At 32.8% G+C, this 72,089-nt stretch overlaps 4 protein-coding genes and 1 long non-coding RNA gene across 12 annotated transcripts; all 5 read left to right on the forward strand.

The window, feature by feature from the left end:
- The first annotated feature begins 11,701 nt into the window (after positions 1-11,701).
- Positions 11,702-23,349, forward strand: LOC107916201 (serine/threonine-protein phosphatase 4 regulatory subunit 3). Of its 6 annotated transcripts, none has more exons than XM_016845349.2 (24): positions 11,702-12,085; positions 13,569-13,649; positions 13,762-13,861; positions 13,958-14,042; positions 14,206-14,255; positions 14,593-14,672; positions 15,150-15,209; positions 15,648-15,747; positions 15,859-15,936; positions 17,818-17,885; positions 18,019-18,087; positions 18,166-18,243; positions 18,325-18,420; positions 19,014-19,084; positions 19,243-19,320; positions 19,439-19,532; positions 19,683-19,781; positions 20,501-20,712; positions 20,804-20,918; positions 21,435-21,566; positions 21,650-21,757; positions 21,841-21,950; positions 22,035-22,130; positions 22,206-23,349. In XM_016845349.2, the coding sequence occupies exons 1-24, from the start codon at positions 12,041-12,043 to the stop codon at positions 22,708-22,710; spliced, it is 2,610 nt and encodes an 869-aa protein (XP_016700838.1). In that variant the 5' UTR covers positions 11,702-12,040; the 3' UTR covers positions 22,711-23,349. The 6 variants fall into 6 exon arrangements, with proteins under 6 accessions (XP_016700838.1, XP_016700837.1, XP_016700842.1 ...); XM_016845348.2 differs by having other exon boundaries at positions 11,705-12,085; positions 13,738-13,861; XM_041103256.1 differs by lacking the exons at positions 11,702-12,085; positions 13,569-13,649 and adding an exon at positions 14,396-14,486 and having other exon boundaries at positions 13,934-14,042.
- A 241-nt stretch (positions 23,350-23,590) lies between these two features.
- On the forward strand, positions 23,591-25,793 carry LOC107916202 (outer envelope pore protein 16-2, chloroplastic). 3 transcript variants are annotated; one of them, XM_041103257.1, is made up of 8 exons: positions 23,591-23,858; positions 23,942-23,999; positions 24,071-24,142; positions 24,589-24,620; positions 24,960-24,993; positions 25,128-25,195; positions 25,381-25,455; positions 25,563-25,793. In XM_041103257.1, the coding sequence occupies exons 1-8, from the start codon at positions 23,736-23,738 to the stop codon at positions 25,587-25,589; spliced, it is 489 nt and encodes a 162-aa protein (XP_040959191.1). In that variant the 5' UTR covers positions 23,591-23,735; the 3' UTR covers positions 25,590-25,793. The 3 variants fall into 3 exon arrangements, with proteins under 3 accessions (XP_040959191.1, XP_016700844.1, XP_016700845.1); XM_016845355.2 differs by having other exon boundaries at positions 23,597-23,858; positions 25,381-25,793; XM_016845356.2 differs by having other exon boundaries at positions 23,609-23,858; positions 23,942-23,993; positions 25,381-25,793.
- Positions 25,794-26,471: 678 nt separating this feature from the next.
- Positions 26,472-28,155, forward strand: LOC107916203 (zinc finger CCHC domain-containing protein 10). The gene is made up of 2 exons (XM_016845357.2): positions 26,472-26,657; positions 26,975-28,155. Exon 2 carries the CDS (start codon positions 27,071-27,073, stop codon positions 27,848-27,850), a length of 780 nt encoding a protein of 259 aa, XP_016700846.1. The 5' UTR covers positions 26,472-26,657; positions 26,975-27,070; the 3' UTR covers positions 27,851-28,155.
- An 8,558-nt stretch (positions 28,156-36,713) lies between these two features.
- Positions 36,714-37,799, forward strand: LOC107915932 (uncharacterized). The gene is made up of 2 exons (XR_001689320.2): positions 36,714-37,117; positions 37,413-37,799. It is a non-coding gene; the product is annotated as an uncharacterized lncRNA (long non-coding RNA).
- A 2,549-nt stretch (positions 37,800-40,348) lies between these two features.
- Positions 40,349-42,990, forward strand: LOC107916204 (ubiquitin-conjugating enzyme E2 32). The gene is made up of 5 exons (XM_016845358.2): positions 40,349-40,646; positions 40,819-40,950; positions 41,034-41,118; positions 42,092-42,255; positions 42,327-42,990. The coding sequence occupies exons 1-5, from the start codon at positions 40,536-40,538 to the stop codon at positions 42,753-42,755; spliced, it is 921 nt and encodes a 306-aa protein (XP_016700847.1). The 5' UTR covers positions 40,349-40,535; the 3' UTR covers positions 42,756-42,990.
- Positions 42,991-72,089: the final 29,099 nt, after the last annotated feature.

A 72,089-nucleotide genomic window follows, 5' to 3' on the forward strand; every position in this document is an offset into this window, starting at 1 on the left:
AATCCTAATTTTCCATCCAAGGAATAATTGCTTCTTTCAATGATTTCTTCGCGTCATCACGATGTCAATAAGGCCCACGTCACAATGCCGTCCCCATTTCAACCCCGGCAACTTCGATGTTTGGTGTTGTGATGTTGTATGTTGGTGTCGTGACACTGGCGTCATCCTTTGTATTCTTAGGCTTGAATTGACACCCTACACACTCAAATAGTCTATTAGTCATTTTCAAGGCTCGAGTTGGCCTCATGGGTCAGTAAAACACTAAAAAATGCGTAAAAATGCTTATTTTGCAACAAACTGAATCTAAGTTACTAAAACTGAAAATGTAATAAATAAACATAAAACAACTAGAAAATAAGCTAGTTAAGTGTCGAAAAGACTTTAATTTTCCATAACATATAATGACCCAAAATTCACGGGCATCGGAAAAGTATGATATCGAGCCTCCTTCTTAGTAAATTGAGTCATAAATAATTATTAGAAGTAATTATGAGTTTAGTTGAGTGCTTAATTAGGTGAATTTAACCTAATTTAAAGTAATTAGGAGAAAGGATCAAATTGAATAAAGAATGAAAGCCTAATTATAGATTAAAAGAAAGTAAAAATGGCTAAAATGGCAATTAAGCCATTTATATGAAATGAGGCGGCATATATGCATTAAAATCTAAGATTTTATTTAAGTTATACATAAGTATTATATATATAATTACTATAATTATTACCCATTATTATGGTTTTATATTATTATTATTATTAAATAAAGTAAATAGTAGACAATTGTACGGTAATAAAATATACATGCGTAAAAAATTATATTTGTACATTTGTAAACTAAATACCTAAATTACTTATAATTTAAGTATGAATATATTTTATAACTATTAATTGAATTAATTAAACTATGAGATTTTTATTTGATAAATAAATTAAATAATGACAATTGTAATAAAATTATTGGTACAAATGTAGAAATGTAGGTGTGACCAAATGTAAAATAAATATTGTTATTAAAATAGATAGTTATTATAATCATTATATTATGTTAATAAAATAAAATAAATAAAATATAAAAAGAAACAAAAACAAAGAATAGAAACAGAATTGAGACGAGAAGCAGGGGAGAAAAAGCGAAAGAAAAAGGGAAACAAAAATAAAAGAGAAAACTAGGGATTTGAAGCTCGAAACTTTAATTGGTAAGTTTAATCAAGTCCTTTTCTTATAGATTTGATGTTTTTAGAATCCAAGAGTGAAATACTCTTGGATTTAAGTTGAAAATTTGAAAGTTAATAGATTTTTTAGTAGGGTTTATGTTGAATAAATGATGGAATTGAGGGTTTATTTGATAGAAATTTTGATTGGAATTGAATAAAGGATTGAATTGTAAACTAAGCTATAAGTTTTGAGTTTTAGGGATTAAATTGAAATAAATTCAAAATTAGGAAAATATGCTGAAATTTTAATAGTTAAATTTGAGTTTGGATGAAATTTGAATAGAAATAGAGTGTGAATTGAATTAGGAACGTAAGTGAACTTAGTTAGGATCAAATTGAGAATAAGGAAGAAATTTAATAGAAATTCAATTATTTATCATAATTAGTGATGTAATTAATAGTGTAAATTATATTATTTTCGTAGCTAGCAAAAAACCAGAAGCATCGGCACGGAAGGGAAAAGAGAAGATTATCAAGGAGTAAACTCGAGAAAATCACGGTTTGTATTACTATAATTCAAGTTATTTATTATTAAATACTAATTTTAAATTTATTTATTTTATGGTTTGGATCCGTGTATCCGCCAAAGTCCGAGTTTTGTTAATAGGATAAATAATGAAATGATAAACTGAATGAGTTGATCAATCGAGCTATTGAAATGAAATGAAAAGTTGAATGGTGAATTGAAATGTGATATGAGATTGAGAAATGAATCTGAGGTTCGAAATGTGTCCAAGTTCCAAATTGTGGATATATGATATTAATTGATGAATTGTTACTGTTGAAACATGAAATTTGAGTTTAAATTTGTATGTATGATTTTATACATTACATGCTTATTAATATTATAATTTGAATTATGGTAATACCACTGAGTAAGAAATACTCAGCGTACAGTTGTTTCCGTACGCAGGTCATTAGAGTTCAAGGTCCAGTTCAGCATCTAGAAAGATCCCGACTCCATCAAAAAAATTTTGGTGATGTATTTCTTCCTTTTGTTTAAGTGGCATGAACTAGGTAATTGTACACGAGTTATATATATAAATATATATATGCTAAATGATATTGGTTGTAAGTAAATGGTTATAATCTTTTGAATGATAAATAAAGTAGTGAATCAATTTATTAAGCATGATTTAGTAGCGTTTTAAAGTATAAAATTATTGATTGAAATATTGGTATTGGATTGTTTTTGGTTTTAAGTTTGCAGGGAGATTTATGTAAAAATAAGCAGAAATACTGTCGAAATTTAAAAAAAATGAAGCCAATTAGCATAAATTTTTAGGAATTTATGATTCTTTTATATATGTTCGTTATTTATTTAAGAATTAATTGTAAATTGTCTGAGATATTTGGTAATGCCTCGTAACCCTGTTATGGCGACGTTTTAGGGTTAAGGGGTGTTACATAACAAATTATGGCAGATCAAACTCCCCCACACTTAACTCGTTGCTTGTCCTCAAGCAACAAAACAAAAACGCACAAAAAATACAAAAATAAAACAACTAAATGGTGCTTTAACATGCTTTATACACGAGATTAGTTCTAAACATTAAAGACAATGTGACTAAACATGTAAATCTAGCACGATATATAATTGACTCTGGATTTTCAATATCAAACATGTTAGTTTAGTAGATTACAAAGTATTATTCCATCTAAACAAATACACAAGTATACATTTATGTTCAAAGAATACAAGTGTCAAAAATGTTAACATTTAGTTTAATTTTCATCCGTGAGTCGTATCACTTAGGTCACTTAGGACTTTTCTGTTTATAACATTCTATGGCTTAGGTTGGTTCGGAATTGAAGAATTGACTATACAAAATGGGTTAAGTACGAAAATAGTTTGGCACATTATATTGACCTTAATGCTACCCCAATTACACCCCTTAACTGACCACCTGATATCTACTTCTTTCACTTTCTTTTTCTCTCCATTTCCTAAGGTACAGTATAGCATTTATGAGTGCAATCATCTTAGCGATTCTTTTGTGCAAAAATGAGTATCTTTTCATTTTTCCTTTTTTTCATTTGAGGTATTCTCGCTTGGCTTTTAGCTTTTCACAAACTTTTCTTTCAATTGATTTTTTGACATAGGCACAAGTTTGCAAGAGATTATGTATTAGGCTTACGGTTTCATTCGAGGTTCATCAAGAAAGTGGAATTAGGCTCAAAATAGGGTAATAGGGAATTTACACATAGGGTAAGCTTTTTTTGCTCTAGTGGTGACCAAAGAATGCCTTAGGTCATCCGTAAATGTTTCAATTCATGGATTTAATTAACTAAATTTTAACATTATAACAACCTATAATTCAAACAAACATATATGTCTTTTATGTACTTATTTTTCATTTGGTATATGTCTTGAAAATATTCAATTGATGTGCAAGTATACAAATCATTAACAAGTAATAAAGTAGTAAGCAAGAGTTATCGTCTCCACAGGGATTGTTTATGGAAATCAAGAATTGCAAAATTAACACTTAGTAACTTAGTTGGTGATGAGATAAATTAAAGTGTGATGGATTTTCTAATTATACTAAAACTACCCTAAGTATGCACAAAATTAAATTAAAGACAAAAGAATTAATTATGCAAGTTTTTAAGAGTTAATCACAATAACATGCATGTGTTGGAATAATTTTCCTTCGTAACTTAGAATTATTTAAATAATGTTAACAGATGTTACAGAGATTCCGTGGCAAGTTGATAATTTACTAGCCTTATTTAATTAAGTTATAATGTTAAACTTATTTAATTACTAAGTCTATCTACCATATTTCTATATTTAATAAACTTACAATTTCATAAGCAAACATCATATGTTATGCAAGGTAATAACATATTTAATATTATTACTACTTTAATCACTAAATGATTAAACATACACCATACAAGTATTGTGTCAATTAATTAAAATCTTGATCAGATTGATTAATTAATTCAATTGCTTCCCTTCATTCATAATGCATAAGAAACATGCTCATTATCTTACTTGCATGAGTAAACTGATCAAAAGTATAAAGCATATTTAACAGAATTAAATAATCTAATCTATGAAATTTAAATCATTCTAACACCAAAAAAATTAAACAATTATGATATATTAAAGCAGAAAACTTAGTTGCAATCATGCTTCTTGAATTGAACAAAAATAAAATATTGAAGGGAAAGAGAATTGTTAAGCCGTTTCTAGTGGATCTCTGTGGCATTGCTCACTTTGCTCCTCCTTCGTTATTTTCCTCTTTTCGTTACTACCAAACTCAAAATCTCTCAATATTGCCAAATATGGATGCTCTCAAAACCTTGCAAACGCTCTCTCGAGTGGAAAGTGAAATAATAGAGAAAATGGGAGAAGAGATGATGAGTGAGGGAAAAATGGAATGAGTGAATACTTAGGGGTATTTATACTTGAAGAGGCTAGCTATTTTTAGCAAATTAAAGCCTTGAAATTCTCTCTCTTCATGGTTTTCCCCTTAAGTCAAGGAAATAGGGTGGATGGTTTTGCTATTTTTAGCTAGTTTCATGCTTGATTCATGGGAAAGAACCTTGAAATAGGGAGGAGAGTTGAACGGTCACATGGAGAATTTTTTTGGCTAATTTTAGATATTTTACCAAGTCTTAGATGGCTAAATTAAGCACCTCTATGGATGGTTGGACTCCCCCATGGCCGAATTGGGTTTTTTCCTCATTTAGTGGACTATTGGGATTCATACTTGGTAGTAGGCTTGTCCACTTCAGTGACCCATTTGAGAGCTGGGTCAAGGTGAATTTGAGAGTCTAACAATTAAATTTGGGGCATCCCATGCTAATTACTTATCATCCAATGTATGTATGACATCTGCTGTATGAATGCTACAACATCTAACATCGAATAGGTGAGCTTTAAGACTAATGGCTAGTTTAGCATTATTTTTTAGAATTGCTTTTAAAAAGTACTTTGGAAATGTGATTTTGAGAATTACTTTTGAAAAGTTTGGATTAAAATTTAAGTGCTTAGCATTGCTGTCAAAAAGTGCTTTTAAGAAATAAAATGTTCATTTTAAACATGGTGTTATAAAGTAACAAATAAGCATTTAAATAATGTTTAAACTAGTTAATATTATGATATTTTAATAAGAATATAGAAAATAATTTATTATAATTTGTTGTTAATATTTTAATATATGAAAAATAAATTTAAAATATTTTTTAAGTAATTAACCAGAGAATGGAAAGTACCATGTGTTGGAGGGGTGAAAACTTAATTAAGCTATAAAAAAGTGTTTTTAGGAGAGAAAAGCTAAAAAAATTAACTTCTCTATTTGAAGAAAAGTGCTTTTGAAAATTTAAAAAAATTCCTTCAAAAGTTGCTTGTTTAACATTCCTTTTGCTTCAAAAGTGCTATTCATATCCAAAGTGCTTCTAAAAAGCACTACTAAACACAATCTAACTTTTCTTCTATTGCATTAAATTGGAAAAAAAAAATAAGTAAAATTAGCATGTAAATAAGTAAGAATACAAATTTAACTTTAATTTTGTCATACTTTACAAATATTTAATAAAACTACAGAAGTTGCTATCAAAACACTCAGAATTTGCATGAATTACTAGCTAGAAGGTGTTGTAAATGTCTATATAATTTAAAGTTATCAATATAATTGACACACTTTCACCTATTTACATTTTAACTATAACACCCTATACCCAACCTGATCACCTGGGTTTGGGTACCAAATGTCACAAATAACCTGAAAAACTTAACAAACTTTCTAGATTGATTTATTTAAGTATTTTGACACTGTCAAATTACAAAATTAAACTGCTGTAATGATCCATAGCATACAAAAAATAAATTCTTACAAATTTACTATCATATCAAATCTAGTAGTATTTACGATTCTAAATCAAGACTATAATACAAATAAATCCCGCATAATTCCTCAAGGCATGGCCTCTACGAGATCCCCTCTATACACATGAATGACTCCCACGCCCGTCACTTAAATCTGGCAGTGTTTGGCTTGGTCTCTCTTCTTGATTTCTGAGCCAAACATTTATCCTGCAAACAAGTAATAAATACATAAGTTCAATTGAACTTAGTGAGGTTCTGTGGAACAATGTAACAACAATATTTCATGTTTTTCAGGAAATAAGGATAGAGACAGAAATTTCAATCTCCTTGTATGTCCTTGGGCATTCCGCAGATTTTTCAGCATGGTCAACGCCTTGCCCTTTTCTGATGCTCACCATTGGCATACTTATCCATTATATTAGACGTAAATACGTCCTTTAATGACAATGATTCCCTATGGTCTTGGCCTTATTTCGTCTCCTCCTAGATCCCTTTTTTTCTTTTAGCAAGTTTAACCTTCACCATTAACCATGCACCTGGACATATAGTTTGTTGACTACCACTGGTTGTCTTTCAATTATGTTCACCTGAATTTTGGATCCTTACTGATCTGCCATAATTTGTTGTGGCAAATTGGATTATTTTCAACACTTAATGATCTTAAGTTCAAGTCATTTTATGTTATTTTGTTTTATTTTTTGTTTTAGTATATTAGACATAATTATTAGCAAAATAAGCATTTTTACACAATTTTTAGTGTTCAACAACCCGTTAGGCCAACTCGGGCCTCAAGAATGACTAATGGGTTACTTGAGTGTGCAAGGTGCCATCTTAGGCCTAAAAACACAAAGGGGACAGCCATGTCGTGACACCAAAGTTCAAAGCAAAAAATAAAATCCTAGAATGAAACAGGCATTGGTGTTGTGACACTAAAATTGGGTGTCGCAACACCGGCTCAATGTTGCAACACTAGAACCCAATGTCGTGACACTGACTTCTGCGTGGCCAAAAATTCCTACACGCAACAACTGTGATTTTTAGGGCAATTAAGGGTCTTTTTCCAACCTAAAACCCTAATTAACATTATAATTGAATGGCACTTTAGTCTATTGGATTTTTACCTAGTTTTTGTCTATATAAATAACATTATAACCTCGTTAAAAGGGGAGTCGGCCTAGGGATTCGCCCTAGGGAGTCACCAAACAATATTTTAGACTTTTAAATTTTTAATTTTTTTAGTTTTTATTTTAGCTTTTCTTATGTTCGGTTAATCGAAATTGCTCTATTCCAATGTGAAGACGATTGCAAGCGGAGATTGTTCCAAAACTGCGCTTCAATTAATTATTAATGGGCATTCTCTTTTCCTTTATTCTCTTTTTGTTCCGTTACTTATCTTTTGTTAATTTGATCAAATAATGTTTGTATGAATATCAGGATAAAATATTATGTGTATTTTTTATCTTGCACGTTTCGGTTATGGAATTAATTTATTAATTAATTGCTTATTTATCCAAAATTGAATGTTTATTCAAGAGTACATAGTATATTAGGGAGTGATGCCCCTAGTAGAATATCTAGACAGGTGAGCCCGAGAGGGTATCCTGTCGAGTATAACTTGTGCCAAGAGGTGAGACCGATAGGGTATTTGTATGCCTAGGAAAAGATTGAAAAGGTGACTTAGGTGATAATATTTACTGCAGATGAGACCAAAAGGGTATTCGTAACTAAGGGTGGTAAATAACTCAATTGAGGGTAATTAATGATTTAATTAATAATTAGGGATTTAATCGATCATAGGCTAAAGACTCGCATTGTCGACACTAGGAATATGAAATTCCATTAGGTTAGTTTAGGTTAGTTAATTTAATTAGCTTAATTAAAATATTAATTTGGATTCACACTACTAATTTGTGACTCGATTAGATTATTAATTAATTTCTGTAATTAATTTAATAATAGTTTCTCCAGTTGGCAATCCCTTGGATACAATCCTCGGAATACTTATTGGTGTTTCGTTGTAACACTTCTATATTACAATTTGACTTGTACGTTAGTAAATACCGCACTTAAATATTTATATTTTTATTTGCACAATATTAATTATAAACGATAACACGTTTATAGGCTGTCAAGTTGTTAAAGTCGTTGTCAGGGATTGCGACGGTGAAATTTTTTATTAGATTGATATTTGTAAAATAATATTAATCGAAAGATGAACGAGATAGATAGTGTATTAATTTTTGTACATAATTAAATATTTTTATTTACCTTGTCGATTATCAAATTTAATCATGAACATTGATTTCTATAGGTCGATGTACGAACAATCCAAATCAATTTGGTTGTATGGTGCTTCGATAAGCCAATAGAGTTATGATTACAAAGACAAGTAGCCTGAGTGTTCGAACGAACTCCCACCTAAGTCAAACAAGTATACATCTGAGAGGGTTGGAGATTCGACGAACCTATGGAATGAAGACAAAGTATACGAGGAGGGAGTATACGATTAATGGGAGATCATGGAGAACCAAAGATCGCTTATGATAGATTTGTTTCAACAAATAGACGAAACAATGGAAGAGATACATGAGTGACCTTTGGAGACATCCGAATATCTAACTGAAACTCCTTGTGATTTGTATAACTATATGTCTAATCAGGAAAGCCGCGAGAGAGAATTCCAAGCTAAATCAAAGAGGATTCAACAATAGTTAGATGAATTAGAGGAATTTTTTTGGCAAAAATCCCAAGCAAGTCCTCTATTGGAATAGGTTATACATGATGTCTGAAGGACCAATGTATTACTGACAACCATTTAGAATTAAATCTTGAAAATCAACAAGAGTTTAGATTTGAAGGCGAGAACGAATTGAATATAACTAAAGATGTCTCCGATCCAATTAACATTGATGTAGACATATAAGTATATGTAAGAGTAGATGTAGCGGTAAAATTAAAGATAGAGAAGTTTCAATCGTTTCTGAATAAAAGTGTAAACGAGCCAATACACTTTCTGGCCATAACTGAGGAGGTGTCAGCTGAAGAAATCAACAAGAGTTTGGTTGTCGAGCAACCAAAGCTCTCACGACATGGAGGGGATGAAGCTCGAGACAATAATACCCTGGAAGATAATTTGGGGTTGGCTCGGATTTGGTATCAAGTGGCTTGTGATGTGGATGTCGCATCGGTCAAAGATAAGGCAACACCAATGGAATTGACTGAGGATGCTGGTTTACATCTCTCGATGGAAGAACAAAAGACAGATCAAAGTCTCGAGGGTCAGTTGGAAGTTCTTGTATAGGGGCGATAGAGATCGTCCTGAGCCTTAAAAAAGACTTTTTGTCTAAAATTCTTTTAATTTTAAATTCTTATTTTTCATGTAAATATTTTAATTATTGAGTTTAATGTTTAGTTAGGGTATTTTTACTTATTTTTATAGTGGTTGTTGAGCTCAAAACCAAGGAATACGAGATGAGGAGTCGAGATTTCGCGCAAATGAGAGGTTGAAATAGTTTATGACATCGGGACGAGGAATATCGCCTCGTCCCCATGAGGTCCCTCTACATCTCAACATAGCCCAAATACGTCACAACGAGCTAAGACTAACACTAAATAAATAGACTGTCATACTCGATTCTCTTAAGGACCCGAATTTAAAGAAGAATCAGGGAGCTGATTATATAAAAATAGAAATTTGCGGGCTCTATTGAGATATTTAGAAACTTAAGTGGCTGGTTGGGAATGGTTGGATTTCAATTCTGGTTTAGTTAGATTGGAACTGACCAAGTTCATAGTGGGAGACAGAATATTAAGATTGAATGGTTGTATTGGTCTGTGGAGACTATGCTAATAGAGTATATATATAAGTGTGTGTGGAAATAGAATCCTTCTCAATTCTATTTTTACCAATTTTACTCTCTCTATAACATTGTCTTCTTCAGTTGCTCTAAAGAAGAAGAGGATGTAGTTAAGGAAGGCTCTGCATGTTGCAACCGTCATGTGAATTGAAGTCTAGTAGTAGAGGAATTGAGGAACTGGTAAGCTTCCTTACCTCTCTGTACCCATGGATTGAAGAAGGAAATAGAGTAAAAACTCTTAAAAGCTTCTATATAATTATGGATTCTAGGTTTTTAAGGTTTTAACACCTTTAGTTTAACCGATAGATGGTTGTCATGTTTAGCTGCCAGGACGAATGGGGCTTTGGCATTTGGACAAGCTAAGTTGTCGAGGATATAGGAAGTAAGGTGAGTCTCTGCACCTAACTTTTGGGTGGTTGTTGATGTTGTATTGTTTGCCTAAACCACATTCGTGGCTACTTTGAGCTGTGTTTAAACCATGGTTGTGTATGAATATAAATGTTAAGTAAGTTGTGCATGCATATGTTTGCAAGCATATTTGTTGAATGCAGTATGGTTGCAAATAGACAACTAGATACATGATGAATCGTAAGTGATAGCCACTAGCTCGTTGAATTGTATGTAATATATGATTATATTATATGCGAAGCATAAGGGTAATTTATTTTGACGGGGTAAAGGAAGTTAGGAAAAATTGGCGGAATTGGAGGAATGGGTGGATGGATGGGGAAATGAAATTTCCGTTAAATTTCGCAATCTAGTGTTGTTGGGTGCAAACCGTGATGTATGAAGCTCCGAGCCTTGTGAAGAGGACACTGTAGTGTTCAAGCATCAATGTTAGATATCATATGGAATAATAGAATAACACCGTGACAATGGTCTGCAGGCTCTATGGGGCGACACTGCGATGGTGATAAGGTCCTACGGGGCAACACCTCAAAAAAGGTTTAATGTGTAAGACCATACCTTAGTTATGGCAACCAATATAGTCCGCCGGGACAATAAATACGGGGTAGTCCGCCAGGACATTAAACATGAGGATTACAGGTGTAAGACCATAACTTGGCTATGGCAACCAGTATAGTCTGACAGGATGTTAAACATGGGTTCAGATTAAGTAAGTCCATAGCTCAGCCATGGTGCCAAGTGAAGTTCGCCAAAAATGTTGGACTAACATTATCATGATAGAACACAGTGACGATAATTGTAAAATTGGCATTCGAGATTATTAGGAAAAAAATATACCATCTGAAACTTGATCTTTTGTACATTATTGAAGCAGTGGGTCTCTTGGAGCTCTTGACAATGGTTTTTTGGTTAATAAAATTCATTGTCAAGTAGGTTTGATGATGGCTAAGGTTAGAATGTAATTTTTATTGGTTTGATCAATGTGATGCATTTCTGGTTTATTTTTGAATTCTTATCGTGTTGCTTGTCTTCCTCTTTTTTTGAGATTATTTTACGTACATGATAATTACACATTAATTTTATTACAAAAATAACATTTATACATCAATTTGTAATGTCTTATTTATCATTTATATTATGTGCTATGATTTATATTTTTATTATTCATGAATCTTTTTAATAAATAATATTTTCTTTAGAAAAATCAATGCTCCCAAAGAAAACCGTGGCTTACCCCTCATTGTACCGTCTGATGGCGGAAGACAAATGATGACTGAAGCTTCTCTAAGGTGAAATGGCGAAACCGTAATTAGAAACAAAACACAGCCCATTAAAAAAGAATCATATTTCTTATATTTTTTATTCTTTTTGTAGCGTATTATTGTTTTTTAGTTATGTTTTTTTCCCCTCGTCTCTTTCACTTATCGAAGGTCGGGGGCAGAGACGGGCACTTGAGCTGAAAATAGAAAAAAGTGAGAGAGAGGCGAAGGTTTATTTGCTTCGTTAATGGTGGTTAGGGTTTTCTTTTGATCTCCCTCCAAAAGAAACCTTAGTGTCTCCCGCCTAATATTTCAGATCCCGCGCTTTCTCTCTCTTCTCGTTACCGGAAAACCCTAACTAGAGGTTTCCTCAATCTTTCAAGTTAACTTCGATTTTTCAGTCTCTAGGAATCCTCGTGGTTATTTGGATTGAAAACGTTTGAAATCGGAAAGCGAGAAGCTGTGATGGGCGCTCAAGAGAAGCCTCAAGGCAACGCCAACTCGATGCAGGTCAGTTCATCTCTCGCTGTTTCATAGAAGTCTCGTTGGGGCCCTAGAATCAGTCTTATTTTTGTTAGTTCAATTCTAGTATAAGTTCAGATATTTAATTTGCCTTTCTGCTATTTTTATTAATGAGAAGTGACGGGAATCGATTGAGTGAAGTTTCTGTCTTCCAATTAAATTTATTTTTACCTTTGTAGGGAAGTTGCTAAACCTTATTGCATCGTGTTATTGGTTATTAGGTTTTGGTTTGGTGTGTATGGTGAAGTAAGTTAGCTATAAGTGGGATGTAATACCATTCTCTTCTTGGGCTGTTGGTGAAATGAGTTTGAAGTTAGAATTTTATGATTTTCATAGGATTTTTTTGTTATTGAGTTGTTTAAAAGGAATTTGGTCTACTTTAGTTGATATCCAAGGAAACATACTACTAGACTGCATGAACTGTTGAGTTTGAAAGGGTAGTTGGTCATCACACTTGGTGTCCTGCTTATTTTGGTTAGGGTTCTAGATGACTGGTATTTTATCCTGTTTTGCAATGTTAGTGCATTGCGGAATAGATGATTCCTTTTTATTCAGTTGGGAAAATATTTCATGTGTGCATAGACTAATTTTATTGTCAGATTTGAATATTCTGTTATTTTGGAGTGTCACAGTTCATAAATTTGGTAACCAACATTGATTTACTGGCATGTTCTCATCATTGTTAATATACAATTCATTTTCTTAGTTTGCCTGCCATTGTTCTTCCAAGAGTTTTTGTTTGTATGCCATGTACATTTTTCCCAAATAAGCCTTCTAATTATGGTATTGGTAGCTTTTGCTAAAACATCTGAGTTATGGAAATGGTGTTGTTCCTTGATTACTTATCAAATCTAGGATGCTAAAAGCAGTAGCATCATTGGGATAAACGTCTTGTCTTCAGTAAAGGAAGCTTTTGGATACTGTATAGTGAAAAAAATGATTATAAGATGCTAGAACGCAACATCTCTTTTTTGAAATCTTTAATTATTTGGGAAATTTGAGTAAGCTTGTATTACTTGTTTATCTTACCTGCACATTATTCAATTATTGTGAGCAGGAGATCATAAAAGTTACTTTTTCGATTGTCAATAGGATGGTGCAAATAGCTGCTTGAGGTTTAACTTCATTTTAGTGGACTATGCATTATTTTTATGATATTGTCATTTGGTTCACTGGAGTCGCACCATTTTTGGTTTTTGTTTTTTTTTCTCTGAATTCTGCATGAGTTTTGGGATTTTATCTGATTCCCTTTTTTGGTCAAGTTTTTTTCTTGTTATCAGTATGATGGAACAAATAGCCGTTCAAGGTCTTCATGTTATTATATCTTGTTTTTATGATATTGTCGTTTAGTACAGCAGACTAACACCATTTTCAGTCGTTGTCGTTTATTTCTGTGAATTTGGCATGAATTTCAAGTATGGTATTTAACTATTCTCTCCTTTTCTTGGTCAAACCAATCACGAGATATCAGCGAGTAAAGGTCTATCGTTTGAATGACGATGGTAAATGGGATGACCAAGGAACTGGGCATGTCACTGTTGATTATTTGGAGGTTTGTTCAAATCTTTATTCTGATTCTATGTTTGTCTGTTTCTAGCCTGGATATGCTGGATTTTAGTTGTTGATTATAAATTACGTAGATGATTGCATATGTTATAATTCAGAGATCAGAGGAGCTTGCTTTGTTTGTTTTCGATGAAGAAGACAATGAGACATTGCTTTCGCACCGTATCAGCCCTGATGACATTTACAGAAAGCAAGAAGGTACTTTTCTGCCATAGCTAATAAAAAATATGATGTTTTCAAAAGAATGTTTTTCATCTGTGAAAATATCAGTTTGATTAAATGATATTGCATCAGATACAATCATATCATGGAGAGACTCAGAATATTGTACAGACTTAGCTCTTAGTTTTCAAGAAAATACAGGATGCTCTTACATATGGTAAGCAATGTTTATAAGTTGTTTCCTGTTTTTTGTTGTCCCTTGATGAATGTTTTCGGTCTCAAACTTTATATCCGCTTTTCTTACTATTATCCCTGTTGGAAGATTATGACATCATCAACATTTCTACTTCCCTTCTATTTATCCTTTTTCTCTATTGCAGGGAACACATCTGCAAGGTGCAAGGAAATATGCATTTCAATTCTCTTAACCGTAAGTTATTATTAGTATTTCTTTAAATCCCTTTTGTAGTTATTACTTCTTACTCAAGTTAATCCTATGGATCCTGGTAAATGATTTTAACTCTCTTATTGTCTCTTGTCCAAAGAAATAATGTATGTCTTCTGCCTTAGAGGTTGGAAGATCTTAATTAAATTGGCTTCATTGCTTGAGCTGCCACCGTCTTCTACCTTTGATGCACAGAAGATTGTTTTCTTCAGATATGTGTGTGCAGTGTATTAATTTATAATAGACTTTGTATCAAATTTATAATTGTGCAATTCTGAACTACCATCCTGTATAATTAATTTCTCATATATGATTACTGCAGATGAGACATTTCACACAATGAATAATGAGTTGAGGGAGTTGCCTGCTGTGGAGCTTTCCACTCTCCCCATAATCCTCAAGGTTCTAATGAATGATTCTTTTTTTTTATTGCATTCTGTTTAGATTCATTTTTGTTGCTTGCTTGCTGCAATTATGGGCTTTTTTCCTTTTCAAAAACACTGGATATGTTTACTCATAATGCTTTTTCTTCCTCATTCCCCTTTTTTTAATTCCTCTCACATGTCATGGTCATCTGTATTTAAGCTCATCTTATAATTATTTGTAATAAAGACTAATTTGACTATGTTCTTTTCCCTTGTTTTTTGATAATTGGGGTAGGGGGTGGGGTTGCTAGGGATTGAACCCAAACTCTCATGCCACACAACACAATAATCTTGCCACTAGGCCAAGAGGTTGTTGGCTTTCCTTTTCAATAATATCTGTTAGAGTCCCTATATTTTCTGCGTGCCTGCTTATTTTGCTTAGAAAGCTTCAAATTTAGTCTGCTCAGGCATGCCTGTTTACAAGATTGTTAAGTTGATCAATTTCGTCCTGCAGATTGTCACCGAGAGTAGCCTTGCTGATCAGATGCAGCTGACTGAACTTATATTAAATGATGTATGCTTCTTTTAAACTTTGCTTAAGTGTACATTTTTATTTTGCTAATTTCTCCTATATGTAGATTTTGTTTAGTGTAGTATTCTGTAATTAACTGCCGCTAATTTGTTTATTGTTAAGGTTGGTATTTCTGTCATATTAAGTTATCAATTGTGCCTCTGATATAAACTGAATGATTTGGTTTTCCTCTAGTTTCTCAACTCTGGGATTGTTTAATGTGATATGTAGAGAGATTAAACATAAATGTCCAACACGTAACCATGAGCTTGATTTCTTTTCTTTTTATGATTGTTTTCCTAATGGTGTCTTGTCTTTATCATTTACTTTCATTTTTTTTCTTTTTCCAGCTTTATAGTTTAGAATCTTTGTCTTGATTTCCTATCCTTGTTAGTTTTTAAATATTTTAGCCTGCTGACTTGAGTTTTGATCTCAATGCAGCAAGCTTTCTTCCAGAAGCTGATGGACCTATTCAGAATATGTGAAGATTTGGAAAATGTTGATGGTCTTCACATGATATTTAAAATTGTGAAGGGGATAAGTTAGCTCTCTTTCTCACTTGAATGCTCTTATTCTTAGTTAAGACTTAAGACATGCTTTTATTTTACAGATGATTGATGGATCGTTAATTGTGTTATTGGTTGTCTTACAGTTATGCTCAATAGTCCTCAAGTTTTTGAGAAAATATTTGGGGATGAATTAATCATTGATATTATCGGTTCCCTAGAATGTAAGTCCCATCTGTTTGTTCTGAGATTTATTATTTGTGACTGTTGTTGAATTGAATTGAAAGTTTAATTCGCAATTTACTTGTATATAGCTGTTTGCATGCAGGCTTCTAGTTATAGAAGCATACACAAACCTTGTTATGTCTTGGGACTTTGGTCAATCATATGTGGTTGTTTCTGTTTCTTTTCTGTAACTCAGCTTCATCTGTGACTTAGTAATCCCAAACTAGTGTGGCCTCGACACAATAAATTCATATTGTAAGAGTCCCACAGAATTGAAAAATACTTGTACCTTGCATTGCAAGTAGTCATGACTAACTTTATATCATTATTGATGAAAGCATGACAGTTTTTGTGAGGGCTTTATAATTATAGTTTGAGAAGCAATTCTATACATGAAATCTTAAGTGAAACTATTATGTCTTGTTGTTCATTGGGTTGAAGTTGTTTGATGCTTGCTTTATATCTGTTTATTGCTTTAATCTCTCTCTCTCTCTTGCATGTTGGGTTGCCATTTAGCATCTGGTGCACTTTATCGTGTTCAATTTTGGAATTTTTACTTACTCCCTCTTTTATATTCCTGAATGCATGCCCCAGAATTGACTATTTACCATTAGGGGTGAGCAAAACTCGATTCGACTCGAAAAAATCGAAAAAAAATTCGAATTTCGAGTTAAATGAATCGAGTTAATCGAGTTATTCGAATCAACTCGAATTTTTTTTCAAATTTCGAGTTCGAATCGAGTTGAGTTTTCGAATTCGAATAATTCGAATATCAAATTATAATATTTTACATTTTTACCCTAAACTCCCAAACTTTTTTACTTTTCCCTCAAAATTATTACTCCTTCCCATTTCCCCCCCAAAACTTTTACTTCTCTCCCCTCCAACCCCCCAATCTACCCAAAATCCATTTCCCACCAAAATTTTACTCTTCCATTTACTTTTTCTCAAAATTTTACTCCTAAAAACTCTCAAAACCTTTTATTTTCCCCCAAAATTTTTACTCCCTCCCACTTTTCCCCTAAAACTTTTATTCTCTTCCCATCCCACCTCCCATCTACCCCAAATCCTCCCCCCTCCATTTTTTTTAAATATTTTCCCTCCAAAATTTTACTCCCCCTATTTAATTTCCCTCAAACTTTTATTCCCCAAAACTTTTATTTTCCCCCAAACTTTTACTTCTCACCCTTTACTCTCAAATAAAAAATCAAAATTATCTCAAAAAAAAATCACTAAACATAAATAGTAATAATTTTATTTATATATACTATTTATATTATTAAATTAAATTTCACATTTTATATTATTTATATTATTGAATTGTTTAGTCATATTGAATATTTATATTAAAATTGAATTCTTAATTATGCCATAAAATATTCGTGTTAAAATTTTATATTGTTATCAATTTCACATTTTATTTTTAAAATAACTTTTATTAAAAAATCATATTTTTATATTTAATATATTTTTTAATTCCAAAATACATAGTGACAATAATCTAAAGATAATTGAAACAACTAAGCAAACAAATAAGGTAACCAGTATATAAAAAATTAATAAATAAATTATGAGGTGATGAAAGTTAATAAAAAATTTGATTAAGGTGGACAAATTTTATTACGATGGGTGACAACGGTTACAAAGACCCAAAATTATTTTTTAAAATTTAACTCGAACAAATATATTCGATTTGATTCGAATTCCATCTCACTCGACTCGATTCGAGAAAACTTCAAATAAAGTTAGGATGATAAAATGAGATTCAAAAACTCGATTAACTCGAAAATTTTCGATTCGATTCGATCGAATGCTCACCCCTATTTACCATAATAGTTTGTATCATCCTTTGATAAGATAGTTTCTTCTTTGGTTTGCAGATGATCCTTTTGTTCCCCAGGTGCAACAATATCGTAAATTTCTGAAAGATCAAGCTGTTTTTAAGGAGGTAATGTTTTCTTAAATGGGTACTAGGGCGTATGATGGATGTATAGACTTGGGACTAGAGGGAGTTAAGATCAGGAGGAAGAAAATCAAGGACCTTTACCTGTAAAAAGAGTTCATTCTTATTTTTTTTACAGGTCATTCCATTTAAAAATCCAGTAGTCTTGTCAAAGATACACCAGACATTCCGAGTTGGTTATCTGAAGGTATTTGTCTTAAGTGCTAGATTTTTTTGTCTTCCTCATGTCTTCTGTCTAATTCTTGCTTTTGATTGCTTCTTTCAGGATGTTGTTTTGGCAAGGGTATTGGATGAGGCCACAGTTGCCAGTTTGAATTCTATAATTCATTCGAATAATGCTATTGTAAGATTGTAGTTTGTTGTTAATTTTTTTAAGCTTTCTGTTTCTTTTGCAGTTTGCATTTACTGTATCACTGTGTTGTAGGTTATTTCTTTATTGAAGGACGATAGCACCTTTATTCAAGAATTGTTTGCAAGGCTGAGGTCGCCAACCACATCTGCTGAATCAAAGAAAAATCTGGTAACTATTAGCATTGAAATGGAATTCTATGGTCCTGTTTTCATTTGGTTATGATTGCTGCTTCCTCACAGTGAAGCTAACTGTTATGAATGGCAGGTCTCCAAAGATCAAACTTAGTTGACTTTCTGTTTGTTAAGCCCTCCTTTGCTTTTAATATGTCTAACATGATTGGTTTTTGTATTTTCTTCTATCCATTTAAATATTAAATTTTTATTGGGTCATGAAAGGTCTTATATAGACTAGATCGAATATATGAATGTATATGCCTATACTTTCAGTTCTATTAGCCCTCCTTTGCTTGTAATTGACTACAATGAATGATTTTCGTACTTTTTTGTATCTGCCTTAGATATTAGATAACACAGATTTTTATTAGGTCATGAAAGATCTTGGATCAGGTGAGATCAAATATCTGAATGTTTTGGCTCTAGAAAATATATTTAGTCCTTTTCCAGGTTCTTATTCATTCTGAGTCCCAACATAATTTTACATGCTTTTGTGGAGGTTTTTTCATCTGTCTCCTTTCTTGGGTACAAACTCTATCGTTTTGTTCCTTTTGATTTGTACCTACATTAATCCTGTTTCTTCAATAGGTATATTTCCTGCATGAATTTTGTAGTTTAAGCAAGAGTCTGCAAATGGGACAGCAGCTTCCAATATTTAGGTATGCCTTTCTACAAGTTAGACATCTGGCATTAATTCTTTCTTTCTTCCCCTTCTTTTTTCTCCTAGGGAAGCACCAATTCTCCTGGATTCTCTTTTAAATAACTGGATTTTTATATCTTATGGCTAAAGTGCCCATTTTCTTTTCAATTATTTCAGGGATCTTATGAATGAAGGTATCATTGACATTATAACTGATGCTTTGCAGAGTGAAGATAAAAAGATTGTACTAATGGGGTATTGTGCGCATATCTTTTAAATCTCTCTTTAATATATTTCTTCCTTCTGCTTCCCATGTAAAGTTTTCATTTCCCAACTATCGAGTCCTAACAATAAGTCTCTATAATGGATGCAGGACAGACATCCTCATACTATTCTTGAATCAGGATCCAAACCTTCTGCGGTCTTATGTTGTTCGTCAGGAAGAAAATCTACTTTTAGGACTTCTGGTATGTGTTTCATCTGAGTTTGTAATATGGTATAATCATTGTGTGGAAACACAAGAATTAGATGATCTTAACAGATCTTCACTTTGGTGCATATATTTCTGTATATATGGCGGGAGAATTGGAAGAACTAACATGGTTGCTTACTTGCAGGTTAAAGGGATGATAACAGATTTTGGAGAGGATATGCACTGCCAATTTCTTGAAATTCTTCGTAGTTTGCTAGATTCGGTCACATTTACTGGAGCTCAGGTTCCAATCTTGATATTTTATTTCTGTTTGCAAATGTTAAATTTTGGTAGGTGGGAAATTGTAGACTCATACAGTCATGCTACTAATTACCATATGGTCAGGGTAGGTTCTAATCTTCTTGTATTCTTCATAGTTTAATGTCACAAGATTATTCTGTTAGGTTAACCTCGTTTCTCAATCCTCCACTTAAGTTGATTTACTGTATGAGAATTTGGTGCCATTCTTCAAGAACCATGAACCAGTATCAAATTAGATTTCGGTATAGGCAAGATGAGAATCTTGCAAACAAGCTCAGTTTGACTCCTCATGAAGGGTTGTAGTTAAATAAAGATGAAATTTGATAAAAATTGGTTTCTGTCTATTCTTCCATGCTTGCTAAGTGGCTCAATCAAACTTCTGCCGGCTTATGTTTGATCCTGTGTGCTGTAGATCACTGAGATGTTACTGTATAATGTACTCATAGATCATTGCAGAAGAATGATTATCATGTGATTTTTGTACCTTATTTGTGTTGCCTGTAATTTTGGAGTCCACAACATTTTTGAGTTCATTTAGAAGTTTTGATGTTGATTTGTGATTTACCATATGTATCTGCTGATTGTTGGAAAATTGTCACTTAAAACTTTCATGTAAGATTTAATCTTTTCACCATGCTGGTATGTTTTCTGGTTTCAATTCTTTTTATGCAAGTACTTGACCTTGCATTGATTTTGCTGCAGAGAGATACAATTGTTGAAACTTTTTATGAGAAACATTTGGGCCAGCTAATTGATGTCATAATATTATCATGTCCTCGTGATGAGGCGTCAACCGGTAAATTGGCAGGCACTGCAGGGAGAGTTGAAAGCCAAAATAGCACAAAGCCTGAAATTCTGTTAAACATATGTGAATTGTTGTGCTTTTGTGTTGTCCACCATCCATATAGAATAAAGTAATATTTTTGAGTCTTGTGTATTCTTCTAGAAAATTTCTTTATATTAATCCAAGATATTAGTTAAATGGCTTTTCTTAATTATTTGCAGGTGTAATTTTCTCCTTAACAATGCCATAGACAAAGTTTTGTTACTTACGCAGAGAAGGGAAAAATACCTTGTAGCTGCTGCAGTTCGCTTTGTTCGCACTATTCTCTCTCGTCATGTAAGTGAATCCAGTTTATGCTTTAGAATAGGTTTATATGCAATCAGTTGAATAGTTACACATGATGATATCTCTAGAATAAGAGGTGCCATAAAAAATATAAATGACATTTAAGCTGTTAATTGCATATTGAGACATGGGGAATTACTGAATTAGATATGGAGGGTACGTATATGTTTTGCCTCTGAGATATGGAGTGTACATAGATGTTGCACTTTATTTTTCTCTCTCAAGTGTCTATTCTGGACGCTTATTTTGGTACATCAAAGTGGACATCAGCTTGGGGCTTTGACACTCCAAATGTAATGTGTGCATACCAGGAATTAACATATAATATATTCTGATTATTGGCGGATCTCCTGCCACTGGTGTTTCTACTGCCAGAAAATTTACAATGTTGTGCTCATTATTCTCTCTACTAATTGAAAATTAGGAAATTTTTGGCTTGTAAATATGTTTGACAGTATAAAAACTTTACATGATTTAAGTGGTTAAAATTGAGCTGTCATCTTGCAGGATGAACATTTGATAAGTCACTTTGTCAAGTACAGCCTTCTCAAATCAATTGTAGATGCTTTTGTTGCTAATGGTAATCGTTACAATGTGCTGAATTCTGCAGTCTTGGAACTTTTTGAATATATCCGCAAGGTGCATGTTATTTCAACCATGTATTGGGATATTAAACATACCCAAAAGATTCTCTCTGCTAATAATAGCTTTTTTTCATGCAGGAAAACCTGAAATTATTGGTTAAACATATAGTTGATTCATTTTGGAATCAGTTGGTACAATTTGAGCACTTGCCTTCTCTTCAGTCTTTCAAAGTCAAATACAAGCAGGTATTCCAGTTCCTCACCAGTTTTCCCATTTTACAACTATGACGCTTAGATCTGCAACTTTGATATGACTTGTCTGTTTGCAGTTCTTGGAAAATTGTGGACCTGAAACGAATGTTAATGCACCGGACCCTAGAAAACGGATTGATGAGCGTGCTTTGGAGAAAGAAGAGGAAGACTATTTTAATGAGGAGAGGTATGCCTTCATCAGATAATGAGTTGTCAATTTTTCTTGAGCCATTTCTTGTATATTGATAGAATATATTTGGATGTTAATCAGTGATGAAGAGGATACAACATCTGCATCTCATCCTCAGAAAGTGCAATCTCAGCCTGTTTTATCCAATGGAGTTGCTGTCAGCTGCCCATCATCACGGTATTTCAGTGACCTCATCCTTGATGGTTCATTACTGAATTTTTTAGTGTGCTTATATTTATTTTAATTTTATAGCCCTAGATCTGGTGGGCTTGTTGACTATGATGATGAGGACGATGAAGACTACAGACCACCTCCAAGGAAACAGACTGAAACCTCGGAGGATGATGAAGGAAGCATGGAGTCCCTTGGCTTGAAGCGTAAGTTGACTCCTAAGGAAAAGGAACCTGGGCTAGCTAAGAAGCAGCGTTTGGGTAAAAGCTCTAAACCAAGAGATAGTGTATTTGCGGCTTTGTGTTCAACCCTAAGCCAGGCAGTGCTGCCTAGTAAGAAAACCGCAAATGCCATGCATTTATCTACTCAATCAGGTGAGGAGAATCATATTGAAAAGGAATCTGGCAGTCCCAGAAGTTGTGATAACAAAAGTCCAAACGAAGGCAACCTTAGAGAGAAGGAATCTCCTAGAAACTGTTCAGAGTACCTGCATAGCCCCTCTGACAATAGACAATTAAGTGGAGAGGACCCCCGTTCGTTGCTACCATCAAAATCATCACCTGAAATGGCTGTAAATGGATCATGAATTGAATCCGAGAATCATTTATACGCAGGGTAACTTGTTTCCTTGTTGGTGTTGGTTTTATTTTAACTATAGGATGTGCTTGGTTGACTAAACAATCTTGGGCTACCAAAGGAAAAGTGAACTCACAAGAAAGAGACGGATGCGAAGAAAGCTTGGAATTCTGAAATGTTCGTCGGAGGAGAAGAACATGTATAGATCTACCAGGCCAGCCTGATGCTTTGAGCCGCTCCATCAACTAAAACATTCTCTCTGTTTTAACTTATTCCCCTTTTTTCCAAAAGAAAAAAAAAAGTACTTTTATTGTTCCATTTAGATTTGTGAACTAACTAATAGAATGGGGCAGTAATATTTCCCCTGCATAGTATTAGTACTGGCTTCCTTTTGTTCATTTTTGTGGTGAGTGTGCCTGTTATATACGTATAGATAGAGGAGATGAGAGGATCTAGGATGAAAACGGGTGAGGAGGCAAAATTTTCCCGAACTGTAGCTCATATAAACCCACTTGTAAATTGTTATTACGCAAACTTCACCTTGTAATGGGGGGGGGGGTTTCCGCATTAAATCCGCTAAACCCCCCAATTTACTTGTTATACTTATTTGAAGAATTTTAATGGATTGGGCTTTTAATTTTGCACTTAATCGTTCTAAAATCTCAAGTTGTTACTTAAAATTATACCATGCATGGCACTGCAAATGGAAGAACACACAACATTGGGCTTGGCGAGGTATACCGACTGAAAGATACGTGGCGAATAATATGAAACAGAGGGTCCCGAGAATCGCCACGAAATCCTCCATATCTGGTTACCCATGCAGGAGATACGTAAGGTTTCTTAAACACGTGTCCTATATCTTCTCAACTTGTCTCCTACAATCTGTAGTACAAATATCATAGCATTTCACTTGTTCAATCTTCCGATTGATATTCGGGTACACCATCTTCGACAGCCATTAGTATCTCTCCCTGAAGAAGTTTTAACGCGATAGATCAAGAAGCGTTACGTCAGAAAACCCAAGAAGAAACCATGAGTAGTAACTCGGAGGCGAAGTCTTTGCTTGATGAATTGCGCTTCGATAAGGGAGATATCTTCGACCTGGGACACCCTCTTCTCAACTGGACTGCTCAGAGCTTTGTCAAAACTGCTGGTGTATGTAATATTATTTCTCATCTTTAATATTTCGGTCCCTCTATTTCCCCAAACTAATTTTTGTGATGGGTGTGGGTGTGCAGATTGGAGCACTTCAAGCTATCGCCAGGGAGGCTTGTCATATAGCTTTTGAAGGCAAACGTAGTTGCTTATGCTTTTTCATTTTGTTTTGGTGATGGGTTTTGTGATGTGGGGTTGTGTTTTTGGTGCAGGAACTGGACCCATTAAATCGACTGATATCACTGGTGTCAAGAATAAGAAGCAAGGCTTCCCTGTCCTCAGAGGTATGCATCAATGCATGCCATTCATGAATCCTTTTTCTTTTTAACACAAGCTTAGCATTAGAAAGGTGAGGTAAACAGGAACAGTCTTTGGTGTCTCGTGCAACATTATACATATCGTGCAATATTATACATACTTGTGGGTGATGGCTGATACTTGAAGATCGATTCCACCAGGCTCACCTTTAGCTAATTTCATTTTGTCGTTTACTCTGAAGGAGTTAATTGCTTTGTCTTTTTGGTTTTCTTCTTACAGATTTTTTGAGATGATTAATTGAACCTTAAAATACTAAAAACTTCTTTGGCTTAATTATTTACTGAATTCGTAAGTGCAAATTAAGTTTAACTTCTCTTCTTTGTTGGATGATTTTCGCAGTTTCATATATTATTCATGTGTTAGTTCCACAGTTACTAATTAAAGTTGAAATTGATTTGATGTTTGATTGCAGGGGAAACCAGTCGAAATTCTCTTGAAGCAATGGTGAGTCCTTTCACAAGTACATAAAATTTCACGTGAAAAGGCAGTCAATGATGTATAGTGATTAAAACTAGGTAGTCATGATGACTCTTCTACATAAGTAACCTCAATAGATCTTGTAATAAGTTGGTAAACCTTGTTGAGCTTTCATATGATTTGTGGCCGTACTCGAGGTATACATATACAGGTATTTTTTTCATAAATTTGTATTAAAATTCTCCATCATCTGTTGGACATGGATATCATATTTCAAGTTGGCAAGTTGGGTGCACAAAGACGAAGGCCTTTTTTTTTTTTTAAATGCAAAAAGAAAAGGGGCTTAGTTTTTACAATGTTGTACAGGTGAAGCACACTGGAAAAGAATCACTACAGTGGGGTAAGTTTAGTTATTGTCTCTAATAGGTTATTAGTTTCATTTGGAGCAACAGTGATGAGTGAAACGCTCATATTCAGAAATGATAAAGATATATGGCTTTTACCATGCTCCATGAATTGAATTATACGATGCAGGGCTGGCTGCTGGATTATATTCAGGTCTTACATATGGGCTAAAAGAGGCTCGTGGATCTCATGATTGGGTAAAGAAGCATCCCCATCTTATCCTCTCTTTTGTTTCATCCACAAACCATTGACATCTAATGTGAAGATTCCAAGAGCTAACAAAAATAATGTTTAGCCCTCAAGAACTGCAGCCAGGTTAAATGGTTCCATTGTTGAAATCTGCACACGTTATTTGTTTTAACGGCATTGTTGTTGGGTGCAGACAAATAGTGCAGTGGCAGGGGCGATAACAGGGATGGCAGTAGCACTTACGTGTGATAATACTACCCACGAGCAGGTTCTGCATTATGCCATTAGTGGAGCTGCTCTTTCCACTGCTGCAAACCTTCTAGACTTTTAAGAAAGATGATGAAGTGGAGTAATGTTTTAATTTATGGCTGGCAGGGGCAGGGGCAGGGGCAGGGTCTTTAGACTAATTTTCTAGAGCATGCTTTGTTGGAGCTTTCAACTATAAAGAACGTTATTTCTAAATAACAAGTACATAGCTGTTTTGTTACTCGACAATCCAATAGCTGGTTTGGCATTTTCATTTCTGTAATTTCTACTACTCCAATGGAGCTCGTAGGCTACCTGTTAAACCATTCACTTTGTTTAGCACTAAGCCACTCCAAATCATTTTTGACGATTTATGGGCACCCTCTCCATTTTCTCTCTCGATAAAAAATTATATTATTGCATTCTCATTGGCCTATTCTCAAAATGGGAAGGCATTTTAACCCAAAAATATTATCTTTCTCTACAAAGATGGTGGAGAATACAAAAGCATTAATTTATATCTTGGCTCTCACGATAATAAGCGCCCTGTAACTCCACCATATATGCCTCAAAGAGTAGCTTTTAGAGAAGCTTTTGTTGAACGTTGACATTAGGGGTGGATACAAGGGGGTCAGGGAAAAATTATTCTTTGGCCCCTCTAAAATGAAAAATATTTTATTTAGTCCTTTGAAAATGAATACATGGTAAAATCAATATTCATAAAATTTATAATTCCATTTTTATCCGTTAAAAGTAAAAAAAAAAAATGGATTCGTCATCTTTATTTTGAAACTTCAATATTAGATCAAATAGTGACAAGTATATTTCTTAACTAAAATGACATGATATTTTTTTTAGTATGATGTGAAAGTAACAAACTAACATGACAATATATATATGATATTATAATTTTTTATAAGATTTTAAAAATAAGATAATTTAATTTAAAGAATTTGACTATAACTATTTGGGTCTGGACTAAAATTTTAAAATTAAAAAAATATAAAGATTAAAAAGGACCAAATCAAAATGTGAGGATTAAATTCAGGGACTAATAAAAGAATTTGACATAACCTAAAAGGAGCCTTTAAATCATGGTTTCGTCGCAATTAGCTTAAATAAAGGGGAAAAGACGAAAATCCCAGTCCCATTTCTCTTATTAATAATAAAGTCATAAACTTTCCTCTTTGTCTTCGATTTGGGTCCTTAGGCCACGAAGTTCAGGTACACGTTAATTTTCTTCTCCTCTTTATCTTTTCTAATGTTTTATGCACTTAATATTTAGATTTATGTTCGTTAATTTCCCCCCAAAAGAATTCTCAGTTGAGGGTTAATAGGAAAGAAACAAGATTCAACCTTTTTTGTTCTGAATTTAGGGTTTTGTGACTGTTTTAAAGTCCCTTATTTAAAAATTTTTTGCAGAATTTTATTTTCTTTCGCATGTTTAAATTCCTTGTCTTTAGTCCATTGATTAGATTATTTGCTACTTCTGTTCTATTCGATTAGACAATTGAATGACATAACTGGGTATTTGAATATAGGGTGTTGAAGGATTTGGGTTGGATTTATTTTATTCTCTTGGAGATTGGGTAATCTGCATATCGGCATAGTCTGGTTTATTTGTTGACATCTAAAAGATGTCAAGTAAGAAAGAAGAAAAATCTCAAGCAGCTGCCGACAGAATCAAGGCTGCTGCATTGACTGCTGCAAAAGGCCTCAGTCGAGCTCAGGCTGAAAGGGCAGCTGCTGCCGCAGCTCGAAATGTTAATGCTTATGGGCAAAAGGAAGAAGGACCTAGCAGATGGCAGGAGAAGAGGGAAGCCAAGAGGCAGATGTATTTGATGAGCACAGAGAAGGCGGTGAGGTTAGGGGAAAGGAAAGACAAGGCATCAATGTCTACAATGGGTGCTTCACAGTGCCAAAAGTGTTTTCAAGCAGGGCATTGGACATACGAGTGCAAGAACGAATGGGTTTACATGTCACGACCCTCGAGAACTCAGCAGCTTAAGAACCCCAAGCTCAGGATGAAACTTTCAATCTCTTATGATTTGGACATCCCGGATGTCAAGGATAAGAAGGATGAAAATAGGTCTAAGAAAAGCAAAAGGAAGTATCGGTCAGATTCTGGTTCTGGTAGTGATAGCGAGGCTTCAGTTTTTGAGACTGACAGTGGTGCCTCATCTGTAACAGGATCGGATTATTCTTCAGAAGGGAGTAGTACTGATTACAGCTCATCATCTGAGTCGGAGGAAGAGAGGAAGAGTCGGAGGAGGAAGAAGAAGCAGAAGCAAAAGAAGGGGAGGCGTAGAAGGTACAGCTCATCTTCCGAGTCTTCTGATTCAGAATCGGCTTCAGATTCCGATTCTGATGATCGGAGCAATCGAAGGAAGAGCTCGAGGCATAGCAGAAGGCACTGAATGACAGAGGCAGTACACATTCCCTTTTTTTTAAGTCCAGATAATTCTATCATGTTACAAAAACACTGAAGCTTATGGTCTTATATACCTGCTGAAGATCAAGCCCTAGAAAAATAAGTTTGGTAGATGTTTACATCCCTTCTCTTTTCTCTTTCATAGTTTTGTTATGACATTATTGACAATAGTTGCCTGTAGTTTGCATTATCACAGTTGTTTATGGATGTTATGGAATGATTGTAGGTTGAAAAATCCTATTGTAAGGTTTAGGGTTCTATCTATGTGGCACCAGATTCTGTTTTCCTAAATGCTACTGGGTGTTTATCAATATTTTGCATCCCATAATTAGGTTTTGCTCTTTAGATGCATACTTTGAGGCCCAGTTAAATAGATTGCCACAAGCAAGTTCGTAGATATGTTTTGTGGTTGGGCACTATGTTCAGTCAAAATCATCTGCTCTAGTGTGTGTGAGAATTTTCCAGCTTCTTTAGAACATGGTTGAACTATGATATTGGGATTCAGATATGGATATATTCAAATTTTCAAGGTTTTTCATATAGGATCATGTTCTTGAGAAAAATGAAGAGTTGAGTTGAAGCATGTAATGCCTTATATGTATTCTTGAGAAATATGTACTTTAAACGTCCATTTAATTATGTGATTCATTATCCTTTTTCTTTTTTTTTATCAAGCCCAACTTTATGGGCATGTTATAGTTTTTTCTTTTTTAAATAAAGGAGTAGAACATAAAAGAAGGAAAATCACTTGCGATAGTTTTCTTAAACCATGCTTTTGGCAATTTCGGAGAAGTAAACACTAGAGAGGAGGGGGAGTGCAAATCGATCTTAGTTGTAGTAATTAAGGTGAATTTTGATTTAAATCTGTTGAAATATGTGTTTGTTTTTAAATTATTTTTTCATAAAGCTCATGAGTTAGTTTAATAGTTTGTTAAATTCTGGTAACTTCTCGATGAGATTTTGATGACATTGCTGGTTCAAAATGAAAATTCTCTTCAAGATATTTCAAATGTTGTGTGGCATCCATTTCAATCATGTAACTTAGAAGAACTAATTTTTTAAGTTTCTAGAATGCGTGGTATCCATTTAAATAAAATAAAATAATTTAGATTTGTTTGTTTATCCGTAAATGTTTTCTATATTTTCCTATGTTTGTTTTATGAAAAATAGTTTGATGACTTACAGGTCAACATAAAATAAACTCTTTTTCTTGTAAAATAACTTTCCTTTTTGAAAAACATAAGTCATTTTCCGGAAAAGAACTCTTCTATAGCTAATTTTATTTTTATGTAAAAATTAACTTAAATAAAGTTTAATATTATTATATTAATAATACATTTTATTTTAATTTTTAAAAATATTTAAATTTATTAAAATATTAATATAAAATATTATACTTTTTAATATTATTAAACATACATATTTAATTATTTATATTTAGTCATATAATTAATATAATTTATTATTTTAATAAATCATTTAATATTTTGATTTTATTTTAATAATAAAGTTTCAAATAATAATTTTAAAAAATATTCTTCACATATTATTGAAAATATTCAATATTTATATTTTAATAATAAATATTTATTACAATTATAAATATATTAATAATAAATGTTTTGTAGTATAAAAGTTAAAATATGTCATAAGTTTATGTACTCTTCATGAATTTGCAATTTAGCCTCTGTACTTTTATTTTCAATAATTTAGTCCCTCTACTTTTCAGATTTGAAAATCAAGTCCAATTATGACATTGTGAATTTTTTTTTGTCAATTTTGTTGATGTCATATTTTTAAATAAAAAAATACTCATTTGGTAGTCATGTAACTAAAAAATGGCGTTGTGATGAACCTAAATTTAACAAAATATTTTTAATACATGTAAAAACAATGTAAAATATAAATTTATAGATATAAAATAAGCTCAATTAAATAATGAAAAGATAAAAAAAATCTCATATGTATGTTTGTTTGACTGAAAACAGTTTTTATAAAATATTTTTAAGAAATTTGTCAAACAACAAAAAATATTTGACAGAGATTCATCTAAACACCAGAAAATATTAACTTTTCCAAAAAAGTAAGTCATTTTCCAGAATTAATTTTCCAGAAGCATTTCCAGTGAAACAAACAAAGCCTTAGAAGAAAATAATTTTTGAAGTTTCTACTGTGTGGGTTTTAGCAATTTCGAGTAGTCGATTTTAATGCACTAGAAATACATATTTAGGTGTTCATTTGTTTCGAGTTTCAGATGTTTGTTATAATATGAAGTTTGTACTTTCATTTAATAAAAATATTTAGTCATATGAATTGTGTTAAAAGATATGAGGTCCCAAAGTTCGATTTTCGAAGCTATTTTTCATTTAAAGAATAAATGTTTTTCATAGTTGAAATTCTTAATCCATAAAATCTAAACAGATTGCGATGATTTCTTATTTTATGGTTGAAACTTAAGTTTTTGGTAATTGATTTTGATGAAACAAGTTTCTAGGTTTTAGTATTACATTTATTTTTAAATTCATGTTTCTGTACTGTTGAAATACCAAGTAAAATTTGACTTTGAACTGTTCCAGTCAGCCAAACAATCAAGAAAATTAGAATTTCAGAATTTTTATTTTTAATTATTTCGGTCTGAATATTTATTATTTGGTTGGAAACCATAGTAAAATTATTTTTATTAATCTATTGAATTTTCTTATAATATGTATGTATTTTATTAAATTTGATTTACTTAATTTCGAGGTGAAAGATAGTTTTATTAAATCGTACAAATATGTCTTAATCTGTTAAGGGAATTGCCACACAATTGAAATGTCTTAGAATTATCATGGAAATACATATTTTTTTAAACTTCTAAATTATTGATCCAATTTTAATTTTCAAAATTCTTTCTTAAATTTTAGATTACTAGGAAATTTATGAAAATCATTACTCAAGTGTCGATTCAATAAGCCGGTAAATAACTTAGATTTCCTTTGGTGTTAATTCCTAAAAAATCAACTTCAAATGTTGTATGTTATTTATGGAAAATATGATATTTTGTTCATATTTTATGAAAATTGGATTAATCATACTTGTATGGTTTTAAATTTTACATTTTGAAATATGCAAGTGCTAAACTTTTCCATACTTAAATTAGATTACGTGGTTAATTTTTTTATAAATGTATTATTAGATTATGCTTTATTTTGGTATATAGAGTGTATTTTGATGTAATCAATTTCTGTTTTGTATGAAGAATATATTTTGTATAGAGTTACAATGTTTGGGTAATCAAATTTTCATGATTTTGAATTTACTTCTAATATGCGATGTTCTAATCCAGTTAACAGGGATTAGATATCGGTCATCTCGATATGTATTTTGTGTTTAGAAATCGATTTCAACTGTGTTATTGGTTTAAAATAGTGGTTTTTGACTCATTGTCACTATAGTGAATTGTGGTTTTTATTCTGACCCACTGCTATTTGGGTTAATTGTTGTTTTTGTTCCAACCCGTTACTACTAGGGTTAATTGTGGATTTTAACCATTTCCATCGAGATTAAATTTGATCGTTGCTATAAAAAAGAATTATTTTTAGCTATCAATATTTTAGAAATTATTAATTTATCCTTATTATAGTTTTGATGTGGAATATGGTTTGAATTATTTATTATAAGTATTGCAATTACGCATTTTCAATAAAAATATTTAGCCTAAATGTTTTCATGCCGACTTACCTAGTTAAGGGAAATGTCAATTACTTACTAAGTAGTTAAATTTACCCTTCTTTTAATATTTTTAAAAATTCTAACTGAAAAGTCTAGAGAGTGATGATTTAAGATATTATTGTGTTTCTTTAGAATTTTCTATACATTTTACATACTACTAAGCAAGAGTTTATTTTGGAAGTTTCTTAATTTACCACTTGAAGCTTATTTTCAAAACAAAAATCTATAATCGTTTTATGAAATTATGACGATAATTTTTATGTTAAGTTTAATCAAGTTTGTTACTTAGTGCTAGATCCCACGAATATGCAGCGTGTGATATGCCTCCGTCTGGGGCGTAATAATTAGCATGTTAAAGCTATTTCTTTAACATCACCAATTCGTCTCTTTACCGAATCATTAATCAGTTTTTTCCTCTATCTTTCTTCTTCTTCTTCTTCTTCTTCTTCTTTTTTAAATTTGGTGCCTAAAATTAAACATTATGCAAATTACTCTAATATACTTGTAGTTTCATTTTTTAATGAGAGAGCAAAAATAATTAATGACATGATTTTTTTATATTTTAAATGTTCAATTACTTTTATTTTAAATTTTTTAATTTTACATAATTTTTTTTTATTTTAGGTTTTAAAAACTCATATTTTATTCAATATCCATCCGTTAAGCATAATCCAAAGAACAATTTTTGAACATACGTTTCCTTTTATAGTAGCGACATTTTTGTGGAATTAAAGGCTTAATGAAGACCGATTCATACTTTAAGCATGCGATTTCTCTTAAATCATTCATGTCATTAAAAATTAAAAAAATCTCAATCTCAATGAAAAGTCAAAATTGAGCATATTATTTAGTAAAATAGAGTAAACTCCAAATAAATGTAATCATTCTTGCCATTAAGTTCCATGTCATCTACCACATGTCAATCATATATTAGTTATTTCTGTCTCCTCATAAAAACTAACACCCATAGTGTTTTAAGGCAATTTGTATAATATTTGACAAGTTTATATATTGAATTAAATAAAAGAAAATCTAAATACCAAATTAAGAAAAAGTGTCAAATTTAAATATCAAATTAGATAAAAATAAACTTTAAGTGCCAAACTAAAAAAAAATTATATACTAAATATTATATTAAGCCAAAAAAGTATCCGTACTTTTCTCTCAATTTCCAAAAGAGCAAGGACTTTCAAGAATTTTGAACAAAAAATATAAAAAAGGGTAATATATAGAGTCAACCTTGACAAATTTATACCTACTTGATGTATATTAATATATAAATTTGAAAATAGTAAGTTAATTTAGTACATATTTTAGGTATTTGAATAAAATTATTAAAATATGATGATGTGGCACTAAAGACTTATAGTATGATAATATGTAACAACCTCACATTTGAGCACGTGACAAAAATATTTAATTTTTTTTCACATGTCAAAATATTATTGTCATATGTTATGCTATTGATTGTCAATGTTATGTTAACGTCACGTCAGTTTATTTTAACAATTATTTAAAAAAGATATCAAATTAAATTACAATTTTAAAGTTTAAATTCCAATTACCAATTACAAAACATTTTCCGGATCTGGTGTTTGTTTGGGTGAAAATATTTTCCTAAGGTAAAACCAATTACAAAACACGAGAAAAGAAGCCCTTATTAATTTTTGAAAATGTCTTACCCTTTCTAATTCGGTAAGACATTTTCAGGAAAATTAGAAGCCAACACCGATCTTCCCCTCCCCCTCCCCCTCCCCCTTCGCCCATCATTGACACCTGATCTTCTACTTGCCGTCAGCCAACACCGATTCTCAACACTAGACACCGACTTTCATCAAAGCTTTTCCCCATCTTCGCCTTTCGTTGTCAAAATCTGCACTGGCGTTCATCTTCCTCACTCGAAGGTAAGAACGAAAAAAATTGAAAGCTGGAGTTCTACTCTTTTTTACAGACAAACAGGACCATAAAACAAAAATCCTCTAATTCTGGTAATGAAACAATTGTTCACAATTTGATTTCTCCATTTTTATTTTGTTTTTGCTTTTGTTTCAGTCCTTCCTTCATCATATATCCAACAGATTCCTTGAGAATGAATTTTCTTCATTTCTCTGCTGTTTTTGCAGAGATCTTGTTTCATTTCTGTTCTCCTTTTCTCTCTATTGTTTTGAATGTTCGTTTTGCAGTTATGTTTGTGTTTCTCCTGATGTCTTTATGTTTTATTGGTTTTTGTGGACCTAATATGCTACCCTAGATCAATTGGGACTTCTTTCTGGCCTCATCTTCAAGGTAGGCCTTGTTACCTATATTAATGATTTGATCTGGCACAATGTCTTTCAAACATATTTCATTTAGCTCTTGAGTTGAAGCTTACAGGAGAAAGTTAATTTTGATAGATAACTCAAAACTTGTCTGGAAGGGAAATATTTATGGCAACATTAACATGGCTATTAGTAGTTTTTGGCTAATTTAATGCTTGTTATCGGTTGATGGATATTTGCTAAAAAGTCAGTTGTTATTCCTGAAACTGTGAGACACCAATACTGAAGTATTTGTTCTCCCATTATGTTTACTGTGCATGTCCCAGATTGATCCTTCATTATGTCTTTCTTTTTAATTCCCTTTGTAAAGTTAATGGATTTATGTTATTGAGAAGCCGTATTCATGAGTTAAACTTTTCAATAGTTATACATGTGCATATATGTATGCATATATTAAATTAATAAACATATTAGTATCTGATTGAATTGAATAAAAAAAAACCAAATAATAAGGAAAGAGAGAGGCAACCAGGGAGTCCAAGAACGAATAGGCTGAACCAAAAGAAGACCTCCAACCAGCTAAAATAAAACTATTTTGTAACAAAAGCATTCGACACAGGAAAAAAAAGAAGATTCTTGATATATCAAGATGGGTGAATGTCAAATCAAATAAAACATTAGAAATAAATAAACAAGAACCGAACAAAAAACTAATTAAAAGAAGAAAAGATGGAAAAAAAAGAAGACGGCGTGACAGTATCCTAAGGAGCCTTGAAATTAAAGAAAATCACTAACTCCCTTCAAACCGACTTTAAGAAAATATTCTTGAAGAAAGAAAACTCATGTGCTAACTAATCTCCTTAGAGTTTTGATAAGTATGCCAACATGACAACCAACTCATCAACTAACTAACTAATTAACATGTGAAAATTTGTAGGGGAAATTCGGTCAAGGGTCTAAATGAGTTCTTTGGGCCAAAACTTGCATATTGATCCACTTATTTAATAAAACTTGAGATTTAAAAAGAATTACAAATTAAGCTACTTTGACAGTTTCACCAAAATATTAAGTCCTTCTCCAAACTTCATATTGGGCTTGTTGACATCCCAAAGAGTAGATTTTCAAGATTTTGGACACATGATCTGTTTGCTCCCGAAATCAACTTGTTTAAACTCATAAGTGTAATCCATCGGGTAACAACTTCATAATTCAATTTCTTGGACAAAGAATTTTAAGATTTGAAATCTTGATTTTCTTGATTCTTGAAATCACCCAAAACATTAAAGTTTGACCAAGTAATTTTATACATAAATTTTAATTTGGTGCAATTATACACATGAGACTTAAATTGGAGTTTATGTGTACATATGAAACTTTGATTTTGATTTAATTGTATACATTTAAAAAATGAATATATATTTATTTTCATATCAGATTTGTCGAAACCATTTTTTTGAAAACAAAAATTTAGTTGTCGACTTTAAAAATAAAATATTAGAGTCGCCACCGATCCGTGATTTAAGTGTGATCGGCTCACCTTAAAACGATTTTGGTCTACGAAATTTGAAAACGGGTTCGGGAATCAGTTACACACGAGGAATGGTTAGCACCCACGTAACACCCAAAATCAGTACCAAATTGATTAGTTAATATCTTGGTGTCGAATATTTGAAAAGATTTAAAAAAAAAACTCTAAATGATGAAATCTGAAAAAAATAATCAATTGTTCAAGTCATACGAAAAAATTGAGACCCAATACGTTAATATACAATTTCTCAAAATTCCCGAATTTTGAATATTACTTTTACTTTAGGGAAAATCTTCATCTCGAGAAAACAATATGTCATACTCAATGCGTTAGGACATAACATGTTGAATTCCCGAAAATGATTTTTATTTATGCGTTTTGAAAAAGAAAATTCTCGATTATTTAGGATTAATAAAGAAAATCGGAACCCAATACGTTAGGGCTCGATTCCTCAAAAATCCCGAATATCGAATATCACTTTTATTTTGAAAACCTTTGAATCATAAAAAATGATTTTAATATTTTGACAAAATCAAAATATATTTTGAAAATATGTTAAAAATGTTAACGCAATACGAAAAAAATATTTTAATTTAAATTATACGTATATATGCATCCTCAAAATATAAGTATGATACATAAATAGATTCTAAAACATGTATATTCATATATTGGAACAGGTATATATAATATACATATATAAGAAAATAAAATACACCAAACAAAGCAACAACCAGTCAAGCAAAACCTATAATAATTCTAGAAAGTACATATATATATATTATAAAGAATGTATAAACATATATAGGTTATAAAATATGAAAATATAAACATTATAAAAATATAAATGTATATAAAAAAAACTATGAAAAGAAAAGAAAATATAACATATATACATACTATGTCTATGAATTTAAAACGTTTAAAATATACCTTTATATATTAACATATATATGCACGTATATATAAGAATAATAATAATATACGATATAATAAATAATATAACATATATGTATATATATATATAAAAGGAGAAAAAAAAATAATAATATAATTATGATATGTACATAGTATACATTTAAAACATTTTAAAAATATATATATGTATATAGTATATATTCAAAACGTTTCTTTAAAAAAATATGAATATTAATATGCATACGCATATATAAATAAATACAATAATAATACTATATAATACTATATAATATAATAATAAACTAACAATGATGTAAACAAACAGTATTAATAATTTAATTAAAAGAAAACCTAAAATAGTAAATTAAAGATTAAATTTAAAATAAAACAGAATTTGAAAATAAAATAAAAAACAAGAGGAGAAGTAATTTAAAACACGCGCAGCAAGGGAAGGGTCGGAGGAATAAATTTCCCAAAAATCATTGCGCAATGTGAGACTAAATCAAAACAATAATAAAAATTTAAAAACACTTCAAAAGAAAAGGGACCGATTCCGGAAATATCCCATTTTAAAGAAATGCGCGGACCCTCCCTGGGTCGGATCGGGTCGACGCGCGGGCATTTGGGTCCATCAATACGGCGCCGTTTCTGAAATGCAATAAAACAAAAATTTCTTTAAAAAAAAATTTCATTTTTCATTTTAAAACAAAAGAGGGGCTCTGCTAGGGTTTTCCTTAACCCAGGCCATCCCCAAGCCGCCGCCTCCTCCACGGCAGATCTGAGGCCCCTCCGACTTCGACGGCGATGTGATGGCACTCCGACGACACCCCCAACGGTAAGTTTCTCTTCTTTCCTCTCTTCTTTGTTATTTTTATAACAGAAAATAAAAAAAGAAAAAGAACAACAATCCCACAGATTCTAAAAAAACGAGATACCTTCAAAAATATTTTTTTTGCTTTTCTGTTTCTTTCTCTTTTGTATTTTCTTTGATGTTTTTCAATACAGAATTTTTCTCCTTTTTACAGATTGTATTTGGCTTTATATAACCAAAAATAATAAACCAACGCCCCCCTTTTCCATTTTCTCTTTGTATTCTCTACTATTATCTGTTCGTGGTCGATTTGTTGCAGGTACGTGTGTGTGGGTGGACGTGCAAGCGAAGACGTGGGGCGGTTACTGCGTCGTGCGTGGTGAAGTTGCTGCAATAGAGAACATGTGCGGCGCAGGGAGAATTAGGGTTCCTAGAATTAGTTTAGGATTAGGTTAATTGGGTTAGCTAAATTTGGGCTTGAATTAATGAAATTGGGCTATATTGGGCCGAATATATTTGGTTTATTGGGCTATGCAAATGGTTTTGGGCCCCGGGCAATAATTGGGTATCACAAGATTAATATAATTTTTTTGCATATGCAATATATCAACATAAAATAGTGCTAATTCGAAAATATTATTGGTGATCTATGTAAATTGAATCAAATAAAAATTTTATGTATAAAATCATACAAAATTAAAATTTATATATGATATTGTACATTAAATCAAAGTTCATATATAATTTTGATATTTATTCCTTTTAACTATTAGTAAACAATTTGTATTATTTTGATTTTTTTATACAATCTATTTTTCGGAAAAGGTTCTTTCTCTAGGTTAGCCCAACTCATGATTTTAGTCGGCCATGTTTGTCTGTTTCAAGGATAAAATTAAATTTCAAAAAATGTATAATATATATTATAATATAATATATAAAAGTATGAGTCCAGAAAAAAATTTGAACTCAAGCAATATCTTTAATTTTTATTATATTATTAATTTTATATTTAAAAATAAAATAAATGTTATGATAATTATAAATTTATAAATAATTATAATTTAGTAGAAGACATATTTTTAAAAGTAATTAGAAAATTCTAAGCATAAAATATATAAAAAAAAGTTGAGTTAATTTTATTTTAAATAAGCTATTAATTTATTGATATAAAATAGAGTTATTATTAGAATAGAATTCTAAACATATTAATTATGGCTTAATTAATATTAGAGTTGTGTTAATTAGGTAAAACAAAATTATGCTAAAAATGTTAAAAATGTTTTAATTATTATTTGAGAAATGTCTATCATAACATTTTGAGTTGATAAGTTAATAAATTTTAATTATATTTAATAATTTAGATAAAAATATTATTTTACCTTAATTACTATAATTAAATACACAATATTTAAAAATATAATTAAATATTAAATGCATAAAATTACGTGCAAATTTTAGAATTTTAAAGGTAAATTATACCCTAGGTCACTTAACTATTGTGCATTTTCTTTTTTTATCATCCAACTATCAATTTGTTTTAATGTACCAAATATTGCCTCTTCGATCTTTTTTTGTCACCCAACTATCAATTTTTTTTTAATTTGGTCACCCATCTAATCAAAATTGTTTTTTGTTGTCCATTTTTGCTAGGTGTCGTTAAATCTCTTATGAGAAGTGACGTGGCAGTTAAAAATTAGTATAATAAAAAATTTAGCCCTCAACTTTTACATATTATATCGATTTAGTCATATTTTTTAAAAAATTAACCCTCAAAATTTATAAATGATCTCAATTTAATCATCAAAATTTACCTTCTTCTTCCTCTTCCGCTTCCCCTACCCCCAACCATCATTGCCTCCACCTCCTCCTATCAAGTGACAATAGCAGAGATACTGAATAAAAATTCGGTTGATATAATAAAAAGAACATGAGAAAATTATTAAAATAAAAAAAAAACTCTAGAGAGTTTAAAAGAGTAAGAAATGTATGGTCTAAGCAGGGTGTTCAAACTTCAGTTAAAACTGAATTAACTGACTGAATTGATCTAATTCGGTTAATTGGTCAGTGGTCAAACTTAGTTCGGTCAGAGGTTGATTAATGGTTTTTTGAAATTTCGGTTATCGATTAATTTAGTTCAAAATCGGGTAATTAACCGAATTAACCAAACTTAATAATTAATATTATGCGTTAATTATGTGTTAATTTCAAGACTTATGTAATGTTTCAAGACATAAAATTTCGATTAATTCCATTAACTTTCAAGACAAAAACATATATTGCAGTTAATTTCAATGTATTTTTTGATATGTTTTATGGTTGTTTTAACCAAAAGATAAAAATATATAAATTTTGGTTAATTCGGTTAACCGAAATATTTTGATTCAATTAATTTTTTTAAAAAATTTCGATTCGATTAACGGTTAAAATTTTTTATAATTTGATTAATTCAATTAATATTAATCTAATTTAGTTAATAATCAAACTGATTGTTTGAATACCCTAAATTTGAACAGTAAATATTGGAGAGGGAGTGACATGATACCCAACCTAACTCTGTCAATGCCATTGAAAACTTAAGAACCCGAGGCTTTCCGTTGCTTTAACTCTTTCACCAACGCCATGCAATGGAGAGCAGTTTTACCATGAGATTCCGATCTTCCTCACTGCTTGGCAGACTTGGCTTATAGTTTTGATCACACGACACAAAAGGTATGCTATATGATAGTATATAAATAAATCAAAATATTTAGGAGAAGGTGTAGACAATGATGGTAGTGGTGGGAAGAAAAGTGGGAGAGGAAGGAAAATTCTGATGATCAAATTAAGATTATTTATAAATTTTGAAAGTTAATTTTTTAAAATTATGATTAAATTAATATAATATATAAAAGTTAAGAACTAAATTTAATTATACCTACTTTTTAATTGTTATGTCACTCTCTCATATATTTAATAAAACCTAATAAAAATAGAGTAAAAAAATAATCTTGATTAGTTGCGTGACTAAATTTAAAAAAAAATTGATAGTTGAGTGATAAAAATATTTAAATGACTAAATTAAAAAAATGAATAGTCTGGTGACAAAAAAAAAAGAGCAACAGTTGGGTGACCATTAGCGTTGACTGTAATTTTAAAGAAGGAAGTTACAGAAACCAATAGAAACAAAAAGACTAATACCTATACTCCAATAACATACTGCCACGTCTTCTAACATGCATCACAAGACGTGTCCAGTCAACAACTCAACTCCGAACTCTTCTTTCTCTCTCTCCATTAAATAAATAAAAAATCTACTCTCTGTCCCTGATTCTCTCTCTCTCTCTCTCTCTCTTCAAACACTCGAAAATTCGTATTTAAATACGTACGGACGGGTTAGTCAGCAGATCGGAACGGAGGTGGTAGCGGCGGCGGCGGTTTGATATTTGATCTGATCGTGATCCAAATGGCTGAGGACAAGTATAACCTCAAGAATCCGGCGGTGAAGAGGATATTACAAGAGGTCAAGGAGATGCAATCCAATCCTTCTGATGATTTCACGAGCCTCCCTCTTGAGGTCTGTTTTTCCCCACAAATCTTAAAATTTTAGGGCTTTTTTGAGTTCCAATTTGATGAGTAAGGTTCTGGATGGAACGTGGGTAGTACATTAAGAGGCAAATTGTTTGTTGGTTTATGAGATTATTGTGGTTTTTCATGAAAAAAATGGGTTTTCTTTTCTTGGTTTGCAGGAGAATATATTTGAATGGCAATTTGCAATTAGGGGTCCCAGGGATTCTGAATTTGAGGGAGGGATTTATCATGGAAGGATCCAATTGCCTGCTGAGTATCCATTCAAGCCCCCTTCATTTATGTTGCTGACTGTAAGCGCTCACTTTATACATATATTTTTTGTGTTGGTAATTATCTAATTTGATGTCCTAATTTGCCTGTCCGTATGTTTCAGCCAAATGGGCGTTTTGAAACCCAGACGAAAATTTGCTTAAGTATATCGAATCACCACCCGGAGCATTGGCAGCCATCTTGGAGTGGTGAGTATTATCATTTACCTTGAATGAAAAGGCATAGCGAATTTTGATATAAATTGCATATGAAATCCAGATATTGTGTATAATGAAGTAGTATTTTGTGTTGTAATGTTGATTCCACTGCTATTTGATGAAGCTCTTTGAAAGCATTCACAAAAGTTCAAGTTGCAACTAGTGAATTGATATGGTTTTCTTTTTTTGGTTCATAAAATCCGGATAACAACACCTTATCTTCCTTTAATAACCTCCATGGCCTTCTTAGTAATTTTCTTTGCCACCAAAACGATCAGCTCTAATGGTTCCATTCATTGATCAGCAATACTAAACTTCATGAACAAAAGAACAGTCCCTAATTGCAGGCAAAGGTGTCTCCAACTCCATTAGGCAATGCCACAAGAGCCCTCCAATATAATTTCTTCTTGATCCGAATCTCATTTGTATTTACTTATCACTAAATAAAAGCCAAACAAAAACACATACATTTGGACTTTTAATTCACCAAATCTATCTGTGGTCTTTTCTTTGTAGTTCCTTCGTACTTTGTTGAATGAGGTGATAGGCTGACCTAGCTGAGAAGCAACCATTTCTCTGACCCTTCCAAATCTTTAAACAATATAGTTACATTAGTACTATTTCGTGTCCCTTCATTCTGGCATGTCATTAATCTGAGTTTCCTCTTTATCTGTATTTTGGATTGGAACCAAAAGATTTTGTGTGAACAGCTGATACTTTGTTGGTTAAAAGGTTTAATTAGTGAAACTTGAGAAATGACATGTTGGGAATCTCTTATGAGATGACTGAAACGCATCTTAATGCCTGAAAGTTCGATCCCCCAATTTTTATGAAATACAAGATGCTCTTTGAATGATAAGAAACTAGTTACAACTTTGAATATTGAAGGAATATGTGTAAATTCTCTTCTAGCTCAAACAAAATCTAGATAAAACCTGGCTAATCTGGCTGTTGGTGTTGATAGTGCGGACCGCTCTAGTGGCACTGATAGCTTTCATGCCCACCAACCCAAATGGTGCTTTAGGTTCTCTAGATTATAAGAAGGAAGAACGACGTGCTCTTGCCATCAAATCTCGTGAATCTCCACCCAAATATGGGAATCCTGAACGCCAAAAACTTATTGATGAGGTATGTTCTGCATAAATTATTGCCTATAAGGTAATTTTGGTTTCCTTTTAATGAAACTTTTGATGGCACAGATACATGAATATATGTTAAGCAAGACACCCCCTGTCCCTCAACTCAGCCCTTCACAGGCCTTGGAAGAGCACCCTACTAACAGTGACGGAGAAGCTCAGGCTAATCAACAGGATTCCGCTACCATGGTTGCTGGGAATGGGCTACCGAACCCAGTAGTAGGTGACAGGGCTGTCGAAGAAGAGCCTCTGGTTCTGGCCAATGCTAATCCAGGTACTGCTGAAATGGGAGTGAGGGCTGCAAGAGAGATTCCTGCCCGGGAATCAAGTAATCATCCACTGCAAAGGCCAGAGATGAGGGTTCAAAGATCTGCCGATGACCGCTTGTTTACATGGGCTGCCGTTGGACTTACTATAGCAATTTTGGTTCTTTTGTTCAAGAAGTTCATGAAATCCAGCGGACATGGTGCTGTTTTTATGGATGGTTCGTAGTTCTCGCCTCAAGGATCTCGGTTGACCTGTACTTGCTTTGCCGTATTAGTTCAACAAGTAGTAAGAAACCCTTCAAAGACATTTATTTACATCTATAATGAATCAATCTGTAATATATTATACCAGCTTGATAAGTATCAGCTACTGTAATTAACAGTATGTGTCAGCAATCAATTACCATATATATATATATGCAAGCATGATAAAAATACTTATGTAGGTTTTGATTATTCAATTCCTGGTGAAACTCTTTTTAGATGTTCTGTTCCAACTGTCTAAACACGATGGTTTCAGCAGAGTTTGCGAAGTTTTGCTTTGATTGATGTAGAAAAGCATGAAGCAATAAGCAGTGGAGAATGCAACCATGGATGAAAAACTCAGACTGGTTGAATCGATAATGGCTAGTTTGGTTTGGTGAATTAATTATATAAATTGAATCGTATGATTGGAGAACCAAACGGAAGCAATTTGGCTAGAAAGAGCCAAGAGGTAAAACTGAATTTTTTAAATTAATATTGATTTCTTCTCATTATGTTATTTTTTAAAAAAGAAATTAGTTTCATAGTTCAAAATTTCAACTTTTAGTGGTGAATACATGTAGGAATGGAGGTTGAATAGATGCCTTTTCTTTTTGGCGTATTGATGAAAATGACCTAAATGACTTTAATGTTTATTATTCTTTTGGGTAATTTCATTTTTTTCTTTTTGAGTAATTTTGCTCTCAATGTTTCATTTTAGTTTTTCAAAAGAAATTAAATGCCAAAAACCTTCAATTGTTGAACAACGGTCCCGGATGAACATTTCCCTAATTTCAAAGTAAAATTCTAAAGCACGGATGAACATTTCTCTAATTTCAAGTAACAATTTTAAAGAATCCTAACTCTGCTAATTTAGAAATTTTCTAATTCCATGTCAAATATTATTTTATAAAAATTGTAATTTTCAAAACGACTCTATTTCAGCCATGTAGGTTCATATGTTATCGAGTATTTTGAAATTTGATTATGGAGTTATGGAAGTGAAGGCTCATTTTAACTAACTTTGATGTTTTATGGACTTTTGACTAAGCATGCACCGTGTTTTCTTGGTTTTGGGCTAGCAAATGAGTGATTGCTAGGCGTATTTTGGGTGTTCCTAGTGAGGTCTCACATGTTTTCTTTTGAGCTACACTATAATATGTATGGGTTAAGAGTTGCATGATTTGAATGTCCCTTTTCAGTGTTTTTGAAGGTTGCTTGGTAAGAGGTGTTTTGGTATGTATTAGAAGTGTTTTAAATTTGAGTTTTTTATCCTCTATCTTTGGGTTTTGAGAAATAGCACTTACCTCTCAAGATTCATTGGTCAAAATACTCAAATTCTGCTTCAAAGATCCAATGTCTCAAGACATAAACATCACAATGCTGAAATTTTGTTATAAGAACCCAATGTCTCTAACACATTTTTGCCGCACTTTTAAGATGTGCTTTTAAGCTTCGAAATGTTTTCGAATGATGTCACACGTTTTTATTTCGTAATGGAATTTTGGAAAGGGTCTAAAATGACTTTTAAGACTTCAAAAATATTAGGAAACATTGTGAAATTTGGTAGTTAATTTTTACTTGGGATTTAATACCCTCTCTTTCCATTCCACTTTGAAAAGTTACTTTTTTGATCATTCATGTAACACCCTATTACCCGACCTGATTGTCGAGTCTAAGTTACAATTAATTTATACTATTAGATGATTAAATTCAACAAAAACATGCATTCAATAAGATATACAATCATTTTCGGGTCTTACACGAGCTTACAGAAGCCCTAAAGCTAACTCGAGATAGAAATAGGACCAAATTGTAAAGAATTCAAATTACAGGGTTGACGTCGCAAGGTGAGGGGGTTCCTTGTCTCGACACAACATGCTATCAAGCCTCGTCGCAACGACCAAAATCCAACATCGCACCATGCCATGGCATTCAGATCTCGTCGTGACAACGTTCGAGCGATGTCACTGCGTCCCATATTGTTTCTACAAATTTTATTCAATTCAACTTGCAATTTTCCAAGCAAAGGATAATACACACCCACACTAAGATCAGTCAATATAAGCAGCCCTCAAACACCAATTCATGCACTTCAACGCTAAAGGTGATCATGGGTCGGGCCAGACTTGAACAAAATTTTAGGCTTGTTTTCTAGGCCTGAGCTTGTCCCGGTCCAAAATATGGGCCTAAAAATTTGTCTAAATCTGGCCCGAAATATAATTGCTAAGCCCAAGCTCGGCCCATATTATTATTTTTAGATTATTTTATTAAATAAATAATTTTTAAAATATAATAAATTAAATACATTTAAAAACATAAAAACATACATTAAAACAATAAACAAATAAAAAAGGACACTAAAACAATTCTTAAAATAATACAAAAATTGAAAATACAATAAAAAGTGGTTATATTAAAATAGTAACAAGTTAGAACTAAAATAATAACAAAATTAATAATAAAACAAAAGTTCTACAATATCCAAATAATATTAAAAATGACAACTGAACAACATAATAAATAGCTGCGAAACAATAATAAAACATCACAAAAAGTAGCATCAAAACAACACCAAACAACACAAAAAACAACACTAAAACAACACAAAAAATAGCACCACCAACAACACCAAAAACTTGCAAAATATAATCAACCAACCAAGATATCTATACATTAACCAATCAACATATTTAATTTTGTAGCAAACTATAAATTGTAAGCTAAATTAAATTGTCAACAATTAGAAAGGTAGCCTAAAAAGCAATTGAAGAAATATCATCCTTAAGGGTGAGCGTTTGATCGAATCGAATCAAATGAAAAAATTTCGAGTTAATTGAGTTGACGAATTATATTTTATCATCCTAATTCGATTTGAAATTTTTTAGAATCGAGTCGAGTGAGATGAAATTCGAATTGAATCGAATATATTTGTTCGAGTTAAATTAAAAAAAATATTTTAGGTCATTGTAATCACTGTCACCCACCGTAATCAAATTTGTTATTAACTTCCATCCCTTTATAATTTATTTATTAATCTTTTATATACAGGTTAACTTCTTTGCTTGCTTAGTTGCTTCAATTATCTTCTGATTATTGTCACTATATATTTTGAAATTAAAAAATATATTAAATGTTAAAAAATTGATTTTTTAGTAAAAATTATCTTAAAGATAAAATGTGAAATTGATACCAACATAAAATTTTAATACGAATATTTTATGGCATCATCAATAATTCAATTTTAGCAAAAAATTATAAAGATTCAATATGATAAAACAATTCAATAATATAAATAGTAAAAAATGTAAAATTTAATTTAATAATATAAATAGTAGATATAAATAAAATTATTATTATTTAGGTTTTGGATTTTTTGGATGATTTTAATTTTTTATTTTGGGGTAAAGGGTGAGAAGTAAAAGTTTAGGGGGAAAATAAAAAGTTTTGGAGGTTGAGGGAGTAGTTTTTTGGGGGAGGTAAAAATGGGAGGAGTAAAATTTTGGGAGGGAAATATTAAAAAAAAAATTTGGGGGGAGGGGAATAGGCTTGGGGTAGAAGGGGGATGGGATGTGAGGGGAGAAAAAGTTATGGGGGGAAAGTGGGAGGGAGTAAAAGTTTTGGGAGGAAAGTGAAAAGGTTTAAGAGTTTGAGGTAATAATGTAAATTACTATAGTTTGATATTCGGTTTATTTGAGTTATTTGAATTTGAAAACCAAACTCGATTTGAACTTGAAATTCGAAAAAAATTTCGAGTAGACTTGAATAACTCGATTTGTTTAACTCGAAATTCAAAACTTTTTTCGATTTTTTCGATTCGAATCGAGTTTTGCTCACCCCTAATCATCCTCATCATCACCATCATTCTTGCAACCAATTTATAACATGAAATAAGAATAAATAATTACATAATCAAATTGATAAAAATGTTATAAAATTACAACAACAAAATGAGAATAATAATTACCCATTGAAAATCTCTTAGCTCACTTCCAATTATCAAAGCAAACAATGACTTGAACCATTTTTGGCTTAAGTGAACTCCTTAAAGGTGTGATAACTTCCTTACTCATGCTAAAAGCCAACTCGAAAGCTACAGTCAATATTGGAATTGCCAAAAGATCACGGGCCAATAATGAAAGCTCATCATATTGAACTGAACTTTTACTCCAATAATCCAAAACATCTATTTGACTATTCAACTCAAGCTCCGGTTTTTCCAAATAAATGTCCAACTGTGACTTTTCACTCTTAGTGCTAGATTCATTTAAATACCGTTTATAATCACCACTCTCATTAAGATTTTCCCCAAAATCAGCACTATTAACATTGTGTTGATGCAAATTAGAATCAACAGGATTATTATCCGAAACATTAGAACTCCCAGCCAAAGAGGAAGATGTGGATTTGGATTTCTTAACATACTCATCAAACATGAGTCTAAGATTGCTAAGAATGGTTTCAACAAAATCTGAAGCATGAATACCATAGATTGTAATAAAGCAATACTGCATATAATTTAACTTGTAATGAGGATTTAAAATTGCAGCACATGACAATATCAATGAATACTCAGCCTAATATTTATTAAATTTCTCTTACATTTGCTTAACCATTGGAGTTAAAAAAGAATGAGAACCTTTAACTATATCAAGCAAGACCTTGTGAACCTTCCAAACCCCTCTAAAATAAAGATTAGCCATTGGATAATTAGAATCATAAAAAACACAAGTCACATCATTAAAGACTTTCAAAAATTTTTAAAGAATAGCAAAATTTCCCCGCTCCTCATTAGAAAGTGCAAATAAGTAGAATTCCATCACACACACACATCTTGACGTAACTTTTTGGTCACATTCAAATGAAAACTTTTGTCGGTCACATCATAAAATCTTTTCCTACGAATTTTGACTTTTTTATGTACTTAATTCCATTTCGAATTTTACCAACAATATCATCAGCAAGTCCCAAACCAGCTTTAACTATAAGATTCAATATATGTGCACAACATCTAACTTGAAAAAAAGCACCATCACACAAAATAGCTCGGTTCAAACGAAAACGATTTTTAAGACAAGAAACCATAACATCATTATAAGAAGTATTATCCAAAATGATGCTAAAATTTTTCTTGTCTATACCTCATTGAGATAAACATAAAACAAGCTCATCCGCTATGTTCAAACCATCATACGGAGGAAATAAAGCTCTAAACCTTGTGATTCTCTTTTGTAGCTTCCAATCTTTGTCAACCCAATGAGCAGTAATGCAAATATATTCTTCATTAGTATGCTCCGAGTTCCAATTATAGGAAGTTAGACAATTTAAACTAGGTGCTTTAGCCAACTCTTCTTTAATATGATCTCTCTCTTTTGCATAATACATTAGGACATCCCTAGTAGCTGTATGTCTACTTATATTCTTAAAATTAGGACTAGAAATTTTTATCATGCATCTGAATCTTGGTTCTTCAACTATCCTAAATGAATGGTTGCCACACATAAGAAAAGTAGAAACAGCTCGACGACACTCATCAGCATCAAACTTGTAGTTTTTTTATAGATGGACCATCACCTCCTAAAGATGGTTGAGTGGCTATGGTGTATTGAGTGATGTCCTTATTAACTTTTTTCAAACAACTATTTAGATGACGTCTTAAATGAGAGGTTCATCTTTATTCTCACATTCAAGTTTTGTCTTAAATGAGAGGTTCATCTTAAATGAAAGTTTGATCATATTATAAACAATCATTTACCATCTATAAAAAACCCTTTAACAAATAAGTTTACTAATTAATAAAATTAAATTATAAAAATAAGAATAACTCAACTTGACATGAAGTAATTTTTAAGCTAAAAAAACTAGTTAAAACTTGTGAACAATTTTCTTTTCAGACAACCGTAGATGCCAAGTATGAGTTGAAACAAGAAATTCATCAAATATGTGATGAACCATAATATTATACACAAATTCATCAAAATTTGATACCCTTTCATTAGAACACTGTTTAGTTTAAATTAATTCACTAATATTATACACAAATTATAAATTTAATCCATTTTAAGTTTTAATACTTATAAAATTTTAGAATTTTATTCATTACACAAATTAATCCATTAACAAGAATTTAATGAATAATATGTAAAAATAATGACCTTACATATAATAATAATTTTACTGCATAAAATTTTGAAAATAACAACTTAATAAATAAATTTATTATTTGATAAGAACAAAAATTTTAAAAATTGATAAATACAGTTAAAAATAAATACAAAATTAAATCCATAACCTTCACATTTAATTTTTAATTTTTAATTTAAATAAAGATAAACCAAATGAATCGAATTATTCAATTAGTGCATTTGAAGTACTTGTGTCTCCATATTATTTAAAAAGCAACAACAATCCCATTGATAATTGAAACATTGTGCCTCAACAAAATAAAGTGGTGCCAAATGCATAAAGATTTAAGACATTATTCTAGGCAAAACACTTAAGAATATCCTTGACGACCACTATCGAAACCATTTTTAAGTTTGAAAAATGGGGATCGACTTTGAAAATAAAATGGGAGTCACCACTAATCTTTTATTGTGGTGTGATCGGATCACCTCAAAAATAATTTTAGGTCTGCGAATTTTGAGAAAACAGGCTCGGGAGTCGGTTACGCACGAGGAAGGGTTAGCACCCTCGTGATGCCCAAAATTGGTACCGAATTGATTGTTTAATATCTTAATGTCAAAATTTTGAAAAGATTTTAAAATTCGATCCTTTTATCCTGAATAAAATGAATTGGATGATGAGGTTCACTTATTCCAGAGAAATAAATTGTCACACTCAGTAAGTTAGAGTGCAACATTTCAAATCTTCAAAATCAAGTTTATGTTTTGACTTTTAAAACCTATGCATTTTGAGAAGGATATCGGATTATTTGGGTCAAATGAGAAAATCAAAACCCAGTAAGTTAGGGTTCAATTTCACAAAATTCCTAAATATCGAATAGTGCCTTTATTTTCATTTATTAGAAAAATCCTCGTCTCGAGAAAACAACATGTCATATCCAATGCGTTAGGACACAACGTGTCGAATTACCGAGAATGAACTTTTTATTTATGTTTTAATTAAAAGGGATATTCTCGATTATTTGGATTCGACGAGGAAAATTGGAACCCAATACGTTAGGACTCAATTATTTCGAAGATTCCAAATACCGAACTTTGCGTTATCTTGAAAGTTTTTTTTTTGAATAAATTAGTTTTGATACTTAAATAGAATATAATCTTTTGACGAATAAAACACAATGAGATGACAATATATATTGCGAAAGAAAAATTCGTAAGCTAAATGTAAGCTAATGTGCAACAATGAATCAATAAAATACAAATACACAATACAACATACATAAGAATACGAATCATATATCACCTATTATGTAAATTCTAGCACTAACTTTTGAGAATATTAAAAGAAAAGAAATTAACACAAATAAATGCAAAAGTTTTAAAATAATTCAAAAAGAAATAGTATGGGAGAAAAGAAATTATAATCGAGAAGTTATATGCTAAAATAAAAATAAATAATGATATATACATGTACTAATATTGTAAAAGAATATTATGTTAAAAAACATCTTTCACATACAAACCTATACAAGTGGATTTTATAAATGAGCATACAATTTACATAAAAACAAAATACATGACAAATTTTAATTACAAAACGTAATAAGTTTAAAAATAACACACATGATAAATTTAAAATTTGTTTATGATAAATCCAAATAATAACATATTATAAATTAAAGTAATATTGATGATAAGTTTAAAAATATATTAAGTTTAAATATAAATTAATGTCAGATTAAAAAATAAATATATTCGAAAATAACAGAAAAATGAAATTTAAACAGAATAAAAAATCAATTACGTTAAATTAAATAAATAGGGACAAAATTGTATCAAATCCGAAACAAAAAGAACAATGAAAATGGAGCAGAATTGAGGACCAAAAAGGCGTGTGCGAATAACATGGGGACTAAAGAGGAAAATATCCCAGCCCCAAAACGCTGTGCTGCGGTGTGGACCAAAATGAGTGGGTTCAAAATGGATAGGGTAAATAAATAAAAAAAAGCAAATGAAATTAAAACAATGGAAAAGAACGAGGGACCAATAGTGCTAATATCCCTCACAGACCCAGAGTACGCAGATCTGGTCCGGCTCGGGTCGGATCATCTGGTCGAGCATGCTTTTGTTTATGCGGTGACGTTTCTTTCATTTTATAAAAGCCAATATTAACCCTAATATCAACCACCATTTCACTTCCTTAAGTAGACTAAACCCTATGCTCTCAGCGCCATTTTCAACTCAGTTGTTGCCCACCCTATTCCGATTAGAAGCAGAAAGGATGGAGGCTCCGGCGATGTAAAATGCAGGTAAAGTTCTTTTCGAGTAGTTTATTTCTTTCTCTTCATACACGATCTAAATAAAAAATTAAAAAATAAATAAAAAAACTAAAGAAACAGAGATGAAAAATAATCAAAAGAAGAAGAAGGTGTTTTTGAATCACCTTCAATATCTTTTTTTTGTATTGATTTCGTGAAAAAACCCCCCGCTTACAATGCATATTTGGCTTTTATATAGCCAGAAAAATGAAAAATACAAAAGAAATCCTTCTATTTTTTGTTGTTATCCTCTGGCCTTTTTTCTGTTATTCTTTTTTTTGCTGCTGCTTGCGTTTGTTGCGTTTGCTGCAGGTGTACGGAGGCCAGCTAGATGCGTACGCGCGTAGAAGCTCAGCACGTGCGGGGGGAGGGTCCTTGTCACTGCGGCGCCTGGATTCTAGAAACCCTAGGGGTTTCTGAAAATTTCGTTTTGGGTTTCAATGTAATTGGGCCGGGGTATCGGGCCACTGTAATTGGGCCATTCAGGTTTAGGCTAGTGGGGCTGTACTGATTTTAGGTTTGTAATTGGACTGTTAGACCATTTAATTTTGATTTTTCATTTGGTTTATTCCACTAGCGGGCCAAGCAAATTGGGCCGATTACAGCTGCCCCTTTTTGCTTATTGTCGTGTAACGGGAATAGAGCAAAAACTTTAAAAATGGCCAATTTTGCCCGGTCGTGCTGGACCTTGGTGCTCTTCTTCTTCGAGTTGTCTCATTCTATCCTATTGCATCTTCAGAGGTATAGGAATTGCTTCGATCCACTCTGCCATAGTGTCGGGGAGATAGGATTCGTAACTCTTAACTTTTGGAAAGTAGGATTCGCTATTGTGGTTTCAATCTTTTTAACTGCAATGTCGGGGAAGCAAGATTCGCTGTTGTGGCTTTAATATTTTTAACTGCAATGTCGAGGAAGCAAGATTCGCCGTTGTGGCTTTAATCTGTTCCATTGCACTGCCTGGGAGAGTAAGATTCGTCGTTGTGACTTTATTCCATTTAACTGCAATGTTGGGAAAGCAAGATTCACCGTTGTGGCTTTAATCTGTTCCACTGCACCGCCTGAGAGGTAAAATTTGCTGCTGTAGCTTTAATCTTTTTAACTGCAATGTCGGGGAAGCAAGATTCGCCGTTGTGGCTTTAATCTGTTTCATTGCACTGCCTAGGAGAGTAAGATTCGTCGTTGTGACTTAATCCTTTTAACTGCAATGTCGGGAAAGCAAGATTCACCGTTGTGGCTTTAATCTGTTCCATTGCACCGTCTGGGAGGTAAGATTCGCTGCTGTAGCTTTCATCTTTTTAACCGCAATGTCAGGGAGACAAGATTCACCGTTGTGGCTTTAATCTGTTCCACTGCACCGCCTGGGAGGTAAGATTCGTAATCTTCAACCTATCCCACTGCTGACCAGGGAGATAGGACTAGTGGCTTAAATCGTTTCCCTACTCCTGGGGAAGATAAGATTTGCCGTCTTCGATCTGCTTCACTATTGCTTAGGGAGATAAGATCTGTAATCTTCAACCTATCCCACTGTTGACCAGGGAGATAGGACTGGTGGCTTAAATCTGTTTCCCTACTCCTGGGGAAGATAAGATTCGCCGTCTTCGATCTGCTCCACTATTGCTTAGGGAGATAAGATCTGTAATCTTCAACCTATCCCACTACTGACCAGGGAGATAGGAATAGTGGCTTAAATCTACTGCCCTACTTCTTGGGAAGATAAGATTCGCCGTTTTCGATCTGCTCCACTATTGCTTAGGGAGATAAGATCTGTAATCTTCAACCTATCCCACTGCTGACCAGGGAGATAGGACTGGTGGCTTAAATCTGTTTCCCTACTCCTAGGGAAGATAAGATTTGCCGTCTTTGATCTGCTCCACTATTGCTTAAGGAGATAAGATCTGTAATCTTCAACCTATCCCACTGCTGACCAGGGAGATAGGACTGGTGGCTTAAATCTGTTTCCCTACTCTTGGGGAAGATAAGATTCGCCGTCTTTTGCTTAGGGAGATAAAATCTGTAATCTTCAACCTATCCCACTGCTGACCAGGGAGATAGGACTAGTGGCTTAAATCTGCTTCCCTACTCCTGGGGAAGATAAGATTCGCCGTCTTCGATCTGCTCCACTACTGCTTAGGGAGATAAGATCTGTAATCTTCAACCTATCCCACTGCTGACCAGGGAGATAGGACTGGTGGCTTAAATTTGTTTCCCTACTCCTGGGGAAGATAAGATTCGTCGTCTTCGATCTTCTCCACTATTGCTTAGGGAGATAAGATCTGTAATCTTCAACCTATCCCACTGCTGACCAGGGAGATAGGACTTGTGGCTTAAATCTGTTTCCCTACTCTTGGGGAAGATAAGATTCGCCGTCTTCGATTTGCTCCACAATTGCTTAGGGAGATAAGATCCGTAATCTTCAACCTATCCCACTGCTGACCAGGGAGATAGGATTGATGGCTTAAATCTGCTTCCCTACTCCTGGGGAAGATAAGATCCGTAATCTTCAACCTATCCTACTGCTGACCAGGGAGATAGGACTAGTGGCTTAAATCTGTTTCCTTACTCCTGGGGAAGATAAGATTCGCCACCTTCTATCTGCTCCACTATTGCTTAGGGAGATAAGATCCGTAATCTTCAACCCATCCCACTGCTTACTAGGGAGATAGGACTGGTGGCTTAAATCTGTTTCCCTACTTCTGGGGAAGATAAGATTCACCGTCTTCGATCTGCTCCACTATTGCTTAGGGAGATAAGATCTGTGATCTTCAACCTATCCCACTGCTGACCAGGGAGATAAGACTAGTGGCTTAAATCTGCTTCCCTACTCCTGGAGAAGATAAGATTCGCCGTCTTCGATCTGTTCCACTATCACTTAGGGAGATAAGATCTGTAATCTTCAAGCTATCACACTGCTGACCAGGGAGATAGGACTGGTGGCTTAAATCTGCTTCCCTACTCCTAGGGAAGATAAGATTCGTTGCCTTCGATCTGCTCCACTATTGCTTAGAGAGATAAGATCCGTAATCTTCAACCTATCCCACTGCTGACCAGGGAGATAGGACTGGTGGCTTAAATCTGTTTCCCTACTCCTGGGGAAGATAAGATTCGCCGTCTTCGATCTGTTCCACTATTGCTTAGGGAGATAAGATCTGTAATCTTCAACCTATCCCACTGCTGACCAGGGAGATAGGACTAGTAGTCTTCCACCTATTACACTACTGGTCAGGGAACTAGGACTTGCGGTCTTCCGCCTATTCCACTGCTGGTCAAGGAACTAGGACTTGCGGTCTTCCGCCTATTCCACTGCTGGTCAGGGAACTAGGTTTTACAATCTTTCGCCTATTCCACTGCTGGTGAGGGAACTAGGACTTACAGTCTTCCACCTATTCCACTGCTGGTCAGGGAACTAGGTTTTACAATCTTTCACCTATTCCACTGCTGGTCAGGGAACTAGGACTTACAGTCTTCCACCTATTCCACTGCTAGTCAGGGAACTAGGTTTTACAATCTTTCGCCTATTCCACTACTGGTCAGGGAACTAGGACTTATCTTTGATCTGTTTCGCCGTCAGTACAAGAAGGTAAGATCTGCTATCTTCAACCTGCTCTACTGCAATCGAGGGAGGCAAGGCTTTGTGATTTCACCGATCTGTTCTCAGAGAAACATGACCTATATAATGAACCTACATATGCCTAAGATTAGGATGGCATGATCGAAATGCATCAAATGCTCCTAACTAGACATGTGTGAATGGTGTTTGCATGAATGTAAAATGCTATTTTTCAGAATGATCCCTTTTTATTTCTTAAGTTATCATTGCTTGAAATTTATTAAGGTTTTATCACTGACGTGCTATAACGCCTTCGCTTGGCTGGCATCTCCAAAGAAACACTTAATCATATTGCCCCCACCATGAACTTCAAAGTTCAATCCACTGGGACGCACAATTTGCACCATCATTCTCCCACTGTAATCCAAGGGTAGAAATACGTGGTCTTTACTCAATATTCTCTTATCCAATTCAAGGATACAGGATCTACATTGTTCTAGTTCCTTACACCATTCCCCAGGGTGTCGTACCAAAGACTCATGTGCAAATGAAGGTTCTCTTCTCCGAGGTAACCCTTTTCCTCTTTCCTGGTGATCATTACTTGCTTGTTTATTTAAGCTTTGTCATTAACACGACATCCTATCATTTTGTTCAATCAATGCATTTGACAACAAAATCTAAAGAGAAAGTCCAAATTTAGACTCTTCCTTCTCAGATTTCGAACCTTTAAATTTGGTGTGTTCTAAACAATAGTCCTGTTTCAGGTTCCTATATTATTTAGAAACTTTTAGAGTAATATGCAAAACCTCCTATGTGAGAGTTTTATTAGTCCATTAATCATTATTCCAATGCAACATGTTTGCAAAAGAGGTCATAACAATGGATAAGAATAAAGCTGGTTCTGAGCATAACTCAAAATTGAGAATATATATCTTGGAAAAGAATAAAATAGTCCAAGAACAACAAATTCAACATAAGTAATATGAGAATTGGGTGCCCCAGATATTGCAGCTTGAACTTCTCTGTACAAACTTTCTGAAGACCATTTTGAGTTTAACATGTGCTTAGGAGATCTACAGTACCTTGTCGATGCCCCAAGATGTCGCTTACCCTTTCCAGTTGATTCAGGTATAACAAGACTACCACATGCCCCAATCTGATCAAGATCCGAGTTATTCTGATCACTTCATGCCCCATTATGATGAATATTTGAGCCGCCCTTTTCGGGTTTTCAACTCAAATCCCCTTTGGCCTAAGGCGCCCTTTGCGGGTTTTCACCTTAGCCTCTCTATTTTTACTTTTTCATTTTTTATTTTTAATTTTTTTTGACTCAAAGTGCCCTTTGCGGGTTTTTACCTTGGTCCTTTCTACTTCTTCAGGTGAAGTAATTCTTGATTGAATCTGAGTTTACAGGATCTGGAAATCTCACTCAAGATCAGTGCTCCTCTGAAAAGGTCTCCTTTACAACATAGGGACATTCTCGTTTGGCATTCATTTCCCTTTAGAATCCTTTCATTGAGGAAAGATATTTTTCAACATCCAACCCTCTCGTGGAATTCTCTGAGACGACCCTGTTTATTATGGGCTGGTATCATTTGTTTCTGGTACATCCGACCCTGATGAACAGCTTTTAACCCTTTTTCTAGGTCCAACTGATCACATCGCGATTGGATCCCTCCAACTCTAGCTCAACTAATACCAGAGAGAAGGGATTTCAATAGGTAAAACTACCTCAATCCTGTAAACCAAAGAGAGAGGTGTTGCCCCAGTACAGATGTTCGACAAGCAATGAGGGCAAATGGTAATTTCTCATGTCAGTCCTTGCAAACCTCAGTCATTTTCTTCAATTTTCTTGATGCTCATCTCTAGGAAATTCAGTGATGAATCGTGGTGTCTGCTTCTGAATTGATTACAGACCTTAGCCATTGTGCTATCATTTAAGTTCAATGCATTTTCCAATACCATCTTCTCTGAAATTCTGTATTGGTAAATGATGACCTTGACCCATGAAGTAGCCTCTCAAAAAATGAAGTAATGCCCATTAGAAGTATTCGATAATGGTGATGTCAATGCCCCATTTTGCTCGCAATTTGAGTCGCCCTTTTCGGGTTTTCAATTCAAATCCACCTTTGGTCAAAGCGCCCTTTGCGGGTTTTCGCCTTGACCTCTCCTTTTTCTTCTCTTTTTGATTTGGATGAGTTTTTATTTTGACTTTGATTTTTTTGATTATTCTTTTCTCCCTTTTTTATTGACTGAACTCATAGGGTTAGGCAAATCCTTGTTATCCCTTTTGAAGAATCTTCTTTGATATCGGATTTCCTTCATAGAGCCTTTTGGGTCGAAACTACGACGGAAAACTTTTGATATTCCTCTTCAATCAGGATAAAATCCAACAAAACTTGAAGAGATGAAAACTCGACTTCAAATGGGCAAAACTATGATGAATTAACGAGAAAGGCATTACCCCGGTGAAATTTTTTTCTTGAACACAGTGTTGTGCCGTTGTGCAGATTTCATTATCAGCGGTTATTCCAAGCATATCCTAGTATGATCATACAAAGACATCCTCTAATTCTTGAGATAACTCAATGAGGTCTCGTTTCGTCTTTTACGATCACGTCAATTCTATTCTTCGCCAAGCTCACCACTTCTAAAGATTTCTTGTGAGGTAGGATCTGTCTATCCTCTTGTTCTACCATCATCAACAAGTTCGGAGATAAGCTACGATCTATGTCATTTCCAAAGTTATGAGATCCATCTAAACACATGCCTCGCTCAAGAGGAAAATCTGAGTCTGTAGCAGTGTCACTCATGTCATTGATATCTGAGGACCCATAGCAAGTACCAATGAATATATAAAAAGAATGCATGACTTTACGAATAATTATTTTGTACAATAAAATTATGAAAAAAATGATATAGATGAAAATCCAAAAGAATAAAAGAACAATTATTCCAAAAGAATGAAAGAATATTGTCTCTAAAATGAATGCAAAGATGTATTTTATTAGAATAATGACGTTCAGAAATTAGCCTATTTCACAAAGGAATTTCTATCACTTTTAGGCTAAGAACAACAAAAATGTTGTGAACATTACTCTAAATAAGCTCTAAAGATTATAGGGATTTCTTCTGCAGTCCAGTTGCTTTGAACACTCCCAAATTTATAAGGACGGACACCTAACATGATCCCTTCTAATTTGTCTTCATATACGGCATTGATGTGAACGCTTCCCAACACTTCTTCGTACATCGCATTCACCTTGTTATCCATATGATTGGATAACGGATTTTCTGCACTGGAGGCCTCATTGAATTTGACAATGTCTATTTTAATGAGTTTTTCAACTATCTTTTTTAAGGCAATGCAGTTTTCTATCGAATGCCTTGTAATTCCTGCATGATATGCACACCGAGCATTTACGTCGTATCCTTTAGGAAATGGGGGCTGCATGGGTTTCAAGTAGAAGGGGGACACCACATGTGCATTAAATAAGCTTTGGTACAGCTCCTTATACGACATTGGAATAGGCATGAACCAAAGCCTTTCTGTATTTGTCTTTGTGTAAGATTCTTGCTTTGAAGGACTCTGATGTCTGGTGGTTTCTGTCTTTGGCCAACCCAAAGTGATTGGCTTTGAGTGGCCCTTGTTATACCTGCCTGCATTATCCCATTTATTCCCCTTCTTCCTTGGGGCTTTTGTAGTATCTAGGTACTCCATCCTCACTAGTTTTATTTCTGTTGGGTTATCAAGAGCCACAGAAAAATTGTTCCTTAAATTGGATCCTGAGCCTGTCAGGCAATTCACTGGTGTCAATGTACCAGTCTGATAATGTTGGGACCTGACAGTAAAGAGTGCCCCTTGTGGACGCCCATCTGGCTGGACCTAGACACCTATCGGAATACAATCTGGGGAATAGGCAAGATCCTCATTAGTAATCCCAAAGTGGACTACCGGGTCTTTCTTTTTTTCTAACCCTCTAGTTAGCAATTGATTGAATTGGCTCATTATAGTTCTCTGCAATTCTAGTATCTGATCTCTCATTTCCTGTTGAAATTTTGCCAGCAGCTCTTGCATCTGTATCTGCATTCGCTCTAATCTTTCCAACCTTTGTTCCATTTCTCTAGTCTTTGCTTGGATACCGTAAGGGTGTTTGGTTGGTTGGTTTTCCATATTAGCTGAAATAAATTGACTCAATTAGACTCTTTCAATGGGTTTTAATACATGTAATGCAGATGGATAAAATGAATGCCTAGAGAGACATTGATTTTGATTCAATTATATTTAGGAAACTTTTTTAAAAAACAAATTCCTTTACATAAAGCAAATGAATGTACGGCCTCGCCCTTATATTCCAAGAGACAACATTAATCTTTTTCTTCATTCGCATGTTTGTGATAATCTCGCCAATTCCAATAGATGCCACTGCTAGCTCATTTTCTTGATCTTGGTCGCGATCCATCATCTGCCCATCTTTATAAGGCTCATCAGCTTCTTTAAGGGAGTTGGAATGTCGAAGGCTTTTAGACAATCGCCTTGAATCCTCAGGCCACGAAGCAAGGTCACGAACTCTTCCATCGCTCTTCTTGTGTTTCTCAGAATATATTCAGGCAGCGGTATTGTTTTCCACTTTATCAAGGAATCTGTATTCCATGACAAGCTTTTTAATTTAGTAATTGGATTTGAATCAATATCTCTTTCCTAAGATGCAAATGCAATGCAATCATAATCAAAACAAAACAAGATGGGTCAGTGCAAAACAGAAGCAAACAAGGAAAACAAAAGTACCTAGTCGGGTGGCTACTAGAGGTTGGAGTGGCTCTACCTAGGATGGGCTTCTAAGGTCTTCTACATGCGGTTTGACTCTAAAGTCAAGGTACCCGAACCAGCAGATTCCTCGATCTTCGCCCATTATAGGCTCATACAGACCAAGTTTGGTTCAGGGGAATACATTTCCCTATGGCTGTACGGAGATGAAAATCTCACGAAGACATAGGTACGGATGTATTCCGAAAGTGATCCACTATCCTGCACGGAGGTGAAAACCTCACGAAGGAGTAGCTTGTCACTCCCACTTAAAAGGTTAAGACTAACAGTCTTTATGCAACATGATGCCAAGGTATAAAACTCAATTTACAGTAATCATACCAACAAATGCAAAGAGAGGATCACAATTTTTCAAATCAAATTTTCAATTTTCGATGATAAGACAAAAAAACAATCAATTTTGCGGCTTGACTCTCTCATGTCCCCAGTGGAGTCGCCAAACTGTTGAAACCATTTTTAAGTTTGAAAAACAAGGATCGACTTTGAAAATAAAATGGGAGTCGCCACCGATCTTTTATTGTGGTGTGATCGGATCACCTTGAAAATAATTTTAGGTCTGCGAATTTTGAGAAAACAGGCTCGGGAGTCGGTTACGCACGAGGAAGGGTTAGCACCCTCGTGACGCCCAAAATTGGTACCGAATTGATTGTTTAATGTCTTAATGTCGAAATTTTGAAAAGATTTTAAAATTCGATCCTTTTATCTTGAATAAAATGAATTGGATGATGAGGTTCACTTATTCCAGAGAAATAAATTATCACACTCAGTAAGTTAAGGTGCAACATTTCAAATCTTCAAAATCAAGTTTATGTTTTGACTTTTAAAACCTATGCATTTTGAGAAGGATATCGGATTATTTGGGTCAAATGAGAAAATCAAAACCCAGTAAGTTAGGGTTCAATTTCACAAAATTCCTAAATATCGTATAGTGCCTTTATTTTCATTTATTAGAAAAATCCTCGTCTCGAGAAAACAACATGTCATATCCAATGCGTTAGGACACAACGTGTCGAATTACCGAGAATGAACTTTTTATTTATGTTTTAATTAAAAGGGATATTCTCGATTATTTGGATTCGACGAGGAAAATTGGAACCCAATACGTTAGGGCTCAATTATTTCGAAGATTCCAAATACCGAACTTTGCGTTATCTTGAAAGTTTTTTTTTTGAATAAATTAGTTTTGATACTTAAATAGAATATAATCTTTTGACGAATAAAACACAATGAGATGACAATATATATTGCGAAAGAAAAATTCGTAAGCTAAATGTAAGCTAATGTGCAACAATGAATCAATAAAATACAAATACACAATACAACATACATAAGAATACGAATCATATATCACCTATTATGTAAATTCTAGCACTAACTTTTGAGAATATTAAAAGAAAAGAAATTAACACAAATAAATGCAAAAGTTTTAAAATAATTCAAAAAGAAATAGTATGGGAGAAAAGAAATTATAATCGAGAAGTTATATGCTAAAATAAAAATAAATAATGATATATACATGTACTAATATTGTAAAAGAATATTATTTTTAAAAAACATCTTTCACATACAAACCTATACAAGTGGATTTTATAAATGAGCATACAATTTACATAAAAACAAAATACATGACAAATTTTAATTACAAAACGTAATAAGTTTAAAAATAACACACATGATAAATTTAAAATTTGTTTATGATAAATCCAAATAATAACATATTATAAATTAAAGTAATATTGATGATAAGTTTAAAAATATATTAAGTTTAAATATAAATTAATGTCAGATTAAAAAATAAATATATTCGAAAATAACAGAAAAATGAAATTTAAACAGAATAAAAAATCAATTACGTTAAATTAAATAAATAGGGACAAAATTGTATCAAATCCGAAACAAAAAGAACAATGAAAATGGAGCAGAATTGAGGACCAAAAAGGCGTGTGCGAATAACATGGGGACTAAAGAGGAAAATATCCCAGCCCCAAAACGCTGTGCTGCGGTGTGGACCAAAATGAGTGGGTTCAAAATGGATAGGGTAAATAAATAAAAAAAAGCAAATGAAATTAAAACAATGGAAAAGAACGAGGGACCAATAGTGCTAATATCCCTCACAGACCCAGAGTACGCAGATCTGGTCCGGCTCGGGTCGGATCATCTGGTCGAGCATGCTTTTGTTGATGCGGTGAAGTTTCTTTCATTTTATAAAAGCCAATATTAACCCTAATATCAACCACCATTTCACTTCCTTAAGTAGACTAAACCCTATGCTCTCAGCGCCATTTTCAACTCAGCCGTTGCCCATCCTATTCCGATTAGAAGCAGAAAGGATGGAGGCTCCGGCGATGTAAAATGCAGGTAAAGTTCTTTTCGAGGAGTTTATTTCTTTCTCTTCATACACGATCTAAATAAAAAATTAAAAAATAAATAAAAAAGACTAAAGAAACAGAGATGAAAAATAATCAAAAGAAGAAGAAGGTGTTTTTGAATCACCTTCAATATCTTTTTTTTTGTATTGATTTCGTGAAAAAACCCCCCGCTTACAATGCATATTTGGCTTTTATATAGCTAGAAAAATGAAAAATACAAAAGAAATCCTTCTATTTTTTGTTGTTATCCTCTGGCCTTTTTTCTGTTATTCTTTTTTTTGCTGCTGCTTGCGTTTGTTGCGTTTGCTGCAGGTGTACGGAGGCCAGCTAGATGCGTACGCGCGTAGAAGCTCAGCACGTGCGGGGGGAGGGTCCTTGTCACTGCGGCGCCTGGATTCTAGAAACCCTAGGGGTTTCTGAAAATTTCGTTTTAGGTTTCAATGTAATTGGGCCGGGGTATCGGGCCACTGTAATTGGGCCATTCAGGTTTAGGCTAGTGGGGCTGTACTGATTTTAGGTTTGTAATTGGACTGTTAGTAGACCATTTAATTTTGATTTTTCATTTGGTTTATTCCACTAGCGGGCCGGGCAAATTGGGACGATTACAACCACCATTGGTACTAAAACTATCAAACAACAACACAAGTGTAAAAAACTCCATTAACCATATTACTAGCTGAAAAACGATTGAATAGATAACATGCAACATCACAAGTTTCTGGCATATCATAATCTCAAAGCTACAACAAAACCAGATCATGAAGGCATGGCACAACCCTCCGGCCATTGTTCTGTATTTCAAATACTTCACCAATACCACAGCTGCCACTTCAAGCGTGTATTCGATCATCCAATGCCATTTCAACCACTCATCATTCTCAACTTCTTATGTAGCAAATCAATTATGTATAAGCTTTTAACTAGTTTTTAATATTGCAAAAGATGCACTCTAGGTCTGTATAATAAAGCTTGGATCTACAATCTCTAAAGTGCTGTCTAGTTTATCTATGAAACATGCAATTTCTTTATTAGTCAATATGCATTATTTCTTTATTAGTCTAGTTTCCAGCATGGGATGCTAAGTCCCATCATCTTTTAATGCAAGCAAACAAGTTCAAGAAAATAATATTACAAGTTCAAAAAAGCAAACATGTTTTATCAACACAAACATGTTTTAGCAAACAAGTTAAAAAAAATATAACACAAACAAAGAATTTTTTGTATGAAATTAGAAGACACCTAAAATTGTTAGAGATTGATCGGCGGCAAAACTTGACGACAATGGCTGGAGAGGAGAAGGTGATGAGCCGACGACAGTGGTGAATGCAACAATGGAAGAAGCATCAACAATATAGAGGAAAAGAAATTAGGGATTAGAAATTAAGGGCAGTCAGCTGAAGAGGAAAAGAAAACTAAGGGCAATTAGGCATTTGGTTCGGGTTAGGCCAGGCCTGGGCTAAAATTTTCTTGGTCGAGGCTCAACCCGTTTAAAAACAGGCCTTATTTTTTGCCCAAGTCTATTTTTCGAGCCTATATTTTTTTCCGAACCCTCTTATTTTTTGGGTGGGCCTTCAGGTCGGGCTAGGTGGCTTGGCCCTTAATCAGGTCTATTCAACACCCTTAATGAACAATATATTAATGCCTTATCACTTACAAGTTAACTACCTAGTATATTACATTTCAAGTCTTAAACATACCTATAAAATCATCTATGCCATAGATAGTTGCAGCTTTTAATGCATTTCAAACTACATTTAGAGCTCATATTCATACCATATCCCATTGACCAATTTCATACACCAAAATTATATTCCAAAAGTGCACATATACATAATCTTGCACCAAAATCGACCCAACCTAATTACATGTCATTTAACTAACGAAAGAAAGTCAAAAAAACATTGTTGAGTTTGGAATTTTTGGCTAGATGCTGAAGTTGATGCTCATAACCTCAAAATTGGACCTAACTTGTGCATGAAAAACAAACCGTACATTGAGCAATAAAGCTTAGTGATATTTTTGTGATTCAAGTCAGTATAAAGAAAAATCCGAGCCAAACATATATATCTAATCTCAAGTTAAAATGTTAACCAATTCACATACAAGTTATGCAAAATCTTCCAACTATTCAACAATTTAACCATTATCTTTTCGTATCGGCCTTCAGGCTCATTTTACCGATTTGCATGCTCTTTCACATGTTATTGATATTCAAATTCTATAAATGAATACCTATAGTGCAACATGTAACATTTGATCATTTCCAATACCAACCAACCAATTAATACATTATATCCCCTATTAACTTGACTCGGACTCGAACGTATACATGAATATTAACCAACATATCAGGTGCACCATCGAAAAGTTTGAACTAAATATATTTGTCCAAACACTCATTGGCATAACCAAAATAAAAGTTGTGCCTAGCACTCACTGACATGTAGTCAAAGAAACCCGTACTCAATCTATCCTATGGCATGTCAATTATATCCGACTCTGCCCGAATAGTTAATAGGGTAATCAATTATCCAATTCATCATATAGCTTGAATTACATTTCATCATTTCATACATAACATAACACGATTCAACCCAATTCAAAGCAAATTTCATAATTTCATCAAGTTTCACTATTTCCAGTTCTATTCAATTTAGTTTTTTTTTCTCAATAATCAATCACAATCATACCAATTCCATTAAATTAACCATATTCAACTCACCTAAATATCATGTCGTGCAAAAGAGTATAAATATGCAATAATTAAAGTGATTCGAATCATAGAAATACAAACTAAAAATCAGAATTACTCGTCATTGGCTTTTGTCTTTTCTTTCCCTCTCGACGTCCCTACACCATTTTTAGCTACGAATAATAATCCAACAATACAAAATATCAAATTGTATATCAAATCACATTCAATTAAAAAAGTCACACATATTTTGTAATTTATTCAATTTAGTCCCTAAAACCAGGAGTAGCATAACTTTCAATTTAAAGCCTCGAATTAAAATTTGATTTCACAATTACTCATTAGGGACCTCTTATTACATATTCCTACTTTTAGTTTTACATTTTATTCAATTTGGTCCCTAATATGCAAAACTATCAATTAAGCTTTACAATGTAACCCTTTTCTTAAACTAAGCTTATTTTCTATCAATTTAACACCTAAAAACTTTCAATTCTCAACAATAGAAACTTTCTAAAACTTTAAAAATCTTGCAAATTAGTATATGGAGTAGTTAAATCAAGCTCCCATGACCTCAAATTTATAAAAAAATACAAGAAAAGGACCTAAGTCTATTTACCTATTGATGGTCGAATGTAAAGACACAAAAAATGGCTTATTTCCTTTGTTTTCTTTCTTTTGGACGGTGGAAATGTTGAAGATGATACTTTTCATCTTTCCATCCACTATTTTCTATTTATATTAGGTTTACTTTTTAATTAAACTTAATTAAACTAGTTAATTAGATTAGTTAACTTAATTAATCTTAATTATAACAATATAAATGGTCATCATCATCATCATAGTCCTCTAACTATAAGAGAAAAATGGTTTAATGACCATTTTAGTCCTTTGGATAATTATTATTTAGATTCTCAAGCCTTTCCTAAATTAAAAATATATAGTGATTAAAATTTTACAATTTAGCCCTTGGACCTTAATTAACTACAATTTTGATTAAATTACTTAACCTAATTCCAATTCATTTATATATTAGCTCTGTAGATATCCCTATTTAATTTTTACAGACTCAGTTTATGGAAACAGGATCCAACAATAATATTTTTTAATTCCACTAGAAATCAAATCATTACAATTCTTCCCCATTAAGAAATTTTGTCCTCGAAAATTACCTGGACAGAGGTGGGGATACTGGGATCTCATTATTTCTCCGGTTCCAAGGTCGCTTGTTCAACTTTATGATTACGCCATATGACCTTTACTAGTGGCACACTCTTATTTTTAGCTCTTTTACTTCGCAAGCTAAGGTTTCTACCGGCTCTTCCTCAAAGATTAAATCAGATCGAACTTCAACTTCTTCCATTGTAATAACATGAGATGGATTGGATCGATATTGCCCGAGCATGGATACATGGAATACGTCATGAATCTTTTTTAATTTTGAAGGTAGAGCTAAGCGATATGCAATCGATCTAATTCTCTCTTCAATCTCATATGGCCAAATAAACCTAAGACTCAACTTTCCTTTGTGTCTAAAATGCAAGATCTTTTCCACAAAGATACCTTCAAAACAACCTTATCACCTATTGTGTAATTGATATCTCTCTATTTTAAATTAACATATGAATTTTTTTTCTATTAGACGTTGCTTTCAATCTATCACTGATTAGCTTTACTATAACACCCCATACTTGGCCTAAAAGTTAAGACTAAGTTTGAAGGCTACATCAATTTATTTTAGAACAACCTATCCTTTAGCTACTTGAAATTCAACAATCAAAAATCATGTAGTTATTTAAATCAAACATAGAAATTCAAACTTTCAATGCGTATTTCAAAATAAACACACGATAGCATAAGTTTATAAAAATAGTAAAATAACTAGAGAGAAATGACTATGCTCCTGCCACGCCGACCCGCCTAAGTTTGTTGGTTACCTGTATTCCAAAAAAATAGACAAAATGAGTTTACAACTTAGTGTGTAACTTACATTCTCAATTAAACAGTATTATAACATATGTGATTTTAGTTCATCTTTAGTTAGTCAATTCTCAGAATTGAATACAAAAACAGTTCAAATACATATAAAGATTCCTACCCCCAACTGCTACACACCATCTTCATCTATCCCCACACACCATATAGGGTATCAAGTACCCATTCATCCCTACACACAACATAGTGACTATGTGTCATGTTTCAAAGAGATTGCAGTCAAGCAGTGAGATCAGGGTGCGGAAACTTTCCAAAGTTAGATATAAGTCCGTGGCTTAGCCACCAAGTTCAGTAGATTATACACTTCCTCCTTTTCATAATGCTAACCCAATGCAGATGTAGATTTAACAGATATCAGATATGCATATATAAAAAAAAATTTAGATCATACTCATGTAAGGCGATCACAGTTATTTATTAGATTTCATGTTAACTGTATACATATAAAGAATAGATTATTCAATTACAGATCATCATATAATAGTCTCATTGCCTACTTCAGATCATACGAACCTTAATGTAGGCTTATGTTCGATTCGAATGGCGATCACAACTATAAGGAAAACTTCTGGTGTTTGGCCCGCACGCTTGTGTAGATTCACACGGTCTAGATGGTTGGCTCGTGTGGTCCACACGGCCTAGCACACGCCTGTGTGGCCCGACTTATTACCACACACTCTTAGCACACAGTATGTGAATCAAATTCCCAAAATAATGAGTTACACAACCTAGACACACGCTTGTGTCTCTGGCCCATGTGACCCTAATTCACCAACAGTGAGATACACGGCCTGGACACACGCTCGTGTCTCTAGCCCATGTGACCTTAAAGGTGATAAATTAATTAGAAGAAATTCCTAAATCTGAACAGCATGATATACAATTAGGAAATGTAATTGGAGAAGAAAAATACTTTTCTGATAAAATTATAGAAAAAATAATAAAAATCGTATTTCTAAAGAAGAAATTTATAAAATATCTAAATATAAAATATGGTGTCAAAGACATATAGAAAAAATAAGTGGTAATACAGTAGCTAAAGATACTAGGGGAGGATTAACAGAAATCCCATTATTTACTAAAGATAAAATTAAGAGGATTAAAAAGAAATATCCTCAAGTTAGATATATACATTTAGGAATAATGATGATAACTATTGGAGCTTTATTTAGAAAAGGTCATGATATACCAATAATTGCAGTTTTGTTAGATAAAAAAATTGAACATCCAATAAAAACACTTGTTGGAGGAATTCAATCAAATTTACGTACAAGTGTAATATGATTTTAAGTTAAACCAAATTACTTTATATCTATTACAGATCCTTTAATAGAAGAATGTTTATGTTTAAGAAATCAGACAAAAAATTCTGAAATTAATGATTTAGCAGAAGATCTAGCAATAAGTTGGACTTCTATTAATGAATATACCTAATAAATTTACTACTGAAATACAACCAAAATTATTACATTTAAGAGATCTATCAATACCAAAAGATTGGATGATAGAAAAAATAAGTAGTGCAAATACTTCTAAACCTGTAAGTACTATAAAATATATGTCATCCGGGGATAAATTATATTTTAAAAATACCGCTATAACAAAATGATAATTTAGTTTTACCCTCAAATACTCAAATAGAGAAAGATGAGGAAAATACAAGTTCTATACCTTCTACACCAATAGGAATAAAAACAGTTCATATTCCTATTTTTCCTACTGAACCAAGTAGAAATTCTAGAAACAATAGAATGAAAGAAATACAAACTTCAACAACTATTCAACAAATGATAATTGGAACAAGTGATGTAATTACATTTTCAAATTTTCAATCCAGGAAATATTGCACATATATTGAAGTTACATTTCAATTTTTTATTTAAATTGTACGTGAGAAATGGATATAGAAAGATTTTTAAACTTTTTTCAATGCCCTTCTTAGGCTTCTTCCTTCCCCCTTTATAGGACAAATCTTGAACTTTATTTAATTTTTTTTAAATCCCGCACAGTTTTCTGATAAAGATCACGTCTCATCATTAACATGGTTGCTTCTATGTTGCTTTTCTTTTGTCTTGTCACATCATTGCTTTGACATGGTTGCCTCCACGTTGCTATCTTTTTTGTTTGCATCTGGATGCCTTTTTCTTTAAGTTACCTCTTTTTGTCCATACTTGAGTATTTGTTTTCTCAAGTTTCTTTCTTGGATGTCATTTTTCCACGTGGCTTTCTTTTTTGGCTTTATCCTTTGAATGTTATCTAGATTCATTTCCTCTATTTCATTTAGATATAATGAATCCATTGAAAATCTTGGTGAGTTCCAAGTCTCCCACGTGTTCTTGATTTCTTCTATTATATGCGACGGAAAGTCATCAATCTCCATGTTAGCTATCATTTTTAAAAGTTGCACGGATTCTTTGTGTCTATCTTCCTGGATGTTTCCAGTTCCAGTATTATAAAACAGACTTAGAAATTATAAAAATTAAAATCTGAAATAAATCACATTCCAAAAGTTTATTTACCTAAACAAGGTGATAAATTAATTTTAGAAATAGATGCGTTACAAAATTATTGGGGTTGTATTTTAAAAGCTAAAACAATAAATAATGAAAAATTAATATGTGGATATAGTTTGGGAAAATTTAAACCAAATGAAATTAATTATGTTATATATGAAAAAAAATTATTAGCAATAAATAAAGGAATAAAAATCTTTCTTATATATTTAGCACCTGAAAAATTTATTATAAAAACTGATAATTAGACAGTTAAACATTTCCTTACTAATAAAAGTTTGGAAACGGTACCTAGAAGAATTAGGTGGTACAATGAATTATGTACTTTTAATTTTGAAGTCTTATATGTAAATGGAGCTAACAATATTATTGCTGATTATCTTAGTAGGCCATATGGATAGAGGTAAAAAACCTCCAGAAAAAGTTGGTGAATGGACTACTATCCATAAAAGACCTAACAAAGGGAAAACAACAAATCTTAATCAAGGATTTGTGATGATACCCGCACAAGCATCTTTTTATCCTAATCAAGGATATTATATTCCATATCCAATGGTAAGACAACCAGTTGGAACTCATTTATCATTTACACCAAAAACGGTAAGTCAATTCCCTTAGTCCCAAGATCCAAACTCAGTATACCAAGCCAGTTATGCTAAAATAATAAAATGAGCAGAAAAATTTTGTTTATCAGAAAATTTATTCAGGAAATAAAAGATTTTTATAATCCAGGATTACCAATAGAATTATATAATTTTATTAATGAAATATGGAAAACTCATATTTTTGAACAAAGAGCTAATTTCAGAAGAGCTCTTACTAAGCTTTCACAATTTTTAGTTGAAAATCCAACTAAAGAAAATGAAGCCCATGATTTATTACTAAAATCTATTTTATATAGAGATTGGGAAGAACTAGAAATAGGTTATTTAGATATTATGAATAAAAATTTTTAGGCTATGTTTATATAATAAAGCTAGAAAAATTTTACCAGTGGAAATATTTACAAAAATAAATGGAGCTATTTGCAAACAACAAGCTTAATTCCAAAAAGCTTTTTCAGAATATATTTTACAAGCATATGTTTTTCCAATATAAGCAGTATTGAATGAGCTTTTGTTAAAGAAATAACAGTTCAAAATTTTTCTTTCCATTTATTAAAAGATTTTCCTGCATCTATTAAATCTATATTATTACCCATGATATACGAAGATGATGATTATTATTATTTTTATCTTGAAATTAGTAGTCTTATTGGTATAGCTGAAAAAGAAAATTTTATCAGCCATATCAAATTTGGATTCTTCAAAAAATGATTGGAGGACCTAAACTTTATGTAGCTAGAGAAGAAAAAAGACATTTGACAAAAAACATTGACAAGTGTTATAATAATCCCAGTTATTATCAAATCCAAGCAGGAATAGATTTAATGATCAAAGCCCACTATTTACTTCAAGAAAAAAACTTATAAATTTTGGACTGATGGAAGAAGAATATTAGCATATTATACTGGAAGTGGAAACATCCAGGAAGATAGAGACAAAGAATACGCGCAACTATTAAAAATGATAGCTGACATGGAGATTGATGATTTTCCATCGCATATAATAGAAAAAATCAAAGAACACGTGGGAGACTTGAACTCACCAAGACTGTCATTGGATTCATTGGATTCAAGAAGGATAAAGCCAAAAAAGAAAGCCACATGGAAAAACGACATCCAAGAAAGGAACTTGAGAAAACAGATACTCAAGTATGGACAAAAGGAGGCAACTTAAAGAAAAAGGCATCCAGATGCAAACAAAAAAGATTGCAATGTGGAGGCAACCATGTCAAATAAATGATGTGACAAGACAAAAGAAAAGCAACGTGGAAGCAACCATGTTAATGATGAGATGTGATCCTTATCAGAAAACTGTGCGGGATTCAAAGAAAAATTAAATAAAGTTCAAGATTTCTCCTGTAAAGGGGAAAGAAAGAAGCCTAAGAAGGGTATCAAAAAAAGTTTAAAAATATTTCTATATCCGTTTCTCACTTACCATCCGCTCTTCCTTTATAAAAAAAGAAACATTTCCTTTACTTCTTCTTTTGAACATATTATCTATTGTCTTCCACATTATCTACCATTTTTGAAATTATATCACAAAAAATGAGTTACACGGCCTAAACACATGCTCGTGTCTCCAGCCTGTGTGACCCTCATTCCCAAACAATGAGTTACACGATTTGGACACATGCCAGTGTCTCTAGCCCGTGTAACCCTAAATCTAAAATAGTAAGTTACACAACTTGCCACACAGCCTGATACACAGCCGTGTGGCGTCGATAGCCATGTTTTTTTGGCGTTCACAATTCGCAGAGAATCGGGTTTTCGTTACACACCTGGTATGATTTTTACATAAAAGCACTCAGAATGAATCCTAAACCTCATATGTAACAACGAATTACTAAACTAGTGCGTTGGAGGAACGTTTCCCGCAAGACCTTCACATAATAACCTTTCAATCGATGCAAGGACCAACGTAGAATTCCCAATTAAACTCGATAACAGTTTATGGGACGAAAGCAAGCAACACGAAAAAGAAAAGAAAAATAAAAGAAAGAAAGAAGAAAATAAGAGCGGTGAAGGGAAAAGAAAAGAAGAAGAAAAAAACGTTAAAGAGGACTTTTAAAACAACAACAACAAAAAAACTAACATGCTTTTACCAAGTAGCATAAAAATATTTCTTAATGCACGCGCAGAGGCTCGAACATAAAGCCTGAAAGTATATAGAAGCTTAACCATTGAACTAGTAGGCTTATTCTTGACAAAGATTAACACGAAAATAAACTTAAGTCAAACGTTCAATGATAAATGTCAACTCAAACAAAATAACAAAATTTCCAAAAGTGAGGTTTGAACTCCTGACTTCTAACACATGAACAAAGCA

Source organism: Gossypium hirsutum, chromosome D10, assembly GCF_007990345.1.
Source record: "Gossypium hirsutum isolate 1008001.06 chromosome D10, Gossypium_hirsutum_v2.1, whole genome shotgun sequence".
NCBI lineage: Eukaryota > Viridiplantae > Streptophyta > Magnoliopsida > Malvales > Malvaceae > Gossypium > Gossypium hirsutum.

Excerpts from the sequence above, each read along its gene's own strand:
- LOC107916201 (XM_016845348.2), top strand. The coding sequence starts at position 12,041 with ATGGGCGCTCAAGAGAAGCCTCAAGGCAACGCCAACTCGATGCAG. Across the intron at positions 18,421-19,013 it reads CTGAATCAAAGAAAAATCTG|GTATATTTCCTGCATGAATT; the intron begins GTAACTATTAGC and ends TTTCTTCAATAG. Across the intron at positions 21,951-22,034 it reads GACTATTTTAATGAGGAGAG|TGATGAAGAGGATACAACAT; the intron begins GTATGCCTTCAT and ends GATGTTAATCAG.
- LOC107916202 (XM_016845355.2), top strand. The coding sequence starts at position 23,736 with ATGAGTAGTAACTCGGAGGCGAAGTCTTTGCTTGATGAATTGCGCTTC. Across the intron at positions 24,143-24,588 it reads AGGCTTCCCTGTCCTCAGAG|GGGAAACCAGTCGAAATTCT; the intron begins GTATGCATCAAT and ends GTTTGATTGCAG. Across the intron at positions 24,994-25,127 it reads AAAAGAATCACTACAGTGGG|GGCTGGCTGCTGGATTATAT; the intron begins GTAAGTTTAGTT and ends TATACGATGCAG.
- LOC107916203 (XM_016845357.2), top strand. The coding sequence starts at position 27,071 with ATGTCAAGTAAGAAAGAAGAAAAATCTCAAGCAGCTGCCGACAGAATC.
- LOC107916204 (XM_016845358.2), top strand. The coding sequence starts at position 40,536 with ATGGCTGAGGACAAGTATAACCTCAAGAATCCGGCGGTGAAGAGGATA. Across the intron at positions 40,647-40,818 it reads TCACGAGCCTCCCTCTTGAG|GAGAATATATTTGAATGGCA; the intron begins GTCTGTTTTTCC and ends CTTGGTTTGCAG. Across the intron at positions 42,256-42,326 it reads GCCAAAAACTTATTGATGAG|ATACATGAATATATGTTAAG; the intron begins GTATGTTCTGCA and ends TTGATGGCACAG.